Raw genomic sequence first — 72,089 nt, 5'->3', positions numbered from 1 at the left:
GACCCTCCTGACTCCCTCTTAAAGGACCATTGTGATTACATTGGGTGCTCCCCCCTTCCACCAAGTAATCCAGGATAATCTTTCCATCTCAATATCCTTGATGTAATGTATCTGCAAAGTCCCTTTTGTCTTATAGGGTAGCATATTTGTAGGTTCTGGGTGTCAGCATGTGGACATCTTGGCAGGGGGGGCATTATTCAGCCTACCACAAAGGATAGGTAAACTTGAAAAAAGTCACTTGATTCTTGGAATCTTCCTTTGCTCCCTTTCTATTTTTAATTTTTTTTAACGTTTATTTATTTTTGAGACAGAGAGAGAGAGAGCATGAACAGGGGAGGGTCAGAGAGTGGGAGACGCAGTATCTGAAACAGGCTCCAGGCTCTGAGTGGTCAGCACAGAGCCCGACGCGGGGCTCGAACTCACGGACCGCGAGATCATGACCTGAGCCGAAGTCAGACGCTTAACCGACTGAGCCACCCAGGCGCCCCATGCTCCCTTTCTAAAGTGGGGGTAACAACACCCTGCAAGGTTACAGGACATGAAGGAGGTCTGATGTGAAATACCTTGTATAGTATATCAGTAAATGCTCTATAAGAATCAGTACTTTTCATTCACTCATCTAATGGATGTATTGAGTACCTACTATGTGCCAGGCAGTGTTCAGAGTACTGAGATGTGTATTTCTAAAAAGAGGGGAGAACAGGAGAGAACATGGGCTTTGGCTGCTCTAAAGAAGTGGGTGTTGAAAGGGGTGGGTGTCTGAGTTAGGAAAATGGTTCAGAAAAGTGCAACAACCTCCTGAATGATTCTATCAAGTACTGATGCTAGTTCATCTAACTGGTGGACAGACCTCATTAAAATACTTGGCTCATATCTGCTCTTTTGTTCAAGGAATACTGGTCTAAGTGTATGTACTGATAGGATACAGAAATTAAAATGTACAATATTGGCATGCCCTAGACACTTATAGAGACTAATTCAGGGGCCTAATGGAACTCAGACAGACCAAGGACTACAGTCTGGAAGCAACTTAGCATTTAGAAGTATAGTACTAAGTTCAAGTTCTGGGCTCAGGTCTAAGGGATTTGTATGAAACCTTCCTTGGGTTCTCTAAATGGTGTTAAACTAATTAAACAAGGAGGTCATTAGACTGAGAGAGCTCTAACACAACGGTAGGCATATGCAGACAAAGTATAAGTCTGTAAAAGTCTCAAGGTTACAAAAACAAACCCTAAGGACAACCAATCATCAACAGCCAACTAGGCTTTCAGTTATAGATAATAATTTCCAGACTTTGTTTCCACCTTTTCTCTGTGAAATTCTCCCCTGAGTTCCTGTTGGTGGAGCATTCCTAACCACTTCTGGTTTGGGGCTGCCCAGTTGGAATTTATTTTTGCCCAACTAGACTCAAAATTTATTTTTATTTATTTATTGATTTGTTGATTTCTTTTTACTTGAGAGAGAGATAGAGAGCATGTCAACAGGGGAGAGGAGCAGAGGGAGAGAGGGAGAGAATCTTAAGCAGGCTCTACATTCAGCAAAGAGCTCAATGCAGGGCTTGATCTCACAACGCTGGGGTAATGACCTGAGCTGAAATCAAGAGTCCAATGCTCAAGTGACTGAGCCACCAGGCGCCCCCAACTCAAATGTTTTAATATGTCTCAGTTTATCTTTTAACAATGGGTACCTATTAGATGTTGCATTAGAAAGTTGAGGCTATGACTTTATAGATCTGGCTCCTTGGGCAGAACATGGAAACAATTTTTCATTAGATTAAGAAGCAATATGGGGAAGACAAGATATCCTAAGGGAAAGAGCAAACTGCCAAAGAATTGCTAAAAAGAACAGAAAAATTTTGCTGTTGGTAGTTATAACTCTTTCTCGCAAGAGGAGTCTCAAAAATCAATACTTGCTGGGGCACCTGGGTGGCTCAGTCGGTTAAATGTCCAACTTCGACTTAGGTCATGATCTCATGGTTTGTGGATTCAAGCCCCGCATCATGCTCTGTGCTGACAGCTCAGAGCCTGGAGCCTGCTTTAGATTCTGTGTCTGCCTCTCTCTGCCCATCCCCTGCTCACACTCTGTCTCTCTGTCTCTCTCTGTCTCTCTCTCTCTCAAAGAAATAAATAAATAAGCATTAAAAACATTTAAAAAATCAATACCTGCTATAATAAAAAAAGATATCTTACTTTGATAAGGGCCAAGCAGCCCTTTCCTGAGCTTTGTTTTTTTTCACTTGACAATATATATTGACTCTATTTAAAACAAAGAGCTAAGGAAGACTTTTTCTTAAGAGGAAGAAATTTGAATATGTTTGTGGGACAAGAAATCAGTGAAGAAAGCAAAAAACAAAATGTGTCCATTTAACCTATAATTGTGAAGTCTAGAACGACGTGGAAATGTATAGTGTTGTACAAACTGTCGAACCGTAATCCTGAAAAGTGAGCAGATAGATAAGGATGAAGGAAGGGAATATGAAAAAATTTTAACCACTGTGGTAAGGTGGTAGCATTAGGGCTGATACCTCCTCCTGGTGTTTGAGCTTTTTTTAAATATTTTGAAATATTAGCAGAGTCTTCAAATTAAAATAACTCAGTACACTATTTTTGATAAAACAGTATTGACAAAAGCATATGATTTACAACTGGGGACCCCAAAACTTGTGATCCCATTTCTTAAGCTTTTCTGTGAGGCATCATTCCCCTATTTCTATCTTAATTCTTAAAGTTTTCACTACTATTCCCGGTGCTTTTATCAGATCTCCCCCTGGTGTCACATTAAAATTTTTGTTTTTCTCGGGGCGCCTGGGTGGCGCAGTCGGTTGAGCGTCCGACTTCAGCCAGGTCACGATCTCGCGGTCTGTGAGTTCGAGCCCCGCGTCAGGCTCTGGGCTGATGGCTCGGAGCCTGGAGCCTGTTTCCGATTCTGTGTCTCCCTCTCTCTCTGCCCCTCCCCCGTTCATGCTCTGTCTCTCTCTGTCCCAAAAATAAAAAAATTTAAAAAAAAAAAAAAAAATTTTTTTGTTTTTCTCATTCGTGTTAACCCAGCTGTTTAAGAACTATTTTTATTTCAATTAGTAAATATCTTCTTTCCCTCTAACATTTTAACAATTTGTGATTACACCCCTTAGGCCCCTATTGCATTACAAACACCCCACTTTGATATACATCTAAGCCGTTAACACACTGCACAACTATGTCCTCAGAATTCTTTGAAATCTTTGTGGTTTAAAATATCCTGTAAAGATCCTGTTTATAAAATACTTAAAACAGGAGGGACCATGATGGGATTATTAAGATAATTAGCAAAAAAATCAATAGCACTCAATAGCAACAGAGATCTTGTTTTTTCTGGGCAAGCAGAAATATACTCAGTTAAGACACGTGGTTCAAGGTGCCTGTTATCAAAGCCTAGAAACTTTTTTCTTTTCTGTTAAAACACATGTCCATTATTAACCAGTGGAAATGTAAATATCTTATCAGAAGACTGGGTTCTGCTCAAAATGTATCAAATATTTCATTGATATCTTTCTTTACCTTTTAAAACTTGGCCTTAGAAGCCCCTACTATTTATCTGACACGAAAGAGAAAAACAAACAACCTGTGAAATGAATTGAAAACATCAGTGTTTTGCACAGGTCTCCATGCACAACCCTTCAAATCCACCTCTTCCCAAAGCTGGGAAAATCAATGATTATAACTATTTTACCATGGTTTCTGCCCTTGAACTTCTTGGGAAATACCTATAGTTATTTTATTTCATCCCATTTTCACAGCACATTAAGAGAATTGTTATTGTGCGATTTTACAGATAAGTAGACTGAGGCTCAGGAAGAAAAGCGGCTTTCCAGTGAAGAGACCAAGCCCCTGGAACCCTGGCTAGAACTCTTTCCACGATACCCCACTCGGCGTACATAGGTATTATTATGGCAATAATACAGAGGCTACAAACAGTAAGAGAATAAATGTGGGTGTAAATCTAAACTATTTCTTCAGGTTCTCCACTGGGACTTTCATGTAAGCTCTTGCCATCTTCTAAGGGCAGAACTATTTCAAAAGGGAACCATGATCTGGTCAGAGCTTTGGGTTCTCCGTGGACCTTTCGTTTTGGAATCAAGCCTTCCCACCTGAGCAAAGCCACCAATCTATAGTATATGTTTACTGAGCATATGTTTACTTACCAACACCAAGATGAGTGGAGCACTTGATGCAAAGAAGTATACAAACGGTCGCTACCCTCCAGTCTAGCGGGGCTGATAGGACTCAGAGGCAGGTGGCACTCTTCTCAGATTGTACATTGTCAAATTGTTACATTTACAGCAGCACCTGCTGGTACAAACTCCAGGACCCAGCCTGTTTCCTGGCCGAAGCTGCAGGATCCGCACCGGCAACGTCACCCTTGCTCCCAGCTCCCGGGCCCTAGCTTGACCCAATGCAAAAAGATTTAACCAGACCAGCCACATATGCGGAATTTAGCATCAAGCCTTCTTAGCATCTAGACTAGCCCCGGATGTGATAACTGGGTCGCTGCCAGTGACAGCCAGCCTCCTTTTGGAACACCCCAATTCTTGCTCAGGTCTCATTTCTTGTATATTTCCTACTCCACTCTGAGGCCTAGCAGTCTCCCCCACCCCCAGCCTCCTCTCCATGCCACCTGCTGGTTCCCCTAAGTATCCCCCTACCCAGATTCCCTACAGCTGGGTAACACAGCCTATGGTGCTCGTGTGGAAAAGCAAGGGCAACAAAATTATAGGATGCAGCAGCCATTGAGACCCAAGGGTCTCATATCACCTATGTGAGCATCATAAACCTGCTTAAGTGACAGCTGTAGCTGCTGCGTGTCATTGCCCTCAAAGTCATGATACCCCATTGAAAACAAAGCCTGATACGGGCTCCTGTAACTCAACCCTGGATTTTCACCCAGCCACCTGCTTCTCTAGAAACTGCCAACTCAGACCAAAGTTCAATCCGGTTATAATTCCGACAACCAGCTGCATTTCTGGTAAATAATTAGTTATCAAATTAACGGTGACCTTGGCACCTGCCTGGCAAGCCACTTCACCAGGTTTTTCGAACGCACATGTTTTCAAATTTTGTTTTGTTACTCATGTTATTTTCAAAATCACATGATTTTAAGCACTTGACTTTAGATATCGGAGAAGCTTTTCGTCCTGCCGGATTCTTGCATAAAGCATGTATACATGTGTGTTAGGTTTAAGGTAATTCCATAATTCCATGTTTGAACATGGTGAATTCAGAGTTGAAACTGAGTTCAAGGTTTTCTACCTTTCTGCACCCCTCAGCCCTCTTTCCAGTGGGGAAGTGTCTGCACCAAGAGCCATTGTCAGGGGTGGCTGGCTCTGCTGAGCAGTGGCTTAGTGGTCCTCACAGTTCCTCACTGTGGATGGTCACACCTCACCGTGACCTCTGGTAACTGGGCCCCCTTACTCTGCTTCCTCCTGACTCTGATGCCAGGCCTTTCTGGGTGGACCATCTGGTTCCCAACCACTGCTAAACTCCTCTTTAGGTGCCAGGGGGATTTCTGTGATGGTTTCTTGTGCCTCCCAGGGCACCTCACACACACTGAGCTTCCCCAAGTTCACAGACTGGCACGCCTTCCTCAGTCACTGATGTCCTTCCATGCAGGCCCCAATATAAGGATTCATCTATTTGCATTTAGTATAATTACCAATGGTGTCAGATCTCAAAAAAAGATAAACAGAACCAAAAACAGGTATCAATCACATGGGTATTTACTCAAAATTTACTCAAAATAATTAACGGGTATTTACTCAAAAACACGACTTCAAGGGGATACAGGCACCCCTGCGTGTAGTGCAGCATTATTTGCAACAGCCAAATTATGGAAGCAACCTAAGGGCTTATTGATAGATGAATGGGTAAAGATGTGGTATATGTATACAATGGAATATTATTCAGCCATAAAAAATGAAATTTTGCCATTTGCAACAACAAAGATACAACTAGAGAGTATTATGTTAAGTGAAATAAGTCAGCCAGAGAAAGACAAATACCATATGATCTCGCTCATATGTGGAATTTAAGAAATAAAACAAATGAGCAAACGAAAAAGAGAGAGAGAGAGGCAAACCAAGAAACAGACTCTTAACTGACTGATGGCTGCCAGCTGGGAGGTGGGTGGGTGGTTGGGTGAAACAGGGGAAGGGAATTAAGGAGTCCACTTAGCACGATGGAAAAAAATTTAAAAAGGAGGTACAGGTACATACAGATATAGATACATGTTTGCTTCCTTAACAATTTACTGGGAGTAATCTGACTATACATTTATTCATTGGGAAATATTTTTTGGCTGCCTTCTATGCGCCAAGCATAACTGCCCCTGAACAGCATGGGTTTGAACTGTACAGGTCCACTTATACGCAGACTTTTTTTTGGATAAATACGGTACAGTACCATAAACGTGTGTTCTCTTCCTTATGATTTTCTTAATAACATTTTCTTTTCTCTAGAAAATTGTAAGAATACAGTGCCTAATGCATACAACATACAAAATATGTTAATTGACTGTTTATGTCATGGGTAAGGCTTCTGGTCAACTGTCGGCTACTAGTTAAGTTTTTAGACAGCCGAAAACCATATGCAGATTTTCAACTGCGCAGAGGTCGATGCATCTAACCCACACATTACTAAGCAGTCGACTGTACTATTCTAGGTACTGGGGGTACGGGAATAAGCAAAACAAGAAATGAATCCTAATCTCATGAACACTGGATTCAAATGTGCGAAGTCAGACAATAAACAGGATCTCGTTTCACAATGAAAACTGAACTTATTTTGATTCTTACATCCAAAAACCCCATGAAATACTAAACTTCCCCCCAAACAGGATGTGCCTGAAAGCTCTGTAAATTCTGAGCGATTCTCATAATGTAAGAGGTACAATTCCCAGTATTGTGCTGTTTACCAGGGTATTAAAAAGTACAGAAATGAGCTCTTTGAAGACAACCTAAATAGTTATTCATTACTGAATGCTTCTTGTGCACCAGGCACTACGCCAGGGTCTCTGCATGAATCATCGCTAGTTCTCGGCACAGTTCAAAATTAGGTGGATTTGTTGTGTTATTAGTGGCCTCACTTTGTAAGTGAAAAAAACTGAGGCTGATTTAAAGGTAATTAACTTACCCGAGGTCACACAGATACTAAGTAGATAAGCCTTAATGGGACTCAGATGGTCTGACATCACTCTGCCTCTTTATAGATAGTAGGGAAATCCATAGCAAGAAAAGCGAAATTATAAGTAGGAATTCATAGAGCGTTCCCTTAAAAACTTCGTCTTTACATTCAAGGGTGTATACATGTAAGCTGGAGGGATTAAGGAGAAGATTGGCTTGGGGAGGAGAGGCTGAAAGAGAGAAAGCTTGTAAAATTAAAGTTTGTGAAACCACTGACAATTGAGGACCAAACAGAAATGATAAAACATCTCAGGAAGCATAATATAGGAAGGTGTAAAAATAGAATCCATTTTACAAACATTCAGTTCCCATATAAGCTTCTGGGAGCAGATCTTGAGGACGTGGGGAGGAGATAGGGAAGCAGACCCAGTGCAACCATTGTGTGGGCTTAGATCCTACACCAGGACCTTACCCTGCCCTCCTCCTCATTGTGCTGTCTTCCCTTGTTCCTCACACCCTGAAACTGAACATGTCCTCTCTAGCTGCCGGTAAGCCAGTCTGCCACCAGGATGGCAACCTCTTCCCTTGCATCTTTGGTTTTGGCCCTGGACCCAGCCTCCCAGGCACACATAGATGACCCCACTCCACTCTGTCAGTCCCGGCCTCCCTATTCCCGGAGCAGGCCTAGACCTCTGGTTAACCTCTATGAAAATCAAATTCTCTGCCTGCCTCATTTTCCCTCACAGCACCCTTGAGGTGTCCAGAAGGAAAGCATCCTTTCAACTGAGTTAAACTCCATTAGGGGAGTCCCGGGTGCAGTGTTCCCACTTGGGGAATCAAGAGACAGAAAACAGATGGTGAGAACAGCTCATCAGCTCTGCCCTTCAGGGGACCCTTGAAAGTCAATTCTAGTCAGCGCTTCATCTTTGCATCTGCCTCTCTTGGGTATCTTCTACTTTGTCTTGCCTTGTAAACACGTCTTCTCTCCCACAAGATTTCAAGTTCCTTGAAAGCACCACAGAGCAAGTGCCCCATAAACCTTCTCTAATGTTCCATAAACATTCTCTCCTCATTAGATGGGGAGGAATCCGGCAGTGACCTGTTATAAAACGAAAATGCAGTCCAGTCCAGGCCCCCCTGTGGTGGAGCTAAGAGCATCAGATAACTTCCGGTCCTCCCTCCCTCCACCCCCTCCTCTTTTTCTCACCTAATCCTTTCCTTTTCTGGATTTCTGTTCATTGGAACAGAAACCACTGTGACCATGACCACATGATGGTGAATGGAAACACAAAGAACAGAACTGATTAAGCTGTTTGGTGTTTCCTGTCACGTGATTTGCCTGGATCCAGAATCACATCAGATGTTCCATTCACAGCTCTTAAAGTGTTTCATCCTTTGCTTCTGCTTGTTGTTTTACCAACTATTTTATCTGTCCCCTTTCAAAGAATGTATGTACTTTTTATTTTTTTAAAGGGCCCTTAAGATACACTCTTCAGGAAAATTTTTGGAAGGTGGACATATAATTTGATTCCTAGTGTAGCTATGGCACGAATACCTCAGGGTAATCTGAATCAGGAGTTCTCTCGAAGCCTTATTTTGTGCAGGATTTGTGTTTTCAGGCTAGTGCCTCAGGGAAAACAATGTAAGACGGATGGAGTTTACTTTCATATCCTCTCTCCTTTACCATCCCAGGGTCCCTCAACTCCCCAGGCCATCCTCCCCACCTGTGGCCTGCACCCCGGCCCTCATGACTGGAATCTTCTACAGAGAGGACCTAGTGTGAAGAGCTTGACCTCTTGTGCTAGCCTGCCTGGGTTCAGATCTATGGGGGATGAAATATCTTCACACATTTAAAGCGCTTGGGTCAATGCCACGTGCTCACAATGAGTTGATTAATAATTATACTTGTAAAAGCTGCAGCACCCCCGGCCAGATCCAACCTCCAAAAGCAGTACCGATAATTGTCCATCTCAGCGGAGTCCTGAACTTCCCACCCGAATCACATTTCTTCTCCTTCCTCTTCTCATCCTCATTCCAATTACACTGCTGGGCAGTTGCTCGAAGACAGCTGCAGGGCTGACGCAGCCCTGCTCTTTCCACTCCCCTGTCCCCTTGCACCACCCGCTGCATTGCCAGTGTCCCTGGCTTGCTCGCCTCATGGTCTTCCTTTGCTCCCAAGCAGCTCTGGCCATGGGCTGCACCTACCAGCTGCACGTTGGCCTCCCCTGCCTGGCTCACCCGGAAGCCCATTTCGAAAGCTACTGTCACAGACAGCCTTCGCTCTGGGGTTTGGTGGGGGCGGGATTTGACAGGACCTCCATACAGGCTTCCTGCCTGGCAGCGGGGAGGAAGATCGGCTGCAAGCCTGATTCTTTGATGCCAAGGTCGGTTCTGCTCAGAGTCTGAGGCCTACCTTGGCACTGCCCTTCTTCTCCTAGAGGACTTCACTTCCAGAGCCACATAGGACAGAGTCCAAGCCTTCCAAGCTGAGATGACAGGAGAAACTAGCTCGTGCCAGTGCACAAGTCCCCATCCTTGATCCTTCTCCCCTTGCGGAGACTTACAGCCCAGCACGCTGCAAACGGGCAGGTGGTCTCTATCTCTAAATCCCACCCCTCCTTCGGCGAAAATCTGCCCCTCTACTGGCTTGGTGGTTTTCTCCAGCAACAGCCTGTCTCCTCCCCGCCTTGCTCCCTAACCCCCCTGCCCAGTGCCTGAGGTACAGATGCAAACAGCCTGGGGCACACACAGAGGTTCTCTCCGCATGTTCTGTTCTCCCCAAAACAGCCACATTCGCTTGTGTGAGTGACACCTGCAGTCCCCGGCACAGGTGATCACTTCAGGGCTAAGGATGTGACAGGTGTGCAGAATTAGCCCGTGTCTCCGAGGCAGGCCAGGGGCAGGCAGAGAAGACCCAGAGTTACCGAGTTAGGGGGTGGGAGTCAACATCCGGACAGGGTCCCTGCTCCAAAACATGAGTCCACCTCGGACAAAGTCGGCCAGAAGAAGTGAGCATCTAGACTTGCAGCAAAAAATGAGGCCCCACTCTGGTTCTGGGCTCTTTCATTTCAGTCTCGGTGTAATGGGAGCAACTCAACCAGGTGCTTGGTGTCTATAAACGCTCAGAACAGGCTAGCACTTTACACGTTAACTGACTTAATCCTCTTAATCCTGCAAGAGCTCTCCAAAGTAGATGATATTACATCTCTGTTTCAAAAGGAGGAAACCGAGGCACCGAGGAAAAAGTAAATCTCTGAGTCATGGCTCATAAGTGCTAGAAAAGAGACAATCAGATTTCAAAATCCCTGCTTTTGACAACGCCCCCACACAGTCTAGGTTAGAGGCCCATCTCTGCATTTGCCTGGCTGGAAAATGTAGAATCACATTTCTGGACATTAGTTTTCTCTTCATGGTCACCGCACAGGTATAGGAATGTTGTGGGAATGAGGTAAATATATGCATGCAAAGTCCTAGACGTGGCACCTTAATAGTAAACACACATTACACATTGGTTATCAGCATCACCTTCATTTCTATTATTGCTGCCCACAAATCCGTGTCACCAAGCTGGCCTGCCTCTGGCCCTTTCTCTTGCCTGTTTTCCTGCTGTAGGGCAGGTCCCTGACAGCTCCCAGGTACTCCCAGGCTGCCCAGCCTTAGTTCCGAGGCTACAGACAAACTGTCATCTCCTTTGATCTGTAAAATAATCCCATAATGGGGGCGCCTGGGTGGCTCAGTGGGTTCAGTATCCGACTTCAGCTCAGGTCATGATCTAGCAGTTTGTGAGTGAGCCCCTCGTTGGACTCTGTGCTGACAGCTCAGAGCCTGGAGCCTGCTTCGGATTCTGTGCCTCCTCCCCTCTCTGCCCCTCCCATGCTCATGCTCGGTCTCTCGATAATAAACGTTAAAAAAAAAATAAAATGAAATGATCTTGTAGGGAGAGCTGAGGCTTAGCCAGATTAATAAGTACTTTGCCCAAGGAACATTTTTCAGGTTCTGAGACAGAGCTCTATAAAATCAGATGGAGTGTTTTTAGCTCTGTACACTGTGAATTCAACTTTAAAAAAAATATTATAAATAGAGAAAAAAATGACCACAATCTCACCATCCCAACACAGTAGTGACACTCATGTTAGGAATTCCCCACCGGGCTTTGTCCATCTCTGCAGAGACTGAGTTTTCTCCTGATTCACTGCCTCCGTGGAGGAGCAGAGAGCGCTGCTCAGCCCAGTATTGGGATGGCCTTGAAATAGCCATGGAGGGATTCTGGAGTGAGCACCGACTAAACCCAGAATGACTCTAATTGGGCCCCACGAGAATAAAAATATAATCAAATGAGAATAGATAATGAGTCGAGCAAACGTCCCTTTAGACACAAATCAGAGACTTTTTGAGACATCCTTTAAAAAGACACCTCACTTCAGTTTTTCCAAGTAAAACTTGTACGTATTTAAGGTGTACAACACGATATTTGGGTGTTTGTATACCAGGTACCCATTGTGAAATGCTTACCAAGCTAATTAATATATATCCATCACCTCGCATAGTTACTGTGTTTTGTGTATGTGGTGAGAACACTTGAGATCTACGCTCAGCAAATTTCAAGTACATGTTATTATTAAAGACACTATGCTGCACATTGGGTTTCCCGAACTTACTCGTCTTGTAACTGAAAGTTGGTACCTTTTGACCAATATCTCTGAGCCATTAATTTAAAAAAAAATATTTTTAACATTTATTTATTTTTGAGACAGAGAGAGGCAGAGCATGAACGGGGGAGGGTCAGAGAGAGGGAGACACAGAATCTGAAGCAGGCTCCAGGCTCTGAGCTGTCAGCACAGAGCCCGACGCGGGGCTCGAACTCACGGACCGCGAGATCATGACCTGAGCCGAAGTCGGATGCTCAACCGACTGAGCCACCCAGGTGCTCCTGAACCATTAATTTTTTATCTAAACTACACCATATCCAAATTCTCTGTCAACTGTTAAAGTCATGGAGACATATAATCTAGGCATATATTTATTAATTTATTCAGTGAACCAAAACCAAAGTTAAAATATGAGTCTTAATCTTGTTCCTTTCTTTTTCCCTCCTGTATCATTAACTACATCAAGTATGTTTTTTTTTTAAAGAGATTTTCAGAAACAAGGACTTCCTGTAATACATATAATTACATAGAGTGGTAGTAATTTATGACTGCCTACTCTCAGGCTAGGAACTGACACCTGGAACGTCCTCTTATGGAACGTGGGTTATGGAAAGTTAGAGGGAATGGGTAAAGGGATGCCAGAGATGATAAAACTCTGATTTGGTTTGAATGTCTTGCCACTTCTCACCAACTACCTGAAGCTACATATGCCCTTTCTCTGTTTTTTTTTCCCCCTTCTTATTTGATCATGAAATGCTCAGTGCTGACACATCTCACCTGTATTCCTTGTAGGCTTACCTCCTGCACATGCAGCTTGGTTGGGGGGTATGGACAGGAGCATAAAAAGAAGTGTAAAAAACGGACCCTGATTCAGGGAGCTTGCAGTTGAATTGGGACATGGTGCTAATAATCAGAAGACGTGGAATTGATTCCTGGCTCCTTCACTCACTAACTGGGTTACCATGAAAAATGTATTAAAATGCTTTATCTATGAAACAGGACAGATAGTAATAATAATAATATTACCTATACATGACCTAAAGGATTGCTATTAGGATCACAAGGAGGAAATACTGTGAAAACACGTTACAAACTAGGAAGTGATGTCCAGGAAAGTGTTATTAATATTTTAAAAGGAGTTTAGGGGCAATCTGCCTCAGAATGCAAGTGATGTCACTGGACACTGACTCTTCTCCATGTTGGCTTTATCCTTGGGTTCCATCTATTGGCATGATGGCTCCCAAGAACTCCAGGCCTGTGGGACTGTCAGGTTCAAATTCGGCAGAAAATAGTTTGTCTCCTTCTCAATAATTTAAAAGCAACTCTTAGGTCTGAATCTCAGCGGACTAAATTAGATTACATTTATATCCTGAACTAATGACTATGACCAAAGGTATGAAATACTCTTATTGGTCAGGCCTGCATCAGACCCACCCCTGAAAATTGATATGGATTCAACTCTAGCTGAAACATACGGACTGAGTGAATGGGAGGAGTGGTTCCACATAAGAAATCAAGGTATTATTACCACACAGAACAATTACTACCAGGTGATCAAAACCAATAAATATCATTTCTGATTTGGATAAGGATTCAGTTAGAAAGGGAATGGTCAGAAACCAGTTATGTTTTCAGACAAGTTACAAGTACCAGAACTCATATATTTACCACGTTTACTGAACTCAAAAAGGGCCAGCATTTACACAAAATATTCTCAATGAAATCATCTGTTCAGATCTCAAATTCTTTGATTTCTCTAATAAGGACCAAATTACTTTCTTTCAGTTCATAAATAGTCTTATCTTCCTAATAAGATGCTTGGTCTCCTTAACAGCTGAAAATCTAGAATACTGGTCTTCAGAATGTATTACATGCACCCTTGGAATGAGATACCTTGGAATGTGGAAAAAGATATCAATACATTTGTTTATATTTTCATTTTAAATCAAGAAATTAAGTTTTCTCAAATTAATGATAAGCACTGTCACAGTGCCTTTTGTTGGTCCAGATGTCAGAGGTTCTTGGGAAAAAGGGGGGTCCTCAGCCCTTTGCTTTCAGCACAGTATGTCTATAGCACTTGCTGGTGCTTGGTTTACTGGATTTACCCACACATGATTAAAATTTGACAAAGAAAACCACCCCAAAATGGATAGATGACTTTGAAGTATTTATGCAAAGAAATGTCAGATTGGAAAAATACTGATAGTGTAAACACAACTGAAAATAAAAACATGGTCAACCTGATATTTTTCATATTCATGGTCTGAGTTCTTTGTGCACCACCTTATGGGGTTAAAAGCACCAACAAATTCAATGGACCGACAAGAGTTTGGCCAGTGAGTTCCTATGGAGGAAGAAACTCGTGCTACAGAGACCATTTTGAAAATAAGTGTTTGGAGATGCTTTTTATTCTTAACCAATTTTTGTTAATGAAAACTATGAAGGTATGTCACACATAAAAACATCAATAGTTGAACACTTAAACTTAGATATGTAATTTGCTGATTTGTTGAAAAATCGTCCAATAATGGGTTCTTAATAGGCATCTAAGCCCGTTTGTTGAAAATATAAGAATACAAACTTTGCAGGGCACCTGGGTGGCTCAGTTGGTTAAGCATCCAACTTTGGCTCAGGTCATAATCTCACAGCTCATGGGTTCAAGCCATGAACAGAGCCACATCAGGCTCTGTGCTGACAGCTCGGAGCCTAGAGCCTTCTTTGGATTCTGTCACAGTCTCTCTCTGCCCCTCCCCTTCTCTCTCTCTTTCTCAAAAATAAATAAATTTTAAAAATTAAAAAAAAGAAAGAATACAAGGTTTGTAAGAAGAACTGATAAATGCCAAGCATGCACAAGATGAAGCAAGGCAAAGACCAAGGCCCGACTATTTCTACCAGTGAGGACACAATGAACCACTTTTAGATTCAGACCATTTATTATCCATAAAAACAGCGAAACAAGTGGTAGCAAAAGCACCACTTTCTGTGGTTCTTGTCCAACATGCTGAAAGAAGACACCAAAACAAGAAGAAGCAGATGACTGGGATATGAATTGTGGGATATCGTTGAGGATCCGATTCTAGACTGCCACTAACAGGTTTTATATTCAGCAGGTCTGTTCTGAGGGGAATGGGACAGAGAGTTCCACACCTCATTGGTACCTGAGAGGCAATGGGAAACTCTTCATGACAGGTTCCCAGAGAAGATAAGCAGGTGAGTAGGAGATGGTCTCATACCAGCGCCTATGGACCTCGTCTCCGCTGGTGTCCCAGGAGGTTCATGAGGTGTTCCACTAGAACTCAGATTAGCTGTCCTTCAAGCCTTTGCCTGCGGTGTCTGTGCACAGTGGCTTGGGCACCAGAGCAGAGCTGCTCCCCTACAATACAATCAGAAAGGATGGAAATTTATTGGTAGAATTTGCAAATTGATAGATAGGTTTGAAAAATACATGTTGTGATTTTGTGGCTGTAGCCATTTGTCCATTTCTTCATTCGGATCTAAATATCATTGTGAGATAGCTTATTTATGTACGACTACCATTAGAATAAAAAAAACTCCAACAACTTGGAATCAGAATTTTTAAAGTGCCGTATCACAAAAGGTTAAATCACATTTTCAAAAACAAGAAAAGTTAAATAACATCTATTTCCCTCTTTCCTTCCTTACGTTCCTTCTCTCTTTCTTTCATTAAATTAATTGAACAAGGAGACTATGACTACAATGACTAATGTCATGGTGACCTACATAAGCAACCCCAAATCTAAGCCTGTAAATGCCTCAAGGTTATAAAATTAAAACATAAGGACAAGTGATGACAAATAGGCAACTAGACTTTACACTATAGCCAATCAAATAATCTTGTTTCTTTGTTTCTGCACCTTCTCTATATAATAATTCATCCCCTTAACTCTTGACCACTTCCAATTTGGTGCTACCTGGTTGGAAATGATTTTTGCTCAAATAAACTCAACATTTTTAACATGCCTCAGCTTATCTTCTAATATTTACTTTCTTCTGTCTGTTCCTGGCCTCTCCTTCCTGGATCCATTCAGAGGACGGCAGGAAATAAACACTTAGGGAGCTGCAGGGGAAGAGGAAGATTGTTAAAGGGAGTGCTTCCCTCACCACCTGAGGGAACTTGATGTGGACAAATGGGTGACTGGAGGCCCAGAGTAGGATGCTGGGTATCATTGGCATACTTTGCCAAGAACCAAGTGTGCTTTGTAGCCCTTTCAAATGCTCCAGGCATAGCAAAAAGATTGCAGCTCTAGCAAAGGTGTCACAGCTTTACAAATTCCAAGTTTTTCTAGTGTGTTTTCTTTAAGACGAGCTTTTTCCAATCAGGAGAAAACTTCTCATATGATTGCCTCTACTCCCCAGCTGTCTGCTCTTGTGTATAAGCTATTTACATCAAATACTTTCCTTATTGATTAATCATTTCTTGGGGCCATTCTACAAGTTCAATGTCTTGTTACTGATATTTTAGACAGTTTCATTTTATGCTCAACGATGAAGAATTCAAACAGTACAAATCTGTTCAGGGTACCATACAGAGACATATTCATGGTACAGCGAGTGGATACTCTCTTTGTGCAGAGAAATACCAGGGAAGGGACATTCTGGGGGTGAGGGCTAGAGGACTTGAGTTTGGGACAAACTACAGTACATCTTATATCTTAATGCAGGGATACCTGGGTGGCTCAGCCGGTGAAGCGTCTGACTTTTGGTTTCAGCTCAGGTCACCATCTCACGGTTCATGGGTTTGAGCTCTGCATTGGGCTCCACATTAACAACACAGGGCAGAGCCTGCTTGGGATTCTCTCTCTCCTCTCTCTCTGCCCCTCTCCCTATGCGTACGTGCTCTTTCTCTCTCTCCCTCTCTTTGAACGTATAAATAAACTTAAAAACAATCTTAAAACACTAAGAATTTTGGGTAAGGTATAGATATGGAAGGATTTTGTATATGGTGAAAGCAGAGTATTAGGAAATTAAATCCGATGATGGTTCAGTTTAAATTCATTTTTTATTTTTTTTAAAGTTTATTTTGAGAGAAACAGAGGCAGTGTGAGTGGAGGTGAAGCAGAGAGAGAGAGGGAGAGAGACAATCCCAAGGAGGCTCCGTGCTGCCAGTGCAGAGCCTGATGTGGGGCCCGAATCCATGAAATCACAAGACCATGACCTTAGCTGAAACCAAGAGTTGGATACTTAACCACCTGAGCCACCCAGGTGCCCCTAAATTCATTTTTTAAAACATAGATGTGCAAATATAGATGTAATAGAGAAAGTGTGTGTATGTATTCTAGAGTTTAGAAGCAATGCCATCCCAGTAGCCACGGGCAAACTTAGCACTCAGATTTTGGTTTCTAAGTACCATCAATCAATATAAGAAATCAAGATGCCTCGAGAAATTGTTGGTTCCAGAACTAGGGTATCAGAAGTACAAGATGAACCTGGAACAAATTTTAGATTCAGAAAATAAGTAAGTGTTCAATGAAGGACATAAGAGCCAGCTTGAAGGGGCTCCCAGAGATCAAACGTGGAACCAAAATAGATAATTGCAATGGGTTATAACCCACTGAATAAAAAAACCCATGGGTCCATACAGATATAAATAAGAAATGAATATGTAAATAAATTAGGGAAAAGGCAAAGTTAAAATGTCAACTAACAAATGTAAAAAAAAAAAAAGATGAAATTCTAAAATTGCCATTTGGCAATCTCTGTAGTAATAAATGTTTCAGGCAAGAATCATCCATGAATGCTAAAATCTATGAAGTACAAGGATGTTGAGAGATAGGATATTTACATAGTCTCAAAGTATCTCTCACAAGAGATTTGTTAAATGCAACGAGGAAAACAATAATCTCTACAGTAAAGAAATCTGGTAAACAGCATCACTCTAACCAAGTAATCAAAGTTAATATCACAAGCAATGAGACAAATTGATATGTGTCTCTAATATGGTACATTGAGAAGATGTATCACTTCTGTTTTATTTCTTCAAGAAATGCATAACCTGAATATAATCACAGGAAAGTTCCAGACAAATAAATTTATGACCTTACAGAAAATGTCAAGATCAGGAAAGCCTGAGATTAAGGAAGATTCAAGAGATACACCGATTGAATGCAAATTGTGATCCAGGATTTTCCCCAAATATTATCGGCCAATTAGAAAAACCTGAATAGGTTCTGCAGCTGACCTGAGAGCATTGAATCAATATCAACTCCTTGATTTTTGTAAGGGAACTGTGGAAGAGAATAACTTTATTTTTAGGAGGTACACAAATATTCAGGAATAAAAGAGCACATGTCTGCAACTTATTCCCAAATATTTCAGGAAAAAGAGATGACAGATAGATAGATAATAGGATAGTAATGAAATAAACAAATATTTAGAGAATCTGGTTGAAATATGGGAATTCTTTGTACTGCTTTCGCGACTGTTCTGTATCCCCCACATTATTTAAAAATTAAGAAAAAATGATAGTAGTGAAGAGAGCAGTATAGAGCAGATTGAGTAAAAGGAGGGAGATATGGTGGCTCTGGTCTACGTGACCAGGAGGAGAAAGAGATGAAGATTCGCAGGGCTGCGTGGACAGTTTAGACAAACGAGGCACCATCTCATGGTGACAGAGTCAGGAGACATCGGTTCTTTTTTAAATCAGGAGCCGTTACCAACCTGGAAAATAAATCCTATTCTTTTTTGCCAAATAAAATAAAATGCAGATTCTCCCCTTTAGGATAAATACAAGTGTCTGGTCATCTAAGAGTATCTGATCAAGGCCTTGCTATTCAAAAAGGATGAAAAACTCCTCATAGTAATGGTGAGATTTTAGCACACATCAGCTGAGCTGTTGTTCTTTTCTCTGGAACATGGCAGATGGAGTCTGAAATATACAACCAGTGGAATGGAAATGTGTAATTCTTTGTGTTTATGTCATTTAGTGCAGTCACCCAGGTATGTTCCCAATAGACTGCCCTTTGTACGGACTTAAGACTGGAAACACAGATGTGCACCAGCCCATTCAGCAAAATTATACTCATTTACAATGAACAGAAGAAGGGATGTTCAAATTGTATTTAAAAACAAAAGAGTGCAGGGTACCTGGGTGGCTCTGTCGACTGAGCGTCCTACTTCAGCTCAGGTCAGGTTTGTGAGTTCGAGCCCCACATCCGTCTCTGTGCTGACAGCTCAGAGCCTGGAGCCTGCTTCAGATTCTGTGTCTCCCTCTATCTGCCCCTCCCCCTCCCGGCTCTATCTATCGCTCTCTCAAAAATAAACAAACATTAAAAAACATTAAAAAAACAAAATGGTGCTTATCCCTGTTAATATGAACCTTGCTATAACTAAATGCAATTATCTCATTTAACCCTTGCCATCTTCACACCCAATAGTTTCAAAAGGACAAAACTGAGACATAAAGATGTTAAGCATTTGCCCCAACATCACACAATTACCCAGTAGCAGAGCCTAGATTTGAAGCTAGTTCTTTCTGGCCTCAGACGTTCTGCTCTTTTCTCCCACCGCACCCATTTCCCCTTTCTTACTTCCTAACAGGAAGAAGCACCCGCCTCAGCAGACGCTGACCTCACACTCAGCTACAGAGAGAAGCCCTATTTCCCTAAGTCTATCCAGTCTCCCCCTTGCAGGGAGTGGTTCAAAATTGGAATTGCAACCCAGTTGGGGCCAATCAAATATAGAGACAAGTTTTCTGGGGCCTTCTGGCCCCAGTTCTTCCTCAGTCCTACGGGAGTACCTGTAGAAACAATGCCTTTTCTCCAGTCTGGACTCTACTGAGAAATCGTGGGGTAGTCCCTGCTGTTCCTGGCCAACATCCTGAGACTACAAGTGTGACCTGCCTCAGGATGGAATGATGCTGTGGATGGCAGAATAGAGATATGGGACAAGATATGGATCAGGAATGTGAGTTCTCGATCACTGCTTCTACCCACATATGTCCTGGGTCCCCTCTCGCTTTTCTGAAGACTCTGTTCCTAAAGTTCTTCTTGATTTTCTTTCTCATCACTATCAACATCTCTCTCTCTCTATTTTGGATATCCCAAACGTGTGTTGGATTCTTTCATATGAAAACAAAATAGATCTTCAACTCTGTATTCTCTTCCAGTTCTAGCCCTTTTCTCTCTTCCCCCTTTTCTAAAACTTTCTGTGTGTACTTTCTCACCTTCCATTCACATTTTAACCCATTCTAGTCCAGCTCCTGTTTTGTTTGTTTGTTTGTTGTTTTTTGGTGGGAAGGGGAGTGGACAGGCAACAAGTGTAATAAGCAAAGAACTCACATCCTTACATCTGAGGTTTACCTTGGGTGCCACACGACAAGATCTCCACCCCACCCCCAAATCTTAAGGTTTCTACAGAGGCCTTAATGCGGCTCAGTCACATGCATGGTCCAGGTGGTCTCAGCACCATGTCACTCTCTCAGGGCTGTGACCTTGTGGCAGCTTCTGGGAGTGGGGAAGGCAAGCGGGATGCACATTGTAGTCTAGCTCCTGTTATGACTACTGTCATAGAACTGCTCTTGTCAAGTTCACTACTGACCTTCATCTCGCCAATGCCATGGGCATTTCTCAGTTCTCATTTTTCTTACAGGAAAATGTAAGTTCTTACAGGATTTCCTTACAGGTTTTCAGTGGGGTGAACATCTCCTCCTTCTTGGAATGCTTTCTTGGCTTCCATGACTCCACACTTCTCTGGTCTTCCCCTATCTCATTGGCTGCTGCTTCTCTCTCTCCTATACTGATGCTCCTCCTGTACTGAATTTCTCTATTCCACCTCTTTCTATATTTACTCAATCAATATTTATTGAGAGTCCACCATATGCCGGACTCTGCTGCATGCGCCGGAAATAAAGCAATGAATAAACACATTTTTTATATGAATAAAGCAATGAATAAACACATTTTTTAAATAAAATCATACTTTCTGGTGGAGGAAAAGTAAACAAACAACAACAAAATAAGGGCATAATAGAATGTCAGGTAGTGATAGGTGCTATGAAGAATAATAAAGCAGTAATTGCAACAGTGATGTTTTTTGAGGATGGCCAGCGAAGGATACTCAAAGGAGGAGATATTTACATCAAGAAAAATGGAATGTGTGAGAGAGAAGTTAAGGATGATTCTAGGTTCTCAGCTTGCATAAAAGAAGTAATAGTGGTACCATTTATTGAAATAAGGAAGACGAGGGGAGGAGGAGATTTGGGAGAAGAAAATCAAGAATTCTGGCTTGGATGTATTAAGGGGTCCTCTGGACACATGAAGTGGTTATTCGTATAGATTAGGTTTCTCTTGTGTAGGATTCCTTCCTCGAATCTTCGGGAGAACTTTCCTGACTACTCTATCTCTGAAAGCATCCCATCTGACACTTCTCTCTCACCCTCCCCTAGTTTACTGTCTTCATGATGGTCACCACAATCTGTAATGACCAAACTTGGCTATTGTTGGCTACCCCCACTAAAACTGTGAGTCCTGGGAGAACAGGAATCTTCTCTGCCTTCTTCATAGCTGCACCCCCTGGGCTTAGTATTGTGTCTGTCACAGAGAAAGGGCTCAACTTATCATTGCTGAATGAGAGGGCAAAGGGTACACCATCCTCTGGAGAAGTCAGGACACCTTGGTTCTCATCTGAGCTGAGCCAGTCACGAGCTATTTGACTTCAGGCAAGTCGACTTTGTGGTATTTTCTCAATTTCAGAAGTTATTTGATCAGATGATTTCGAAGGGCTAATCTGTCCACTTTGAAATTATGTTCAAAATCCAGGATTTGGAGGGCACATGGGTGGCTCAGTAGGTTGTGTCCCACTCTTGATTTTGGCTCAGGCCATTGTCCCAGGGTCAAGGGATGGAGCCCCGTATAGGCATCCCCACTGACCGTGGAGCCTACTTAAGACCCTCTCTCTCTCTGTCTCTCTGTCTCTCTCTCTCTCTCTGTCTCTGTCTCTCTCTCAATCATTCTCTCCCTCTGCCCCTCTCCCCTACTTGTGCTCTTTCTCTGAAATAGAAAAAAAAAAGTAAAAATAAAATAATATAAAATCCAGGATTTTATGTATATTATGATTTGTACCCAGAACCTCATTGCAATAACAGTGCTGAAGGGTTTTTTGATGCAGAATGAGTCCAAACTATTGCTTATTACCAGAGGAATCCTGAAGGGTTGTATATTCCCACTCCTGGCTCCCCTAAATCCTCAGTCTCAGGCAGCCAGCCAGCCATTCTGCTAGGCTCCACTCCACGACCGGGAAGGAACAATTGGAAAGAAAGCAGAAGTGAAAGAGTCCATTTCCTGGAATGTTATTGGGCACCTGTTCACCATACAGTTCCAGCCTTTTTAGGTATGCTGCCACATTTCACGTGTATTTAAGGATTATTTCGATATTAAAGCATATTTTTACAAAACCCTGTCAAGCAGGTGTTAGTATCCCCATTTCACTGATGTAGGAAATGAGGTCCAGGAACATGAACTGATCTGCCCTAGTTCAGGCTAGTGGCAGAAAAAAGACTGGAATCTGTATCCCCCACCCCCATCCCCTCATTGTGCTTTCTATCACACCATAGATGCCTATAGTCAAGGGCAAATCCTCCTGATAGAAATCAGTTTCCAGTGGACTCAGGTCTATTTGTTGAAAAAAAAAAAAAGAAAAGAAATTTAAAAACCTCTTAAAATCCAGTGTTCAAAAAGTTGACAGTTTGTTCCAATTCATCTAGGAAATCCTATTGTAGATGCATTAATTACTATCACTTACATGCAGAGCTAGGTGGAAACAATACCACACATATATCAATACGTTTACAGAGGCAGAAAAGATTTTTCCGAACCGGCAAGATTTCCCAGGGCTCCTACTGGAGAAGGAAGAGGGAGATGCCAGGAATACCTTCCTTTGAAAGACCTTCACTTCCTTTGCTTTTCGTTTCCTTAGCATTTTTTTTAAAGACTTCACTTTCAAAAGAAACCTGTTTTCCTAATAAGAAAGAAATTCTTTACCCACCAAGATATCCTTACTACAGAATGTCTGACTCTGATGTGTGTGTGCACGAATAGAACCTATGCCACATCAAATATGTCAAACTCTATGTGAACCTTAGCACTGGGCATGATTCTGAAGGAATAACTGAAAAAGCAGTAAGAGACCCTTAGTATTGACATAAAAAACAAGGAGGATAATCAAGGCAGATTGGGTATAGTTCCTTTTTCTCCCTTCCAGCCACAAGCTCACCTTTTTGCCTTTGAATGCAAAAATGGTCTAGGAAAAAAGGACGGTAAGCTATGAATAGAGAAAAGCATCCTTAATTTTTCCTTCACTACCAATAAACAGTGACAAAAACAGATACCTAGGAACTAAAATGTCAATAAAGCAAGAACATAAATTGAAAAATGAATAAATAACGTTTATTTTGTCCGAAGCGGCTTTCGGTGTCCGAGTTGCCAGCGGTCCGAGGGCGCCCCGAGGTGGCGGTCTGAGCCCCGGGCGCCCTCAGGGCAGCAGCAGGGAGCCCAGCAGCAGCTCGCCCTGGCCCAGCGGGCGGCCCCGCTCCAGGCCGCGACCCCGCTGCTCGGCCTTGACGCGCACGGCCAGGCGGCGCACCTGCTCCTCCGAGAGCCCGTCCAAGCACAAGTCCTGGTGGAAGGCGGCCTTGCGGCTCCGCCGGACCACGGCGCTGCGCTGCGAGCGCGGCGGGCCCGGAGGCCGCAGGACGAAGCTGACGCGGCAGCCGACGGCGGGGAGCTCGGCGGCTCCCGCGGCCAGGCCCTCGGTGCCCAGCAGCCGGACGCGGAGCCGCCCGCTGGCCCGACTGTACTCGGCGGCCAGGCGCAGGGCGCCCCCGGCGCGGCCCAGGGCCACGGTGCCCTCGGCCTCCAGGCGCTCGGGACGCGGGCCGGGGCAGGGCGGCGGCGGCGGGGACGCGGAGGGGGCCTGGGAAGGGGGGCCCGAGACGGCGCCGCGCTCCTCGTCCTCGTCGCCGTCCCCGCTGGACACGGAGGGGGCGCGGACCAGGCCTCGGCTCGTCCGGGCCCGCAGCGCGCGGCTCAGCAGCCGTTCGGGGGCGCGCAGGAGGCGGCGGGCGCGGGCCGGCGGGGCGGGCGCGTCCGGGGTGGTGCGCGGGCCCGCGGGGAGCGCGGGGAGCGCGGGGGCGGAGGCAGGAGCCGAGTCCTGGGGCACGAGCCGGGCGGCTGCAGGGCCCCCGAGGAAGAGCGACTCCTTGCGGCGGGTGTGCGGGCTCTCGAGCAGCGCGCAGAAGCCGTAGGCGGTGAGCGCGCGGGGCAGGTGCGGCAGCGATAGGGCTGCCTGCGAGCGCGGGTCCCAGTCCGTGTGCCCCGCGCTGTCGTCGGCTCCTCTGGGCCACAGGTCCGGCTCGGCTGCGCAGCGCCGGGGCAGAGCGGCGACCGGAGGCGGAGACTCGGGCGCATAGGACGCGGGCAGCCGCGGCGGGATGCAGAACTTGGGGATGCGGTCCGGAGTGAGCACGTTGGAGAAAGCGGGCTCCGGAGTGGAGGCGCGGAGTCTCCCGAGGAGCCGCATCCTCCGAGGCTGAGGCTGAGAGTGGTGGCAGGAGGCCCTCCTGCGCGAGAGAGAAGCTGCTGAGTGTAGACCGCTACGGGGGCCCCGCGAGGGGTACCAGCGGGCCTGCGATTGGCCCCTGGCCAATCCAAGCCGAGCTCTCCACCCACAAACCTGCCCGCCTTCCATTCATTGGTACTAAATAAACGAAGTAATCGAAATCAGACCTTTCCTTCTTCTTCAGTCACTGTGGGTTGAGAGTTGCAAGTTCAGGGCCGGCTGCCTCGCGGTCCTGGCTGGGGCGCCAGCTTCAGCACTCTGGCCAGGACAGTGGCGCTCCTGTCTTATACTGGCAGCCTGAGTCCCGCCCAGCCGGCCTAGAGCCCAACCCCTGGAGCCAGGGGACAGCCCGCCTTCCAAGTCACCCCTGCCCGCCGCCGCTGGGGCCCCTGCAGTGGGTGCTTGGGTGTGACCCTCCGGTCAGTCTTGGGACCTGCATCCACTCTGCGTGCCTGGAGCCCCTTACACAGGCCTGGAAAAGGTTGCAGGTGAAGAGAGGACGCCTGGTCGCCCTGCCCAGGGAGAATTGGTGGTGGTGGAAAATGCTAGCGGCCTGTTGGAGAAGGTGAAACAGGATGAGGAAGCAGGAAGTTCCTTTTTGGTAGGAGCTAAATCCTGTCACCCTGCACAGGGACATGCCCTAGGTTCTTCTATTTTACTGCTTCCACGCACCCGCCATGAGCCGACCAATATGGTTTCCATGGTATTCGTGTACTTTTTACACGTCTCCCTCTGCTGGATGGTGGCCTCCGTACTAGCATACAGCCTGGCTCAGTCAATGCCATAAATACTGGTGAAGTGGGTGAATTACGCAAAACTTTCTGGACGACTGCAGACGATCATCTTTTGTCACAAAAGATGGGGCCTCTAGCTCATACCCTAAAAATAGCACGTGATGTTTCCAACGCTACCCTTTTCTCTCTGCTTCAGTGGGGAGGTACCGGTTAGAAAGCCCCTTACAGAAAATATATGTTGCCTCTTCCCCCCCCCCCAAACTTCATTTTCTAATATGAGAAAACTGGAAGCTGGAGGGACTTGGGGAAATTCCATAAAGGTAAATAAAGTCAGTTAATGGCAGAACCTGGAACTAGCAACTTCCTATTTATTTGGCTTTGCATGTAATGCTTCCTGTTATCTAAAATGTCCTTTCTTTTTCTCTCTGTAGGAACTCCTGTTTGTTTTCCATAATTCAGTGAGACAGCATCCGCTTCAGGACCCTTTACCGGACTCCCCCTCTACAGTTCCTCAGCCCTTCCTTATTCCCTCCGTACATATTTTATATACCACCATTGCTGTGTTTAGCATGCTGCTATGGAATTTTTGGTTTACAGGTTTGTGTCCCTTAAGAGACTATGAGTTTCTTGAGGGCAAAGACTGGCATGACTCAGGGACTTTGGGGGGACCTCTTTTGAATGTAGGTAAAATAAAAGTGCTCTGATTCAGAATCTGGGTCTGCTTCCATCCCAGTTGCCCTATACAAGGGACAAACCTAGCTGTCTTATTAATTTTTATCCAATTCCAGCACCTGGAATACAATGCCAGGCAAATAATAAGTGCTCAGTAAATATTTGAGTGAATTATATTGTGTGGAATTGAACCTGATCTACAATCCAGGTCTTATGACTGTCAGGTGCTTTTAACCACATCTCTCTCTACCTGCATTATTCGGTTTCTCACAACAAACCAGTGAGGTGGACATTGCTTCTGTTTACCAGATGAGAAACTGAGGCTCAGGTTAAGATACTTGCCTAGGGTCATTGAAACGATGAATCGTACCTTGTTTCCTAAGGCCCAGCTCTTGGCTAATTTCTTCCTTCCTTCTCTCTTTCCTTTCTTCATCTCCATTCGCTCAGTTCATTATAATTCACCAAGTCTGTTGTGTGTCAGGCATTGTGTGCATGTGTGGATTGCATTGCACTTTACATGCAGAATGTTAATTCTTAAAGCAAGTCAGTCTACTATTAAGTATTTTCCATTATCCTTGCTTTTCAATAATAAGTACCATTATTTCCAAATCCTTAGAGATAAGACGAGTGAATGTTTCCTTTTGTTAGTAATTAATATTTTCCCTTTTTGTTTTGTTTTTGTTTTTAATGTTTATTTTTGAGAGAGAGAGAGAGAGTGTGAGCAGGCAAGGGGCAGGGAGAGAGGGAGACGCAGAATCTGAAGCAGGCTCTAGGCCCCCAGCTGTCAGCACAGAGCCCCACGTGGGGCTCAAACTTATGAACTGCGAGATCGTGACCCGAGCTGAAGTTGGACGCTTAACTGACTGAGCCACCCAGGTGCCCCCCCCCCGTTTTTTAAGTTCATTTATTTTGACAGAGAGAGAGAGAGGGAGGGAGAGAGATCATGAACACTAGTTGGGGAGGGGCAGAGAGAAAGAGAGAATCCCAAGCAGGTTATGCAATGTCATTGCAGATCCCCACACGGGGCTCGAACTTATGAACCATGAGATCATGACCTGTGTAAAAATCAAGAGTGGGATGGGGCGCCTGAGTGGCTCAGTTGGTTGAGCGTTCGACTTCGGCTCAGGCCACGATCTCATGGTTCATGGGTTTGAGTCCCACGTCGGGCTCTGTGCTGACAGCTCAGAGCCTGGAGTCTGCTTTGGATTCTGTGTCTCCCTCTCTCTCTGCCCCTCCCGTGCCTGTTCTTTCTCTCTCTCTCTCTCTCTCTCTCTCAAATAAATAAATAAATGTTAAAAAAAAAAAAAGTCAGACACTTAACTGAGCCATTCAGGCGCCCCATAATATTTTCTTTCTTAATTGATCACTGTTCTCCTTTAGAATGTCCTTTTTTGATGGGACAAGCATGAATCATGCAACCAGGAAGTAGAAACCATTCCTGCCAAAGCCCAACTTGCAAGCAGAGAGGTGTCTGGAATCTCTGCCTGGATCATTCCCTCTGATTCTTCAGGCCAATCTGCAAATTAGTGGGCATGTGGTCTTCTCTAAAGCGAAGCACACCTGCATTATGTCCTGCCAATGTGCCAGCTCACTGCAAGTTAGATCCCAATGAAAATGGCTCTTCCAAGGGCTTTTGTGACACGAACACACAAATATTCCATCGGTGGGTAAATGCCACCAAACAGGATGTGGGATTTGAGGAATTATGCTGCTAGCACTTTCATATTCATAGGGCAACATAAGCACGGCTGCAAACCCAGCCTCTATCTAGAGGATTTTCCAAAACCATTAGTTTTCCATGAATCAGTATTCTACAGAAGAGGAAGTGAGATACAGGGAAATTAAATTATTTACCCAAGACTACACTCCAGTCATTCATTCATTCATTTAAGCCCATAGTTGCAGGCTGTATCCACAGTTAGAGGCCTGATTTTCTTCCTGATTCTGAAAATCACACTGGGAAAAAGTGAAAAACAACCCTTCAGTGGAAACTCTGATCACTCCAGTTGTGTCGTTATTTTGTGTGTGTTATTATCTTGTATTAAAAGTTTTGAAATTGTAATTCCAGAGAAACCATCCCAAGGATAATATTAATGTTTACTCCACCTTCACTATATACTGGGTCTTATTTAATCCCTAAACAATCCTCTAAGGAAGTTAAGGATGTAGAAACTATGGTTCATAGAGAATAAACAACTTGCCCAGGGGCTCACAGCCATTAAAAGCAGGGTTGGGAGAAGAATCCAGATCCAACTGGCTCATTATCCTGTGTGCTTAAAACCGCTTCCCTACAGTGCCTCCCTCAAAGCTATTTCTTCTGAATCCATCACCTTTTCTAAAGTAAAAGAGAAAGAGACCTTTGTTCCCAGGCCTTGGGTTAAACTATACACCTTATTGTTTATACCAGCACCTAACAGATTAACACATGCAATTGTTATAAGCAGGAAATCACTCGTTTTGCACAGTAGTGTTGGATCATTTGGAAGCAGAATCCTTATCCTCCCAGGAAGTCTATTCACTCTCTTTATTTATACCATACTTTGTTCCAAAATGGGTTTTGAGGTGATTTACCTAACAAAGACCTAGGGATTTAGGGACTAGAGCCTGACTTGGTAAAAGTGGAAAAGGCATGCAATTATCTGAGTAAAGAACCCTGAATGAGGTCCCAGTTGACACATATCCAATACCCATCCCCCTAGAATGGGATGGACGAGATGTGAAGGCAGTGAAAGAAAGCTCTAGTGGGAAGGCTTGGGGTAGTGAGAAATCCTACAGGACCCTCATGGTCCACTAGCCTTGGAAAACCAGTGAAGAACCAGTCTGAATGTCCAATGGTGTGGGAATGGCCTTGTCTCCTTTACAGAAAAAAATACAGTCATGGAAAACCATCATCAAAAAGACTGGAGCAACACAAAAGCATGTTCCTGTTGGAGCATTCAAAGAAATTAACAATATGCAAAATTATATATCCCTTAACATCACAGTTGGATAAAGATGCGGTTTCAAAGCCCAGAACTGGATGGGAATATAAAACATCAACACAATTTCTTTTTTTGTGGGTATTGAAGTTTTTTTTCAGTTTATGCCCTGGTTCATTGAAAGTTAGTTTGAGCAAGCCTACATGATCAGATAAAATGAAAGAAGTAAGCGGAGTACTGACAAAATCTGGTAACATTTCAGATAAAATCAGAAATGAAGTTATAATGGAAAATACGTAGTGAAGGTTTTTTCTTTATAGCTGTGACAGCACTAGAGCAGAAGTCCAGGATCTGGCATCACAAGAGCTGACTTTGACCTCTAGTCCTGCAATTTACTTTTTCTGGGTCCTTGAGCAAGTCACTGCACCTCCGATATGACTTGTTTTTATCTATTAAGTGGGAAAAATGAACATTCTTTCCTGAAGATAGAATGGGAACTTGCATGTGAAAGTACTTTGTAAATCATAAAGCTATTCTCTGCAAGCTTCCTGTTTCCCGTTCCTTTCATATTCTGCACCCTGCCCCCACCTGCTTTCAAGATTCCTGGGACTCTGTTCAAACATCACATCCTCGCAAAAGCCCTCTATGACTGCCCAGGTTCGGTCAAAGGCCCCTTTTCTGTGATCTTCCTTCACAGAGTGAAGGGAAGGCATGGCAGCGAATTTTGGGAGTCTCTCAAACTTTTGTTCACAATCCTACTCTGCCACTTTCTACTGGCGTGACCTTGGCCACGTGAGTAAAATCCTCTGAGCCCACTCTAATCTAATCTATTAATCTTATTTTACCTCTATTTTGTGAGGATTAGGGAGAGAACATAGAAAGCACAAAGGACATAATACGGCTCAGTAAATTTTGGTTATTATTACTGAAATAATTTCCTTGGATTAAGTTTCCCATGTTAAATGCTCAAAATTGCTGAGTTTGCTAAAACATATTAAGTCTATATTTACATTTGAAACCTTTGGAAGATGGCTAATGAAAAACACATGGAACAACTTAAAAATGAATTCCTTATCCACATTGAGATAATTGCAGAATATTAATATTATCACAGTTAAATGTTTATCAAGCTAACAAATGAAAATCAAGGTTAGTTTTATCAATTTCCTTATCAGTTTCCTTTTTTTTTTCCCTGAAGAGGAGTGCCTAGATTCTTCCTATTATTTGCTTCTCCCTCCAGATAACTGTCTAATCTGTGGTTACCTTTAAAAAATTTTTTTTTAAATTTATTATTTTTGAGAGAGAGAGAGAGAAAGCGTGTAAGTAGGGAAGGGGCAGAGGGAGAGAAGGGGATAGAGGACTTGAAGCGGGGTCTGTGCTGACAGCAGAGAGCCTGGTGCGAGGCTTGATTCTCACGGACCGTGAGATCATGACCTGGGCTGAAGCCGGACTCTTAACCGACTGAGCCATCCAGGTGCCCCTGTGGTTACCTTTTAAGAGTCTCCAGCTTATTGGGCTTTCTCCTCTCATGTCAGAGATGCATCCCGTTTATGTACACGTTATGTATTCCATGTGCGGAGTACTTCTAGTCATATTTACAAATAGCATACTTATTTAATCCTAAAAATCACATCAATCGAATGCTCATTTTACAGCTAATGACATTGAGACTCAGCGCTTTGAGATGCTAGCACTTGGCTGAGTGATTACTCAAACCCTGTTCTTGACCCCATAGCTTATGATCTTTTCCCAAAACAATGTTTTCAGTTGCCTGTGGCCCAAGGTGTTTATAAAATATACTGGAAAGCTTGTTTCTTAGCTGAAGCAGCTTGGACGTGAATTATCATGAGGAAGTAAGTTACTCAAGAGATTTAAGCAAATTTGCGTGTATCTCCTTCTGGCTACTCTCTTCTGCTTTTGCCCACCTTTGAAAGCCTGCTGTTCCCAGAGTTTTTCTGAAGTTCCCCTTCTGACTCACCTCCAGGGATTCAATTTGATCTCTTTGTGCCTGCTTCTCCGGGCTGCCCTGGTCAGTGCCCCACACCTCCAGTCAGCCTGCCCTACCCACTTCTCCCAGGAGCTAAGAAACACACCTGATCACATCACTCCCCGACTTCAAGCCTAATGTGGTGCCTCATTGCCTTTAGATAAAGCCCAACTCCTTTGCCTGGAGTACAAGAGTCCTCACGGTCTGGCCTCTCCCTACCTCTATCTTCAGCCTTATTTCCAGCTATTACCCCCATGCCTGTGACTTCAGTCCCTGTACTCTCTGCTCCCTGAAAGCACATATTCACTCACCTCATGTCTTCGTTGATGCTGTTCTCTCTACCCGATGAGCCCAGCTGCCATCTGCCTTCATAAGTTCTCTTCATTATTTAAGACTCAGTTCAGGGGCGCCTGGGTGGCTCAGTCAGCTGAACATCTGACTCTTGATTTTGACTCTGGTCATGATCACTCTCACAGTTCATGAGATGGAGCCCTGCATCAGGCTCTGCACTGACAGCGTGGAGCCTGCTTGGGATTCTCTCTCTCCCTCTCTCCCTGCCCCTCCCCAACTTGTGCTTGTACGCACTCTCTCTCTCTTCCTTAAAATAAATGAATAAACACTTTAAAAGAAGAAGAAGAAGACTCAGTTCAAGCAGATGCTCCACCCGAAAGCCTTCCCTGACCTCTCCAGGTTGGGCCGTGCCCTCTGCTATGATAGCGCTTCTCATATGGTATTCAAAACGTTTGCTTGCCTGTCTGCCTCTCCCACAGATCTGTTTGAAGGAGACTCTGCGTCTCACCTCCATACCCCAGAAACCATGCATAGGACTGGCATATTGGTAGTCGAATGTTTGCTGAAATTAGTCACAGTCGAACTGCTATTTAACTGGGTGTTTTTTCTATGTGCTCACGTATCTTGTCTTTTTTAACAGATTTTTAAGTTCATTTGAGGTTAAGAATAATGTTTTTAGATCTATCCCTTTTCTCCTTTTGAGAATTTACCTTAATTGTTCCTATTTTTGCCTAAAAAGGAACCAGGTGAGAAGCTAGTATTAACTTTTTAATTCCACTCTAAGGGAGTTATTGTATTCTTTCCTTTGGTGCTTGTCTTAATACAACTGTTATTGCTTAATTCGAGTTATGTTCATTGTCATTAACGTCATTTCAATTTCCTTAGATCAAATAGTCTTTCAAACTTTCAACCATGTAGGTGCATTTACATTATGATACCAATTTATTATGGTAACTCAAATCAAGTAGTTGAGATGACTTATTAACTTGATGAACACAGCGGTTAACATGGAGCAGCTTGTACCTTTCTCACAGGCTGTCTAAGAAACAAACTGTTCCAGTCTTTTTTAGACTTTTAAAAAAAGTATTCTCCCCATGGGGTGCCTGTGTGGCTTAGTTGGTTAAGTGTCTGACTTCAGCTCAGGTCATGATTTCGCGGTCCGTGAGTTCGAGCCCCACGTCGGGCTCTGTGCTGACAGCTCAGAGCCTGGAGCCTGTTTCAGATTCTGTGTCTCCCTCTCTCTCTGACTGTCCCCTGTTCATGCTCTGTCTCTCCCTGTCTCAAAAATAAATGTTAAAAAAAAATTTAAAGTATTCTCCCCATCATACAACCCCAAGATCAAGAGTGGCATGGTCCACCAACTGACCAGCCAGGTGCCCCCAAACTGTTCTGGCCTTTTTTTTTTTTTAATGTTTATTTTTGAGAGAGAGAGAGACAGACAGAGAGACAGAGTGTGAGCGGGGGAGGGGCAGAGAGAGAATGAGACACAGAATCCGAAGCAGGCTCCAGGCTCTGAGCTGTCAGCACAGAGCCCGACATGGGGCTCGAACTCACAGATCATGAGATCATGACCTGAGCCAAAGTCAGATGCTCAACCGACTGAGCCACCCAAGCACCCCTCTGGTCTTGATCCCCAACCAACTGCTTCATTCTAGTTGGTCACTGACTTACTTGCCTTTTCTCTATGAGCAGTAAGCAAAGTTTCAAGTATTCCATTCTCCTTTCCATCACTAACTACTAGAAGGTTGACCAAAAACAAAGTTCCCATTAAAGACTTATTTTTGTTTCACTGTCCACAGTATCTAGACCCCATTCACATTTGCTTCAATTTTTGTAGGTTTTCTAGGTTTTTTTTTTTAATTGTGTGACATTTACTTCATGTAAAAAAAAAAAAAACCCAACCATAATATAGTGAACACTTGTTTATCCACCAGCGAGCTTAATAAATAAGATATTTTCAAAATAGTTGAAGCCCCCTATAATCCTTCTCGACCACCTTCTTGTCTCTTTCCTGCCTCAGAGCTAAGTATTATCCCGAATTTGGGGCTCATTGTTCTCTCTTTCTAAATATTATTTTTATGCCATATGTATATATCCCTAAAAATCATTCTGTTTATTTTCTGTTTTTGAACTTTATAAAAATGAGAAGATTAGAAATATTCTTCTGCAGTTTGCCTATCTTTATTCTAAATTGTCTATCGTCTTCTGTTTGCAAGACTCATTTACATATACATGTATAGCTCTCGCTCATTCATTTCACCACCAGAGAGAATCCCATTGTGTAAACATACTTTATTCTCTGGCCGATGATGAACGTTTGGATTGTTTCCAGGGTTTCTTGTGCTGGTATAATTGTATGCGTGTCTTCTCAGTCACCCAGGTCCAGGTTTTTGAGAGTACATCTCTAGGAATAGAATAGCTGGTAAGAGGGTATTTGCGTCTTCGGTTTTAATGCAAAATCTCATTTCTCTTCAGCAGTAGACAATATTTTCTGTTGTTCCACACCCTTCACTACCTTTGTATTATCAGCTTTTAAAATATTGCTAATATGATGAGTGTTGTGGGCTAAGCTGTGTCTCCCCAAAATTCATATGTGAAGTCCAAAATCTCAGTGCCTCAGAATGTGACTGATCTGGAGGTAGGGTCTTTAAAGAGGTATTTGTGGTTGGGGTGCCTGGGTGGCTCAGTTGGTTGAGCGTCCGACTTCGGCTCAGGTCGTGATCTCACAGTTTGTGAGTTCGAGTCCCATGTCAAGCTCTGTCTTGACAGCTCGGAGCCTGGAGCCTGCTTCGGATTCTGCGTCTCCCTCTCTCTCTGCCCCTCCCCCACTCGCATTCTGTCTCTGTCTCTCTCAAAAATAAATAAACATTAAAAAAAAGAAAAAAAAAAAAGAAAAATTTGTGGTTAAATTAGGTCATTAAGATGGGCCCTAATCCGATAGGACTGGTGTCTTTCTAAGTAGAGATTAGGACACAAGCATGCACAGAGGAGGACCATGTGAAGACACAGGGAGAAGACGGCCATCTGCGAGCCCAGGAGAAAGACCCTCGGAAAAAATCGATGCTGCCACCACCTGGGGTTGGATTTCTAGCCTCCAGAACTGTGCAGAGATAAAGCTCTGTCATCATATTGTACACATAAACTAATATTGCACTGTATGTTAACTAACCGGAATTCAGTAGTTTAAAAAAAGAGAAAAAAGGGCACCTGGGTGGCTCAGTTGGTTAAGCATCTGACTTCGGCTCAGATCACGATCTCAGGGTTTGTGGGTTCAAGCCCTGCCCCCCTCCCCCATCAGGCTCTGTGCTGACAGCTCAGAGCCTGGAACTGCTTCAGATTCCGTGTTTCCCTCTCTCTCCCACTCCCTTGCTCATACTCTGTATCTCTCTCTCTCTCTCAAAAATGAGTAAACATTTTTAAAAAAAGAGAGAAAGAAATCTCTGTTGTTTAAGCCACCTAGCCTATGGTACTTCGTTATGGCAACCCTAACAAACTAATACAACAAGTTAAAAATCAAAGTTTTAATTTGTATTTCTCTTGTTTACAATTGAGATTGAGCAAATTTCCATATGTTAATTAGCCATTCAGTTTTCTTCCCTAAACTTCTTTTTTTTTTTTTAATTTTTTTTAACGTTTATTTATTTTTTGGGACAGAGAGAGACAAAGCATGAACTGGGGAGGGGCAGAGAGAGAGGGAGACACAGAATCAGAAGCAGGCTCCAGGCTCTGAGCCATCAGCCCAGAGCCTGACGCGGGGGTCGAACTCACGAACCGCGAGATCGTGACCTGAGCTGAAGTCGGACGCTTAACCGACTGAGCCACCCAGGCGCCCCTAAACTTCTTTTAAAAGTCTTTCATTTTTTATATTTTTATTTTGTTGTTTCCTTCTTTTATACATATATATACATGTTGGACACTTTTATGATCTTTTTGGGAAATAGTAGTTTTAAAATTTTAATTGTTATTTATTTATTTTTTGAGACAGAGAGAGAGAGAGAGAGAACAGGTAGGGACAGAGAGAGGGAGAAAGAAACCCCAAGCAAGCTCCACGCTGTCAGTGCAGAGCTGGACATGGGGCTCGAACTTATGAACTGTGAGACCATGACCTGAGCCAAAATTAGGAGTCAGAGGCTTAATGAACTGAGCCACCCAGGTGCCCCGGGAGTTTTAAAAATTGAATGTAATTGGATATATCAACTTTTTCCTTTGTGATTTTGCTCAAGAAATAATTCCCTGCCCCTAGGTCATAAAGATATTTTTCTTAATTTTCTTCTGATGTTTTAAAAGTTTTGCTTATTCATATTTAGGCTTTTAATCCACCAATGGGCAGAATCTTTAGTTAGCATTCCCTAAAGGTAAGGAGGGCTTCCTTAAGGGCTCCTTATCGTTGAGTGTGTTCAAATAGCCGGGACAATCCTGAGGTAGAGATCTTACAAGTTGGATTCCATGATCATGTAGATGTATAAACCATATTGTCTGTCTGGTCATGGATCTGAGTACAACAGCCACTACTCCTTGAAAACATTAACATTTTACATATTATCTCAAATTACTGGGTTATCTTATCTGGGCTACACTTCACCTACTGGCTCTCATTTGAAAGCCACAAGTCGTTTAAAGCTGCCGAGGACTCAGCAAATGCAATAAATGCACAGACTTTGGTAACTGTAAAGAATCAGATGTAAACAGCCTCTGGTCCTCCTGCCTTGCAACATGACTCTCCTCTAGTTTCCTGATGGATACAGGAGACTAAATGATGCTCATTTTGATTTTTCCTATTAGCCACGGCCTGTCTGGGCCCACCTCCATCACTATCTGGCTCTGTGAGCCTGGGAAGGTTTCTTAATTTATGTAAGCCTCAGTTTTGTCATCTATAGAGTGGGGTTAACAATTGTAACTATATCCTGGGGTTATGCTGATTAATAATCCATGTAAAGCCATTATGAGACATTGTCTGGCATCTACTCAGTAACTCTTATCTATTTTATGGTAGTAGTCGTAGCAGTAAAGGTAGCAACTGTATTTTGTTGCTATACTCATTTTTATTATATCAGGTTAAAATTTTCAGACCCAGACGAGAACTTGAAAGGAACAAAATGAGGAAGAAAGACATCTCCTTTTGGTGGGCACCTATTCTGGCCCACGCCTTTGCAAAAAGTCCCTTATCTGACCCTTCATCAATCCTGCAGGCTTACAATTACCTAGCTTTTAGAGGTAAATTCTGGCTGAGAGAGTTTCAGTAATGCCTCCTAACATTACTTTGTCTGTAACCACAGAGGTAGGATCTAAACGCTATTATCTGATACATGAGCCTCAAGTCTGTGATGTTACCATTGCCTTCAGAAGTTACTTGAGGCTCCAACAAATTGGTGGACCTGTCCCCAAAGCCCAGTCTGCGGCCCTTACTAGTTCTGAGAAGTCAGTGTGGAGCTTTCTCAGAGTTTCTTTATGACTTTGCACCATGTTTTGACAGGCCTACAAGGGAGTCCAGAGCTGGGGCACAAACACCGACCCGCATCTGAGGATGCTTAGGACTCCAGGCCTGTCTCTACTATTTACCAGCCGGCCCTTGGGTAAAGAGCTTAAGGCAGATTTTGTTTTCTCCACATGACACAGGACAGTCAATGATACCAGGTAACCTTCAAATTCCTTTCTTGGGCTTCCTTCTCAGAATCCATGAACTCTACAGAGCAGCCACATAGGGTCCCACAAGGAAGCCCCTCCTGGCCCCCAGCCAAATCCAGACAGTGACTTCCCAGGTCCCCAGCTACTCTGTTAGCTTTCCTTCAGCCTCACTAAACTCGAAATGGACCTCTCAGCTCCTAAATCATGTCCATACGTTGACTATGTACTAGAGCTACAGTAACACTTTTCACCAGAAGATCTGAATAGATGATCTCTCTAAGCAGTTACAGGGCAGATTATGACTGCAAGACCGAATACCAGAGCAATCTAGTTAAAGGTTTTGTGATAATAGCTACATTTGCTTCCTAGGGCTGTTTCCTACTATTTACTACTGTAGTTTCCTAGGGTAGCAAAGTACCACAAGTCAGGGGGCTTACAACAGAACTTTATAGTCTTATGACCTTGAAGGCTAGAAGTCTAACATGAAGGTGTCAGCAGAGCCATGCTCCCTCTGAAACCTGCAACGGAGACTCCCTCCTTGCCACTTCCTAACTTCTGGTCCTTGGAGGTCCTTGTCCTGCAGCTACAGAGTACCAATGTCTGCCTCGTCATCACATGGCGTTCTCTCCTGTGTCTGCGTCTCTGTGTCTCTCCTCCTCTTATAAGGACACCAATTCTATTGGATAAAGGGCCCACCCTATTCTGGTGTGACCCCATCTTAACTCCTTACATCTACAAACATCTTATTTCCAAATATACTCACATTCTGAGATACCCGAGGTTAGATCTTCAACATATCATCTGAACCTGTAACAGTGGCTAAATTGTACTTTGTCCGATCCATGTGTCAGCAATGGCTTCCCAACCCAATGGAAAAGAGGGAAGGGGGTGAGGGGGGACAATTTCAGAACCTAAAGCAGGAAAAAAAGTAAAAACCCTCATAAGAATTGAGCCACCTATCCCCAGCACAGCATGCAGAGATCACTTCTACACTTCTGGTCCTTGAATAGAGAAACGTACAATTGTTTCCTCTCCTGGGAAATATGAAAGTGAGCCAGCTCAAATAGGGCTCAGTCACTTTCCTGAGGCTGCTCCAGACTGGCCAACAGCCATCAAGTCGCTCCTTAAGGATTGAAATCCCCTTGTCGTGAACAAGGAAACTTCTGAAAAACACCTTGAATTTCCAGAGAGGAAATAGGTTGTAAAAGTATTTTTTCCTCCTTCATAATGACAAGGGCACACAGGGGGCCACCCAGGGGGCTGGGGACCCATGTTTGTACTGAGAGGGGCACCAAGGGTCTGTGGCCAGCACGAGGTGAGGGGTGCCAGGGGAAGAAAGGCCTGCCTGGGAGAAGCCTGAGCCAGCAGGGACCCACCCACCTCCCCACCAACCGGTCTCCCCGTCAGGCCTGGGACACCCACATGGTGGGGAAACAGTCATGGGAAATGACAAACACAGAACACTTCTTGTTGACTTCCTCAAGTGAGAACTCCAACCCAGACTGGATTTAAATGGGAAAGGAGGGGCGCCTGGGTGGCGCAGTCGGTTAAGCGTCCGACTTCAGCCAGGTCACGATCTCGCGGTCCGTGAGTTCGAGCCCCGCGTCAGGCTCTGGGCTGATGGCTCGGAGCCTGGAGCCTGTTTCCGATTCTGTGTCTCCCTCTCTCTCTGCCCCTCCCCCGTTCATGCTCTGTCTCTCTCTGTCCCAAAAAAAATAAATAAAAAAACGTTTAAAAAAAATAATAAAAAAATAAATGGGAAAGGAAATAACTATCTAGTCACATAATTATCGTGGAGACATCTGTAACTATTACAATTACAACTCATATTATTGAACTTGTGTTGTCCCTGTAAGATATACTATACACGTAAACTCTTTGTCAGGCCAAAAATGTACATTTTATTTTAGTGCCTGCCACACACAGATTGGGGGTGCCTGAGTGGCTCAATCGGTTAAGTTTCTGACTTCGGCTCAGGTCATGATCTCACGGTTAGTGAGTTCGAGCCCTGTGTTGGGCTCTGTGCTGACAGCTCGGAGCCTGGAGCCTGCTTCAGATTCTGTGTGTCATTCTCTCTCTGCCCCTCCCCAACTTGTGCTCTGTCTCTCTCTGTCTCTCAAAAATAAATAAATGAAAAAAAAAAAAGGATTATACATACACTTGCAAAGCATGTACTGGAGGTTCTAACTAGTCAAATAAGGCAGGAAAAAGAAAAGCATCCATATTGGAAAAGGAATAAAACTGTCCATTCACAGAGGATAAGGTTGCCTCTATAGAAAATCTGATGCCATCTTCAAAAAACTATTAGAATGAGTTTAGCAAATTTGCAAAATACAAGATCAATATGCAAAGCTCAGTTGTATTTGTAAATATGAGCAACAAACAATTAGAAATCGAAATTTTAAAAAGTACTATTACTACCAACACTAAAAAATATAAACTACTTAGGATAAATCTGACAAATGATGTGTAAAACCTGTAACTGAAACCACACAATGTTGCTGAAAGAAATTAAAGAAAATCTAAATAGAGAGCTATTCCATGTTTTATAATTCAGAAGACTCAGTAGTAAAATGGCAATTCTCCTAAAGTTAAGGTGTAGATTCAACATAATCCTAATAAAAATCCCAGCAAGCATTTTTGACAAGTATATTCTAAAATTCACGTGGAAAAGCAAAGGACCTAGAATAATAGCCAAAACAACTTTAAAAAAGAAATCAGAAAACTAATAAATACTATGTGATTTCAAGACTTACTATAAAGCAACAGTAATCAAAATAGTGTGACATTGACATAAAAGGCAACAATTAGAGGTGCCTGGATGGCTCAGTTGGTTAAGCGTACAACTTTGGCTCAGGTCATGATCTCAGGGTTTGTGGATTCGAGCCCCGCGTGGGGCTCTGTGCTGACAGCTCAGAGCCTGGAGCCTGCTTGGATTCTATGTCTCCCTCTCTTTCTGCCCCTCCCTCACTCATGCTGTCTCTCAAAAATAAATAAGCATTAATCTTTTTTAATCAACAATTAATCAGTGGAAGACAATAGAAAGTTCAGAAATAAACTACACATATGTGGGAAAATGATCTTTGACAAAGTTGAAAAGCAGTGTAGAAACAATAGTCTCAATAAATGGTGTTGGAACAATTGGATATAATATGCAAAACAAACAAAATCTTTGAGCCATACTTGGAAGTACCATATACAAATTATAACCTAACTCAAAGTGGATCATAGGACTGTATATAAAATCTAAAACTATAAAACTTCTAGATGAAAACAGAAGAAAGCCTCTGTGACCCTGAGTTAGACAACAATTTTTTGGACACTACACCAAAACACAATCCATAAAAGAACAAACTGATAGACTGTACTTTATCAAAATTATAAATTTTGCCAATTTTTAAAGTTTATTTTTAAGAGAGAGAGAGAGAAAGGGGGGGAGGGGTAGAGAGAGAAAGAAAGAGAAAGAAATCTGCACTGTTAGCTCAGAGCTGGATGTGAGGCTTGAACTCATGAACCATGAGATCGTGACCTGAGCTGAAATCAAGAATCAGATGCTTAACTGACTGAGCCACCCAGGCTCCCCCATTTTTACTAAAGTTTATTTATTTTCAAGAAAGAAAGTAAATTTTGCTCTTCTAAAAGACACTATTAAATGAAAGGACAAGTCACATACTGGGAGAACATATTTGCATATGATGTATTTAATAAAGGACTTATATCTAACATACAAAAAGAACTCTTAAAAGTAATAGAAGATGGAGGTGCCTGGGTGGCCCAGTAGATTAAGCACCCAACTCGATTTCAGCTCAGGTTATGATCTCACAGTTCATAAGATTGAGCCCCACGCAGTCAGTGGGGAGCCTGCTTGGGATTCTCTCTCTCCCTCTCTTTCTGCCCCTCCCCCATTTTCATGAGCATATGAGAATACTCTCTCAAAGTAAATAAATAAACCTTAAACTAAATAAATAAACTTAAAAAAATAACAAAAATAAAAGATGGAGAGGAGAACAGACTTGTAGACACTTCACCAAAGAAAATATGTGAATGGTAAATAAACACAGGAAAAGATGCTCAACATCACTAGTCATTAGGGAATTGCAAATTTAATGCACAATGAGATATCTCTAAACCTATGATAGATAAAATTTAAAAGACTATCTCAAGTGTAGGTGAGGATAACGCTCATACACTGGTAGTAGGAATGTAAAATGGTACCACCACTTTGGAGAACAATCTGGTAGTTTCTCTGACACTTCAGTATAAACCTACCATATGATGAGCTAGTCAATCTACACACAGGATAGCCTCAACCTACTTTTTAAAACATGCCAACATGCTACACACACACACACACACACACACACAACACCCACAAATTGTGAACCTAATATAAGGTATGGACTCGCTTATAGTTAACAATAATGTATCATAGTGATTTAGAAAAATAAAGATCTTTCCCCTAAAATTCCTCTTGTGGGGGTGAGGATTCCAGTACACCCTACAGTACAGATATGCGGTTCTCTTAATCCTCCAACAGCCTTTCTACCCCTAGGACTTACTTGTGTCTTGAGGCATTTGGAGGGCAGCATTTTCCTGAAGCAGCCAAACCACCTGATGTGGGAAGAGGGAAGACTCCAGGCCTTTGCTCCTGAGAGAACTGCAAGTTCTGTGAGTGCAGAGGATTTGCTCACTGAGGATCACCTGTGTTCTGGCAAGTCAGACCCAGGGTGAAATGTGGAGGTTGAGTCTCTGGTCCACCAGAGTCTTGGATCTTCAGGAGTAGCCCGCCAGCTCTCTTTCTGCCCCCCTTACTCTGGCTCTTCCCTTCAGCAGGCTTGCTTCCCAGCTTTATCAAGAATGGGGCTCCTTGCATGCTCTGCCCCTCCTCGTCTCCCTGACACTCCTCCTTTCTCCTCTTACACAAAGCCCCATTCATTTCTGCCGCAAAGGGCTCCATCCAAGTCCAGCTTTGATCTCACTTCCCTAGAGAATTCAGACTAGGAACTTTGGAAATCTTTAAGTCAAATCCTTCACTTTACAAATGAGGTAACAGACTCCACGAGGTAAGGTGACTTTCTCAGGGCCACATAGCTAATAGTTCGTTTTACCTCCACCTTCACACGGCAGGCAATTGGATAGCCTAATGGCTACCATGACCATATGGCCAAGATTTTCTGTCCCAATTTCAAATGTTTTGTACTAGGCCACATTAGCAATTTCGCTATCCAAAAAGCATTGCAACTTCTATTGCAGATGTGTTAACTGGAGGGGGGGGGGGTTATGGAAGCAATACATTTATTTCCATTACTGAATCTCACTTTTTCAATTCTAAAGCACTTTTACCTTTTTGGGATAATGGACCCCCTTTAGAAAACCAGTGAAAACTATGGGCCCTCTCCACACAAAAACATTTATACAGAAACATAAAATTTTGTTCCAGCAATTTAAATATGCAGTATATGACCATGAAGACCCTTGATCAGATAGCACAAATATTAGCATGTCTGCTATGTGGTCATGGAATACGTTCAAATGGCTCTTAAATCATAACAAAATTTCGCAAATATTTGTATAGCACAACAGCTTACAGAGCACATTTAATCCTCATAACAACCCTGTAAGGTAGGTATTAATATCCCAATTTTACCTATGAGGAAACCGCAACCCAAAGAAATCTGGAGATTTGCCAGAGTTCACATGGATAATAATGGCAGTGCCAGCACTAGAATACAGGCTTTTTGTTCCTTGTTCAAAACATCTTCACATCTAATATTTTCAGTTTTGAAATTGGGGTCCTTCCTGGCTACCCAAGGGGAATTCAATGGCAAGCCCTTTCAACAAGGTTTTTATTTTTTAATTTTTGTAAATGTTTTATTTATTTTTGAGAGAGAGAGTGTGTGTGTGAGCAGGGGAGGGGCAGAGAGAGAGGGAGACACAGAATCTGAAGCAGGCTCCAGGCTCCAAGCTGTCGGCACAGAGCCCGATGTGGGGCTTGTATCCATGAACAGTGAGATCATGACCTGAAGTCGGATGCTTAACCGACTCAGCCACCCAGGCACCCCTCAACAAGGGTTTTTAAAAAGTAAACAAGCATGAGGGGACCATGAGAGACTACAGATTGTATCCCATCACACATTATTCCCAGGCAAGGATACCATAAAGTATGCCATTAGAAGTACAGGCCTTTGGGTACAGAAACTAACCACCATTTAAAGGAAAACAAAACAAACCCAGATGCCAGAAGTGGTAAAACACACAGGTTTTGGGGGTTTTGTTTAGTTTTGTTTGTTTTTTCAATGTAGTCAATTGGCCTTTTTCCCAAAGAACAGCTGAAAGTCAGTTGGAAGAAGAGCCAAAATCATCTGAGAAAACGCAATACACACACCAAAAGGGAAATATGAGAGCCAGAAAACAAACTTCCAAACTTTATAAAAGATTAAGACGCTGGGAAATTTGCTCAATAGCCATAGAGAAATACCTCCTATGGGGGAAGCAGGGTGAGAACCCCTAAGCAATCCGTAAGCTAGAAATTTCAGAACCTCCGCAAAGGTTCAGGCCATATTCCTGATGATGCAGAACTCCTTTCTTGGCCATCTGCTCAAACAAGCAAAGATGGGGAAGCTATTGACTTGCCCTTGTTGCTAAGGCTGTAGAGCTGAGCTAGATCAGTGGCAATCAAATGCTGTCCAAGGACTGTGGCAATCTTGTGAAAGCTTTCAATGGCCCATGTCAACTGAGAAAAATATGGCACTGTGGTTTACTAAAGATATCTACCCAACTTAAAGCACTGGCCGTCATTACTGGACCTTAGTACCCCAAACACTGTTCAAAACATCTGGCCAAATGACAGCACTAAGAGTCAATGCTCTTCACCTGGCTTTGTGTCTATGGGTTGGAGTATCTATCCAGATACTGCCTTAATTCCAGGTTCTTTCAGGCTGTGGCCAGGCAACCTTAAGTCCCTCCTCCAATTAGCTTTAACAGCAGTGAATACTTTCAAAATAAACCATGTAGGAAAGGTCTCCCAGGTCCAGTTAGGACCTACCAATCTGGTGACATCCCCAAACTCTGGAAACTTACAGCTACTCTTCAATGCCTGATTTGCAAAGCAAACCTAGATTTACAACAAACACGACTCCCTCAGGAGACCTACATTCTGAGAACCCTCTGTACCTTGCACCTGTTAAGAATATGGAAGTTTTTAAATCCCTGCACAAAAGCACTTCCCCCCACAGAGGTTCTCTCATCAAAGGGTGAAAACCTTGGAGCTTTTTGTTCTGTTTCTCCCCCAGCCTCAGCAGAGGCCCTTAACCTGCCCTTAAATGTCAGTCGAAGATTCTCCAATCAGAGCATTATTTGCTCTCTGGTCCTTGGGCTTCCTGGACATCCGGGACCTAAAAACAGGACACCAAAATGTTTTTCTTCAGTTTTGCCGCTGTTATTTTGGGATAAGGGTGTTTCTTCGTTCTTCCTCGTTTTGTATTTTTCAGATCTCTCAACTTCCTTGCTCTCCCTTGTGCACATAGCGTGATGACCAAGGAAGGACTCAAGGTGAATTGCAGCCGGACAACTCACAGCAGCACACAGCTACTTCAGCGAGGGGAGAGCTGATAACATTACCCCTGCCACTGTGCCTCTGAGTGTGGCACGGGGGACACAGGAAGCATGGCATCCCTGATTCACTTCAGACTCCCATTCAGTCCCTCTTACCACCACCCCAGCTACCATCCAAAGAGAAGCCACAAGGACAGTATGAATCCTCTGTATATGTGTGTTGCCTGGTCCTCCACCCTCAGCCCTGTAGCAATTACAAAGGTAACTTCAGAACCCACTCTAGGGGTCTCTTGTTTTCTTAGCCCCCTCCTTACATACACAGAAAAGGCAGTCCTCAGAAGGCCACTTCTCACCCCCACGCCCTACAGTCAGCCATGACATTATCTCCCCACTACGTATGAGCTCTTCTGGAGCCAGGAATGAGTCTTTCTCATCTTCTATCCTCAGTACCTAGCTAGAACTTGGCATGCAGTAGACACTCCCGTGTTTTTAGGAAGGAAAGGAGGGAAGAAAGAAGGAAACACACAGAGGGGAGGAGGTTTTGCTTCTGGTTTTCTTGCTTCTGCCACAGCCTTCTCTTTCTTCTAAGTTTGTGCCCTTTCCTCAATGTTAACTTATCTTTCACAGAGTTTCTGCCTAAGTAGAAAGCTAAGAAGAAGAGGATCCTGTGCCTATCCAAAAAGGCAAGGCCGACAGGTCCAGTAAATAGAAGTAATTAATTCCCTTTCCCTCTTGCCTTATCCCGAGGGACGAGAAATTTCTCTTCGTGTGTTTTCTAACCTATTCTCTGGCTCCTTCAAAGTCACCCCAGAAGTTCTTCCAGTTACCATCAACAGAGGAACTGACACTTTTCAACAGTGTGCATCCTCGTGCGACATGGGAACAACCGGCCTTTTGTCTTTCAGCACTCTGCTCCAAAGAGGCAGCACCGGGTCCTCTTTTCAAGAGAGAGCAAAGGCCCCAACCAGCACCCAGAAGCTGGGGAAGAAACCTTGTTCCACCTCACCACCAGTTCGTCAAGTCCCTGCCCCATTTTCCCGTCTCCGGCAGGGCTGATACCTCAGCAAGCTCCCTCTTGCCAGCTCTAATTTGGGTTTCAGAGGCTTTTGGCCTCATCAGATGATCTCACAGTTGGAGGAAGGGACAGAACTTAGGATACTTAGGAATTCAACTGCAGGTTCCCACCAGAATCCAGCACTCTTTACCACCTAGCCCAGCACCACAGAAGGCAGGTTTTCAGTGTGGAACAAACAGCTCATGCTAACTTTAGGCACTTCGGTGATGATAACACGGAGGGAAGAGCTAAGAGACAAAAGAAGCAAATCACCAAACAAGACTTTTCCATTTTAGAACATGGACGTACAACTGATCATACATCCAGTATCCTTCCGATTAGGAAGAACATCTAAGCAGACCATGGAGATGCCATTTACAGTGACTACCTGCTTAACAATGAATATCACATAACACCCTCCACCCAGGACTCCAGCAACTCTGATACCCCTCTCCAGACCTTGCATACCGAAGGGTATTCAGTCTCAAGATTGGATCCCAAATTCTTAATAGCCCTTAAAATTATATCTGGACTGCTTTTTAGTTACCTTCAATATCATCTCTACTTTCCAGGCCCCTTACAGAGACAGGGTGCTAATTGAGGAGAAAGGAAGAAGTGATTTTCTTCTGAGTCCACATGTGTCCCTGAGATCAGAAGTGACTATCCAATGATGTCACGCCCTCTTTTCCTCTGGGTCGCTGAGGACTGCGGTAAGTCTTCTCTAGTTACCACTACTATGAATGTGAACATTCACATACAGGTTTAGCCTATTTTAAAGTAGGGTTTAAGAGTTCCCCCACCTTTCTTACCACCCCAGTTGGTATCTATTTCATTACAGAGGTTCTGGCTTCAAGAAACAACCCCCCCCCCCCCAATCCCACAATGCCCAGCAACTCTGGGGAGCCCACATCCAGATTCCACCTAATATCTCAGGGTTCCAAATCAGGACCACCAAAAATATTTGCCGCATTAACAGACAAATATTGGAGCCCTATGCAGCTCACACACCCTACTTAACCTTACCAGTCAGAATGTCTGCATTAGGGAGGGAACTCACTTAGGGTAATAATCCTTTGTTTAATTCCTTGAACCTAACAGCACACCTAACTGTTAAGTGACTTCTCCAATGACCTCAAAATGATTTAAAAGTAATTTTGTTAATTAGTTTTCCCCCTATCTAGTGAGAAGCGGTGGGCAGTGAGGGGTACGTGGTTTTACCATAAGAGATGAATGAGAGGGTTTTGATAGGGAAAAGAAAGGAACAGAAGGAAAACAGTTATGTCCTGGATGGTAGTAACCCCTAGGCTTCTCTGGTGGTGACAGGAATCTGTGAGCTGGGTGGAGAGGCTGAGTCGGTGACTTGGCTGCAGGCTTTACTAAAACGACTACTAGTGTCTCACAGATACCACTCAGAAGAGCAGGAAACATGTCTGCTTCCCTCTTGCAGAGAAGCTGGCTAAAAATCCTCAGCCTGACCTAAAGAGAAGTTATCTGCCTAGTTGGCAGCTCGAACTCAGTATTTATGGGTGTAACTACAAATGTCACCCAATTTAACATCCATTCTGTAATCCACCCCCTTCCCATGACAGGGTTTGAAAGTTACCCGTGGTCCCTCCAAAGGCCACCACATAGGTCAGTTGCATTATTTAAGAAGGCTTGCGCCGCTCTGACCTAGTCACCCCGGAGAGAGAATATTTTCCCCTAAGGCCACTGTCACCACAAGAATATATGGTTCAAGGTCTTGGCAACAGTTCAGGTTTGGGGCTCTGCAACTCCGCTGAGCCTCCCCATGGGCCTGCAGGAGCAACACGTGATCCTCGAGCAACGAACCCAACTCAACGGCAGGAAGCGAGGAGGAGAGTGGCCAACGCCTTCCAACGGCAGCCAGGGGGCCTCAGGGCGCTGGGGTCTCCAAGGTGACTGGGGCAGGGACTAGCCAGTGAGGACAGGGTTTCTGGGGCTTCCTCGCAGGAGCCTGGCCAATGGCAGAGCTGGTGTGCCGCTGGTGCGAGCGGCCACGCCCCTCGGCAGCCCCGCCCCCGTGTGCTAGTGTGTCCCGCCTTCAGCGCACAGACCTCACTTCCCTGCGCGTTGGCTGGGCTGCGGACGTTGGGGGTGCACCGTAGAAGCTCGCTGGTGCCAGTCCTGGGCTCTGTCCCACCTGCTGTGTCGGTCAGCGGCGGCTTCCTCCCCGTTTCCCCCCGAGGCCACACGGGCCGGCCCCACGTGGGCCCGCTGGATGCTCGGAGGTTCGCTCCGAACTGGACCCAGGGACGCGCCGCCTGCTATGGCCCTCTCCCCCCCTTCTCTGGCCCTTCTAGCCCCGTTTCCTTCGTCCGAATTGGTTGGACACTCAAATACTTTTCTGGATCATGAGGGCGGAGCAGGCACCCGTTTCCCACCTCTCATTACACCCTGGAAATGGAGTGATCCTGCCCTTTGCCTCTCCTTTCGGCTCAGAGGCTTTCCTACCATGCCTCCGGTTTCCAGCCACACCTCTGACCTCCCCTGAGGATAAAGAGGCCATCCTCCCAGCAACCTTGCTGTGTCCTTCTTGTCTGGAAGCATTGGAGGCATCTGATCTCCTCTCACTCCCGTATTTCTGGCCCCTCGGGTCTTTCTGGCACTTTCTATGCTGTCCTTTTATCGCCTTCTCCCAGGTCTCACCGTATATCTGTTACCTCATTCTTCCTTAAGGTTCAAAGGGCTTGTGCTCACAGATGGCAATACTCACCGCTTATATTGTTGTTTTCTGATTTATTAAACTCGTGTGTTTCATACATACCATTTTTTAAAAGCGCTATTTCTTGAGCGTTTACTCATTGATGACAGCTTTAATTGTATTTGAAATACAGTAACAAAGGATAGTTGAGACTTTTGAGCAATTCAATGGACTTTTGAGCAATTCAAACTGTAATAACTTTTTTTTAAGTTTTATTTATTTTTGACAGAGAATACAAGCAATGGAGGGGCAGAGAGAGAAAGAGAGAGAGGGAGGGAGGGAGACACAGAATCTGAAACAGGCTCCAGGCTCTATGCTGTCAGCACACAGCCTGATGTAGGGCTCCAACTCAAACTGTGAGATCATGACATGAGCCAAAGTCAGATGCTTAACCGACTGAGCCATCTAAGTGCCCAAAAACTGTAATAACTTCATAACCACCCCTGCTCCCTGAACAATTAAGCTGTTTCTTACACTTATTTTTTTCCTGGGGTAAAGAGAGAGAGATGTCAAAGTGGAGCCAGTGGTTATTTGTGAGCAATGAGATGTTTTCCATTGTCCTTTTTATTAACTGTATTTTCTACCATGCATATATATTTTAAAAGATCTTTTCAGTTTAAAGAGGATCAGAGACATGAAGAGACTGTGGGATCCAGGAACAACAAACTAAGCCCTTTGACAATCTGATCAAAGGACTGTCTACTATCTGGGGGAACCTTTCCTAATACTTGAAGGCCTTTCCCACTGTGGGGTTCTAACAGAAAGGAGAAGAGGCTTAGGGCAGGGTGCAGGAAGCTGGTATATCAAAGGTTAGTGGGCATTCTGACCATGGTTTTTTTTTGTTTTTTTTTTGTTTTTTTAAATGTTTGTTTCTTTTTGAGAGAGAGAGAGACAGAGCTCGAGCAGGGGAGGAGCAGAGAGAGAGGGAGACACAGAATCCAAAACAGGCTCCGATCTGTCAGCACAGAGCCCGACGCGGGGCTCGAATTCACAAACTGTGAGGTCATGACCTGGGCCAAAGTCAGACGCTTAATCGACTGAGCCACCCAGGTGCCCCAATTCTGACCATGTTTGGAGGGCCGAGGAACCTGGATGATTCATTGTAACTTCCCAAGGGAGGGACCAGCCAACCCACCTAACACACGTGTGTGTGTGTGTGTGTGTGTGTGTGTGTGTGTGTGTGCACGCACGCAAGAAAAGCAAGTATAGAAGTGAACTGGGCACAGATTGCCCTGTCATATTTTATTTGTTCAATCTTTGGTTTGCTTCCCCATTCATTGGTGAGTGTAAGGCCAGATTCCAAATGAAGGCTACCAAAGTATTCAGAACAACTTGGGAGAGTCTAAGAGGTTGTTAAGACTTGAGCTTTGATATCAGACGAGATGAGTTTTCATCTAAGCTCACCCACTTTCTAGGTATGAAACCTTGGGCAAGCTATCAAAACACAGAGGTCCTCTGATTTTTCACCTCTAAATGAGTGATGACGATACTTGTAAGGATTTTACTATATATCATGGTGCCTGTCAAGCAGTCAGTGCTCTGTGAATAACGGTTGGTAGCCCTCTTTCTGCTTTCCCATCATTATCTAACCCAGGAGCCCAAGGCCTTTAGCATGTGCCTTATTGTCATCTGTATTCCCATCTCTTCGCAGGCACTCTCTGTATGAGAGAGTGGAGCTAAGATGTTTTCCTGTTCAAAGCTGTCTTTGCAGACCCCGAGAAAGGGTGCCTCCTGACCCTCACAGTCCCTTCAGGTGTGCCAGAGTCCAGGGCCCCGGGTTTCTGGAGGAATCTGACCACAGTTGGGGGGGTCCACCTTCCCCCAGGGCATTCAGGCTCTGACCCAACCTCCCAATGCAGCTGAGGGCCAAGGGTGAAAGGACCCGCCTTATTCCAACCTAAGGCTGACCTAACTGTCCTGAGCCCCTTCTGCGTTCCAAGAGGAGACACTTCAGTTGCTGGACCTGGGATACTGTCCTCTCCTGCCCATTCAAAACTGTACCTCCTCCGTAGCAGGAAGGCCCCTGCTGTGGGCCCCATCTGTCCTGGACATCTGCCTAAAGTCCTGTCTCTGCAGCAGGGCCCCTCCATCCACCCTCCCAGACCACTCCATCCTCCACTATCTCCCTTTTCCCAAGGGGTGACCCAAGGGGTGCTCTTCCCCCTCCTGCTTTCACCCTTCTCCCTGTAAGTGCCTGGGACCAGAGTGCTCATCCTTCCCAATGCCCCTAACCAGCTTTCGTGTTGGGGAACTTCTGTACCTGCAGAGAGAGAATGGCCAGGCAGAATGGCCTCATGGTGCCGTGACACCCCCTGAACTTCCCTTCAGCACACTTCCCTCTTCCTTCATCCTCCTCCCCAGTGGCCCCGGCAGCCTTCATCTCCTCTTCCCAAATCAGTCCCATCTGGCCTTATTTATTCTAAGGGACTCGTCCCTTAAGGCCGAAAGAGGCACTTTCAGCTTTAAAAGTAGGGTTTTGGGGGGGAGTCTGGGTGGCTCAGTAGGTTGAGCGTCCCACCTTCGGCTCAGGTCATGACCTCGCTGTTCGTGAATTTGAGCCCCGCATCCGGCTCTGTGCTGACAACTCAGGGCCCGGAGTCTGCTTAGGATTCTATGTCTCCCTCTCTCTGCCCCCTCCCCCACTCACACTCTGTCTCTCTCAAAAATAAATAAAACATTAAAAATAATAAAAAACAATTAAAAGCAGGGTTTGGGGTATCAGTCACTGGGAACAGTCAGATCTAGTCTGTCTGTGGAGACAGGGACTTGATGGGGCCCCTAGAGTCCCACTCTGCTTGCTGGCCCCCCAGCCAGGTGTGCCTGAATAGCCGGGCCTGGTGATCTCTTCATGACAACATGTGTGGAATATGAGGGGCGACTGGAAGAAAATTTACATTTTGTTGTTGTTGTTCACCAGTACATTTGATCATGAGTGTTGGGTAACTGGCAGGTAATGACAGCAGAACGGAAAAACACAGAATTTCTAAATTAATAAGGGGAAAAGGAAGAATACATGGAAAAGAAACACACAAAAATATACAATTAAATAAATGGTAAACATACAGTAGTATGAAAGGAATAAAAGGAAGTATAATAGTATAATTATCAGAAGATGTTAATGGGCTGAATTTTCCTGTATTAAAAGACACTATGTGATGGGGTTTAAAAGAAAAACCTGGGGGCGCCTGGGTGGCGCAGTCGGTTGAGCGTCCGACTTCAGCCAGGTCACGATCTCGCGGTCCGGGAGTTCGAGCCCCGCGTCGGGCTCTGGGCTGATGGCTCGGAGCCTGGAGCCTGTTTCCAATTCTGTGTCTCCCTCTCTCTCTGACCCTCCCCCGTTCATGCTCTGTCTCTCTCTGTCCCAAAAAATAAAATAAAAAAAAAACGTTGAAAAAAAAAATTTAAAAGAAAAACCTGTTATATGCTGTTAAATGGGAAACATACTTGAGGGGCACCTGGGCGGCTCAGTCGGGATTAAGTATCTGACTTTAGCTCAGGTCATGATCTCACGGTTTGTGAGTTCGAGCCCCGAGTCGGGCTCTATGCTGACAGCTCAGAGCCTGGAACCTGCTTCAGATTCTGTGTCTCCCTCTTTCTCTGCCCCCCTGCCGCCTCAAAAATAAATAAACGTTAAGAAAAAAGTAAAAAAAAAAAAAAAAAGAAAGAAACATACTTGAAACAAAATGCTTCCAAAACCTAGAAAATAAAGAAATGGACAAATGCAAATATATATACAAGAGAGCAGAAATAGCAATATCACGATGCGCTAGGTTGAGTTAATTGTCAAAAATATGTTTACACCTAACAATCCAGCAGCTAAGTGTATCAAGCAAAAACTATTAGACATGCAGGGAGAACTTGATTTTTAAGACAAAATTATGGTGGGGGAGGTAAAAATACCTCCTCATGGGGTATTATGTTAAGTGAAATAAGTTAGTCAGAGAAAGACAGATACCATATGTTTTCACTCATATGTGGATCTTGAGTAACTTAACAGAAGACCATGGGGGAAGGGAAGGGGAAAAAAATAGTTACAAACAGAGAGGGAGGGAGGCAAACCATAAGAGACTCTTAAATACGGAGAACAAACTGGGGGGTGGGGGAGAGGGGAAAGTGGGTGATGGGCATTGAGGAGAGCACCTGTTGGAATGAACACTGGGTGTTTGACAATTTGACAATAAATTATGATAAATAAATAAGTAAATAAATAAATAAAAACCTCCTCATGAATCCTTTTGTTTCTTGCTCCAAAATTGGATATGATGATCCTGGAATTCAGGGGATAGAGTAAATGTCTAAAATAGCTCAGAAAAGTGCTCATTCCCGCAGCAGATGTAGTAAAATCGGGATGACACCTGGGCGTTAGAGATTGGCATGGCCCCTGGGTGTGGGTGGCATGCAAATTCATGAAGCATTCCATATTTTAAAAAAAGAAGAAAGAAAACTAAATAAAATAAAATAGCTAAGACAAATCAGGTACAGGAGGACTATTGAGGGACTGACGTCATGCGACGTGGCCTAAGTTCCTCAAGAAAGCTGAGAGCAAAGTCTTGGAGCACAGAAGTGTCCACGGGCACCTCAGCCGGGCGCTGCCATGCCGGAGCAGAGGGGGCACTTGCGAGCCCTCAGCTGCTGGAGCAGGGTCTGGGGTCAGCGTCAGGAGGCTGCCTCTGCTGAGAGGCGTCCAGAGCAGAATGGGTCCAGCCAGAGGCACTGGTTGGTGGGGAAGCCAGCATTAGAAACTTTGGTATACCACGGCTCACATCCCCTCTCTAGGGACAGGGAGCATCTGGAGATGAAAAGAAGTGAATTGACTGGACAATGTTCAAATCCTCACTTCATAAACAGAGACTACAGGCAGGGTACTGGGATGTCACTTCTGCCAGGCAGTGAGGTAGTTTTTCTTCAGCAACAGCGGCTAGGGAAGATATTTTCCTTTAGGAGACTATACAAGCATTCACGGTTTAGATTTAAAGGTGTTTGAAACTGATTGGGCCCTCCCTGAACCCAACTCATGGCCCAAACACAATTTCTCAGATGCATCCAGAAAAACCAGAGTGGTGTCTGTCATCTAGGACCCATATCCCATCCCTAACCTGTACTCCTACTAATTTGTGTGTGTGTGTGTGTGTGTGTGTGCGCACGCGCGTGTATAGATATATACGAATGAAACCTGTCTATGTAAAAGAACTATCTATACATGCATGTAGATAGTGTGTATGTATGTACATACATCCATATACACACACAACATGTACACATACACATATGAACGAAGTGTTTCAACAAATGTTTCTCAGGGCACTGGGCAAGGGATGAAAAGAATGCAACGTGGTGCTTGCCTTGGAGGAAGACACACTGTCGTTAGGGACAGTGGACGCGGTCACTCATCTGTGATTGGTTTCATCCAGGTGTCCTTCCTATGTGTTGGAGCCACCAACACAGTTATTGGAAGGACTCCATAAGGGGCACCTGGGTGGCTCAGTCAGTTAAGCGTCCGACTTTGACTCAGGTCATGATCTCACAGTTTAGGCGTTAAAGCCCCATGTCCAGCTCTGTGCTGACAGCTCAGAGCCTGGAGCCTGCTTCAGATTCTGTGTCCCCTTCTCCCTCTGCCCCTCCCCTGCTCATGCTCTGTCTCTCTGTCTCTCTGTCTCTGTCTCTGTCTCTCTCATAAATAAATGTGAAAAAAATTTTAATTAAAAAATTTTTTTAAAAAAGGATGGACTCCACAAAATCTCTACCTAACGTCACTTTCTTTCATGATTAATTATAAAAATAAAGGTTGACATGAGAAGCCCCAGAAGAACCCCCCACCTCCCCCCCTGCCCAGGGGATCAAAGTCTCCTGAGCCTGTGTGGAGGAAACAGATAGTACTTGTAGAATCCCCAAATTAGGCAAAAATGAGCCAGCGTCTCAGACGATGGTATGGGGAGAGAATAGCTGGGAAGGAACAATACCAGAAGCCGTTTGCTGTACTGTGTTGAAAGGAAGTAAGTCTGGGAGTAAATCTTTGCTTTCCAAGATCTAAGTCTATGGGGAAAGGTGTAAGCAAACATGCAAAATGAAGTCGATGTGATCGTTGCTCCAGCTGTAGAAATACAGGACGGAAACAGTCATTAAGAGAGATGCCTCAGCCAGGAAGGCATTCTGGAGGAAGCAGTGTCTGAGGCCTAAAGGAACGGGAGTTAGGGGAGTACTGGGTTCGGGGTGATAAAGTCTCTCCAGCAGCAGGAATGACCTGCAGAGGACAGAGCATATTCAGGGAAACAATTAAGCTCCTTATGGCTGCAGCACCATGTTGGAGGGCACAAGTGGCCAGAGTTGGCGCTGGAGACAGACGCAAAGGCCTTGAAATCATGTTAAAAGACAACAGATTTTATCCTGGGGTAGGGAGCCTCTGCTCCCCTCTTGTGGCCAGCCTGAAAGAAAAAACAAAAGGCAATAAAAAGACACAGATAGGGACACCTGGGGGGCTCAGTCAGTTGAGCGTCCTACTTCAGCTCAGGTCATGATCTCGCAGTTCGTGAGCTTGAGCCCCGTGTCAGGCTCGCTGCTGTCAGTCTGTCAGCCCAGAGTCTGCTTCAGATCCTTTGTCCCCTTCTGTCTCTGCCCCTTCTCATTCACACAGACACACACACACCCACCCACACACACACACACACACACACACACACTGCTCTCTCTCTCTCTCTCTAAAGATAAATAAAACATTACAAAAAAACAACAGACACAGATACACCTTCAGCTAGATACAGAAAGAGTAAACTGAGAACAAAATATTCCAGAGACAGATCTGTAGCAGAAGGCAAACAAGGCAGAGAGAAACAAATAGATACAGCAGTAAAAAGGTGCAAAGGACGATGGATGGCGTGGGAGGACCGACAGGCCAGGAGCTTGGTAGCAGAGAAGGAGCAATGAAAAAGCAAGGCGAACAAGGTCAGGGACAGTGGAGAGGCAGAAGAAGCCAGAGACAGGGGCACACTCAGGCCCTGCTGGCCACACAGGGGCTCTGACCTGGGCTGCTGGCTCTCTTGCCACAACAGACTCTGCTTCAGTTCCCAGCTCCAAACAAGGGGAGAAAGATACCTGTGTGCAAGGCTTCAAGTTTCAGGAGGGAGTAGCGGAACAAAGGCCAAGTTAGAAGGGATTGACAAACCTGGGCCAGGGATGGAAAAGTGAAAGAAACTTTTGTTCCAGGATGATGAGGGGACCCAGAGCGGTCTCCAGCAGCTAAACTCCTACAATGTGCGAAAAACTGAAAGGAAGATAAAGTGATGGGAAGTAAGTCTCGTGAGAGAAATTCCCAGTCACCAGGGAGAGGGCCAGGGGTTAGAGCAGTCAGAAGGGGGACTTGCAGCAATCAAGTCTTGCTATTATACCAGCGGTGTGACATTGGGATGAGCTACTTAAAATCCGTTTCTCAGTTTCCTTAACTGTAAAATAGGAATGAAATCATAAATAGTACTGACCTCATGGGGATCCTTGGTAGGTGAAGTGAGTTCAAAATACATAGAATGCTTCATCGCGTTAGGGGTTATACTGCTGTGGCTGTTAGCTCTTATTATTCCTCTACTGGAGCCTCATCTCTCCCTCTCATAGTGCCAGAACCCTTATGTGACACTTTCAAAGACACCATCAGGGCTTTTCTGGTCTATTGGATGGAAGAGGTGTGGAAATACGCAGAGAGGGGTGTCAGTCTGGGTTTAGGGGGTGCTAGTACTGGGCATTTAGAAGACAGAGATGACCTACTCCCTGTTTGGAAGCCCACCGTGCTCATTGGACCCTGGCTTTGCTTCTCTTAGACAGGGTGTCCCCTGCTTAAATGGATCACTTCTAGCACTCACTTGGATCTTGTTCTCAGGGTTGACCCAATGGCCAGCTATTCAATAGAGAAATCCATTTGGGGTCCTTACCCCTTGAGGCTGCCTCTCCCTCTCAGGTGCCCAGTGCATCTTGTTTTTTTCTCTTCCTTTCAAATGGCAGCACCCTCCCTCACTTATCTTTTCTGAAAGGATCTGCTGACTCGGAGTAGGAGTATGAAATAGTCTAACGAAGCTGGACATCTTCTGGGGATTTTCATTGTAGTAGGACTCAGTCCCTTGAATAGAGTCGTAAAGCTGGCTGAAATCTTGGCTGTATGGAAGAAGGTTCTGGCAGAGCAAAACTCTTGAAGGTGAGAAGGCCTTAACACTACTCCACGTGTGTCGCCTTAAAGAACATATTCCTCTTTTGGTGTGGCTTGTGAAAATATTCCAGGAATAAATTTGAAAATGCGTGAAAAGTATTGCCAGCAGGCCAACAAAGTGTGGCTGGTAGGGCTAGTGCTTGGCTAAATGGTCTTTTCAGATTCTTGCTCTTTGAAGAGCCCTACCATTGCCTCAGAGTGTAGCCAAGAAGTCACAGAGGGCCTAAGAATTATAGTTGGTGGGCTGATGTAGATTCGCTCTCCAACTGCCACTCCATGTAGGAGGTGTTAGGAAACTTTTTGAAGGAGTTTGGAATGAAACTGCTGCTGGAGACTCTCATCATGAGTAGCTCCTCTCCAACCATAGAACGGAAAGATTAACCCTGAGCTGTTCAGCTTGGAAGGGAACTGCAGCTATGTATAAACTAGGGGGCTTGTGGGAGCTGAAGGCAGGAAGGGATGGTGGCAGCCCCCACCCGCAGGAGAGCCTTAGGAGCAGCTCTGTCTGTGAGCTCCTTGGCATTGATGCTATGTGTCATAAGTTTGACCCAGTTCAGTGCTAGGATGCGGTAGATACTCTCTAAATGTTTGCTGAATGAATGAATGAAAGGAGGTGGCTGAGGAAAGCATATGCTGATAGGACCCTCTAGAAGCTTCCCTGACTATAAAAATAATCAGCTTCTCCCTGAATCCTTAGCACTGAAGACAATGCTATGAGCTGCTGTCTGCAACTTCTGAATAGCTCATAGAAGAAGTCTATGGCCCTTTCCAGGGAGCCCTGTAACCTCTGTGCAGAAGCTTTAGAAACTTGGACACATCTGATAGTTCCTACAAAGAATTCCTTGAAATCCTAATATAAAATCCCAAAACTTCTACAAGGAAGTCTGGAAGCCCCCATCTGAAATTTTTGGAAACCCTACCAGAAAGCTTTGGACCCCTGTCTGGAAGCCGAGGAAACACCGCCAGGAGTTGACAGCCTTCTGGGGTTGAGACCCCAGCATGTGTGTTATCATATTGTCTCTGCCTTTGCAACAATGATTCCTATTGGAGTAGGGGATGGGAAAGAAGGTTATTATTGTTTAGTTTTAAAACAAAACAGTAGCTGTGTCTCAGTCACCTGGACCCAGAGGAGCCAGCCAAAAAAGGAAAGGGTATGGTGTTTCCAAATCTTTGGTCAAGATGGTGGAGACTTTGGGAGGGTTGGCCCTTGTCGCTGGTCAAGTCCTGGGACTTGAAACCAATTCTTCTTCTTGATGGATAGACCGACCCTGTAATTATTATATAATGCCCTTCTTATCTCGTTACAGCCTTTAATTTAAAGTCTAGTTTGTCTGATATTAGTATGGCTACTCCAGCTTTCTTTTGACTTCCAGTAGCATGATAAATAGTTCTCCATCCCTCATTTTCAATCTGAAAGTGTCCTCAGGTCGAAAATGAGTCTCTTGTAGACAGCAAATAGATGGGTCTTGTTTTTTTATCCATTCTGATATCCTATTTCTTTTGGTTGGCGCATTTAGTCCATTTACATTCAATGTTATTATAGAAAGATATGGGTTCAGAGTCATTGTGATGTCTGTAGGTTTCATGCATGTAGCGATGTCTCTGGTACTTTGTCTCACAGGATCCCCCTTAGGATCTCTTGTAGGGCTGGTTTAGTGGTGATGAATTCCTTCAATTTTTGTTTGTTTGGGAAGACCTTTATCTCTCCTTCTATTCTAAATGACAGATTTGCTGGATAGAGGATTCTCGGCTGCATATTTTTTCTGTTCATCACTTTGAAGATTTCCTGCCATTCTTTTCTGGCCTGCCAAGTTTCAGTAGAGAAATCCGTCACTAGTCTTATCGGTCTCCCTTTATATGTTAGAGCATGTTTATCCCTTGCTGCTTTCAGAATTTTCTCTTTATCCTTGTATTTTGCCAGTTTCATTATGATATGTCATGCAGAAGATCGATTCAAGTTACGTCTGAAGGGAGTTCTCTGTGCCTCTTGGATTTCAATGCCTTCTTCCTTCCCCAGATCAGGGAAGTTCTCAGCTATTATTTCTTCAAGTACACCTTCAGCACCTTTCCCTCTCTCTTCCTCCTCTGGAATACCAATTATGTGTAGATTATTTCTCTTTAGTGCATCACTTAGTTCTCTAATTTTCCACTCATACTCTTGGATTTTTTTTTTATCTTTTTCTCACCTTCTTCTTTTTCCATAATTTTATCTTCTAGTTCACCTATTCTCTCCTCTGCCTCTTCAATCAGAGCTGTGGTCATTTCCATTTTATTTTTCAGCTCATTGATAGCATTTTTCAGCTCCTCTTGGCTGTTCCTTAGCCCCTTGATCTCTGTAGCAATAGAGTCTCTGCTGTCCTGTATACTGTTTTCAAGCCCAGCGATTAATTTCATGACTATTATTCTAAATTCACTTTCTGTTATATTGTTTAAATCCTTTTTGATCAGTTCGTTAGCTGTCGATATTTCCTGGAGGTTTTTTTGAGGGGAATTCTTCCATTTTGTCATTTTGGATAGTCCCTGGAGTGGTGCGGACCTGCAGGGCACTTCCCCTGTGCTGTGGTGTGTAACTGGAATTGGTGGGCGGAGCCGCAGTCAGACCTGATGTCTGCCCCCAGCCCACCGCTGGGGCCACAGTTAGACTGGTGTGCACCTTCTCTTCCCCTCTCCTAGGGGAGGGATTCACTGTGGGGTGGCGTGGCCGTCTAGGCTACTTGCACACTGCCAGGCTTGTGGTGCTGGGGATCTGGCGTATTAGCTGGGGTGGATCGGCAAGGTGCACGGGGGCAGGAGGGGTAGGCTCAGCTCACTTATCCTTCGGTGATCCGCTTCAGGAGGGGCCCTCCGGCACTGGGAGGGAGTCAGACCCGCCGCCGGATGGATGGATCCGCAGAAGCACAACGTTGGGTGTTTGTGAGGTGCAAGCAAGTTCCCTGGCAGGAACTGGTTCCCTTTGGGATTTTGGCTGGGGGATGGGCAAGGGAGATGGCGCTGGTGAGCACCTTTGTTCCCTGCCAAGCTGCGCTCTGTTGTCCAGGGCTCAACAACTCTCCCTCCTGTTGTCCTCCAGCCCTCCCGCTCTCCAAGCAGATGTGAAGTCCCGCTTGCTGTCCAAACACACTCCGCCTGGCCCCTCTGCTTTTGCAAGTGAGACTCGGGGCCTCTGCTTGGCTGGAGGGCTGCCCCTCCACCCCGGCTCCCTCCCGCCAGTCCGTGTAGCGTGCACCGCCTCTCTGCCCTTCTACCTTTTTCCGTGGGCCTCTTGTCTGTGCTTGGCTCCAGAGAATCCGTTCTGCTAGTCTTCTGGCGATTTTCTGGGTTATTTAGGCAGGTGTGGGTGGAATCTAAGTGATCCACAGGACGCGGTGAGCCCAGCATCGTCCTACACCGCCATCTTCCCAGAAGCCCCTCTTGAAACCAATTCTTGAGGTTTTAGGTTGAAGGATGGAGATCTTGGCCTGTGGGTACTCCTGTATTGGGTCAAGATACAGTTCCCCTATGAATAGTCACTTTACTGCTGAGAGTGGGTGAGCTTGCAGGCAACCAGTTTGAAGCACAGATTTTAACAGGAGCAGGTAGTATCTACATAATTATTTCTCACACAGTGGGGCCCAGTAGAGAAAAATATTCTTTATTCACAGAGAGATGATTTAAGTAGCTCTACTCATGTACTCAGATGGTTTCTTTCTCTAGGCTTCCCTGGAAAAGAATTCTTTGAAATGTATTCAGCTGTGAGAGAGGAAGACATACAAACATTGAAGTTTTGAGACTGTGTCAGAGACATATTTCGGGATAGCTCTAGAACAAACAAAAAAAAATGTAGAGGGATACTATTGCAGAGGGAAGGGGAAAAACAAGTTTAAAAGGGGAAGATTAAATTAAAAGGAGGCAGTAGAGACTGAGAAATGAAGGCTCACAGTATCAGGAACCAACATACAGGAAGTATGCTGCTATCAATTGGAAGATAGTCCATAGGAACGAACAATACCTCAGGCATCTCTGTCATGGTTGGCAAGCTTCTTTCAAAGAATTTCTTTCTGTAAGTCTGAGGGAAAGAGATGAGGCAAGATAAGTGGTTTAAGGGGTGTGTCTGAATGGAGCAGAAATGGAAAGGGACAAGGAGGAATATATTGGGATTGAAGGACAGAAATATTCCTTACCCCTTCCTCTCCCATCTTACCCCCCCTCAAAGTGTTTCTTAGGTATAAGAACTAAGAGGATAAAGGAAAAGAAGAACTGGGTGGTGTATTAAAGGTCCCCAACATCAACTCCGGGTTTGATGAATCTCTAGGACTTCCAGGACTCAGCATATAGTTGTGCTCATGGGTATGATTTATTATGGTGAAAGGATACAAAGCAAACTCAGCAAAAGGAGAAGGTGTGTGGAGCACAAAGTCTGGAGTTTTCCCCCAGTGAAATCACACAGGACATGCCTAATTCCGCCAGCAATGAGTTATGACAACACATGTGAAATATTGTGTGCCAGAGAAGCTCATTAGAGACTCAGTGTCCAGCGTTTTTATTGAGAGCTAGTTAGACACCCTCTGCCTACCATGTATCAAAATCTCAGACTCAACAGAAGGAATGCAGGTGTTCAACACAAATTGCATTGTTTGTACAAACAGTTTAGGCAGAGTGGGTCACTCTTACCAGTTAGGGTGGTGAGAACCCTAAATCCTAGTTCCCCAAAACCCACATTCTTAGATGCCTGCCAAGGGACAACCTTGCACACAGGCCTTTCAAGGAGAGCAGTCTCAGGCCTGCTATGTTAACTCTTTTTGTACAAGTTGCTTTGAGTAAGTGCTCCCCACATGCCTCTTCTCTACTCAAGCTAAAAAGTTGAAATCTAGCCCTCACTTCGGGCACCATTTGAATGACCTGAAACAATGCGTGTACTGCTAAGTGTCTCTGATGTGGAGAAAATGAGGCTTAGTGATTGTCAAGAATGTTCCCAATTAGGCTTAAAATGAGAAAAGTCCTGGTGTCACTTCTGAACCCTGACATCCTTCCCTACCTTATCTCAAACATGATCTGTTTGAAACAAGCCTTAGACTTGGCTGCCTTAGGGATGCTTCCTTTGGTTGTTAGGAGTACCTGCTCCGCATGACAGGAGGCCTCCTCTTGGTGTCATGAGCAGATGGGTTGGAGAAATGAGGGACTTATTCTGTCAGGGCCCTCCTGCTGGTTTCTTCAGCGCCCTCTCCCCATTTCTTAGGTACCTATGGCCATCCCTTTCCTCTAGATCACCACTCACAATCATCTGAAGGGATCTAAACATCACACGGAGGTAGACAAGCTTGAAGCCGACGTGAATAGTTTTTTTAAACACTGAATTAAATTCATACATAAAAGCTACTTTAGGAGAGATTCTCAAATAATGAGACCTTGAGATGACTCATATTCTAAACACTGGGGTTCAGCCACTCCAGTTTCCTAGATCAAACACGGACATGAGATTATTTTGGTTTCTCCATCTTTCCCTGTGGAAATGAACGTCCATTCCCCTGGTTGACAGGGGCTTGGCAAAGATGGTGACATCATGACATTTACCACGGAAGTCATCCTTGGGACCAGATCCAATTGTCAGCAGAAAAATGGCTTAGTAACCTAAAATCAGGGAAGAAATGACTGCAAATTAGAAGCTAAAGGCAATTTCAAACAGGAAAACTTGACTGGAATATGATCTTTCTGATATTTTTTACAGCTGATATATTTGGTTTAGAGGTTAGTATTTCCCTAGACATGACAATTTTATAAGAATCTGAGAATTTTGGATGAGACCAGGATCAAGTTTTAGGAAAAAAAATATGTGACAGGAATTTCCTATAGTAGTCAAATCTGTGGGGGGTGTAAAGTGGGACCTAGGATTGGAGCCAGAAACTGACTCCTTGATGGGTTTATGTTGAAAGTTTGAGAGCTGGTAACACTATTACCACTATGGTAGGTGAGAATTTAGACTCTAAAATACTTTATGCTGCTCCCTCCCTTGTTAATGGAAACTGGCAAAGCTTTAGTGTAACTTAGTTGGAAACTGGTAACTGAATTGTTACTCATTCAGAAGAGATGTTTTCACAGCGTCCACTCTCAAACCTGTGTCTCATGACTTGTCCTGGGCAAATCTGGGCACTTGCCTTCTTTACGGAGAACTCACATTCTGATTATAGAAGGTAACTTTTTTTTTTTCTTCAATATATGAAGTTTATTGTCAAATTGGTTTCCATACAACACCCAGTGCTCATCCCAAAAGGTGCCCTCCTCAATACCCATCACCCACCCTCCCCTCCCTCCCACCCCCCATCAACCCTCAGTTTGTTCTCAGTTTTTAAGGGTCTCTTATGCTTTGGCTCTCTCCCACTCTAACCTTTTTTTTCCCCCTTCCCTTCCCCCATGGGTTTCTGTTAAGTTTCTCAGGATCCACATAAGAGTGAATACATATGGTATCTGTCTTTCTCTGTATGGCTTATTTCACTTACCATAACACTCTCCAGTTCCATCCATGTTGCTACAAAGGGCCATATTTCATTCCTTCTCATTGCCACGTAGTACTCCATTGTGTATATAAACCACAATTTCTTTATCCATTCATCAGTTGATGGACATTTTGGCTCTTTCCATAATTTGGCTATTGTTGAGAGTGCTGCTATAAACATTGGGGTACAAGTGCCCCTATGCATCAGTACTCCTGTATCCCTTGGGTAAATTCCTAGCAGTGCTATTGCTGGGTCATAGGGTAGGTCTATTTTTAATTTTTTGAGGAACCTCCACACTGTTTTCCAGAGCGGCTGCACCAATTTGCATTCCCACCAACAGTGCAAGAGGGTTCCCGTTTCTCCACATCCTCTCCAGCATATAGAAGGTAACTTCTGTCTTTTGGATCCTTTTCTCAGAATTCACCCTGGGCCCATTTGTACAATGGGGAAGTATGTTTACATATTTCCCAACCTGCTCTTTTGTGCACTCTCTTCCCGTTTCCTAAAACCTCTTCTCACGTACACCTGACCTTCTTGCTCTCTTCCTTTCTTTGGACTTGTTCATGTGTATTTATAAAATATCTGATTTACCAGATATCTGATATCTGATATACCAGAGTGTTAAATTTCTAAGAGAGGTCAGTCTCTTCACCTAAGAAAATGAAACTCTAATGGTATACTTGAATGCATTATTAGCAGGTATTAGTCTGGTTCTTTCAGAGAGTGAGGCTTTCCTGATGCTTCTAAACTTCCCCAAATGCTGTTATGTACACATGTTCTCATCGGTTAGGGAGACTATCAGTAGTCCATGACAATACCCTAAAGATAGTAGCCCTTCTCCCCATTCTTTTAGGGCAAAATCTTAAAAGATTCCAGTTGGATCAACATTCTTGACCCATAAGGATTGGGCATGGGGGAAAGATGGACATTGTGACCTCATCTTGTCTTAGATGAGTGGGCTCTGCCCCGTAATTGGTCAACCAGTGTCCTCTTCCTTGAGTCCTTCTGCCCTCCATCGTTAATTTGGTTCTTATCTGTCTGTGACAGTGGGACGAATAGAAAGCGATTATTTGAGATAACGATCGCAAGACACACAAGTAATAAAAGAGAAACAGAATAATGACTGAGTGACAAATGTTAAGAAAGATGAACCAGAAATAATATACATACAGCCAGAAATAAGTAAAATAGGAGAACTAGAAAAGGGAGATAAACAGCTTAGAGTGTTAAAAACCCATAGAGACTTATCCCAGTAATGTGGACATTTGTCCACACAACTCAGTCAGTGTAATACACCACATTAATAGAATAAAGAAGGAAAACACATGAGCATTGCAATTAATGCAGAAAAAGCATTTGACAAAATCCCACACGCTTCAGTGATTAAAGAAAAATTCAGAAAACTAGGAATGATAGTAGGAAATTTCCTCAACATAATAAACGACATTTATGGAAAAATGCATAGTTAATGTCATATTCAATGATAAAAGACTGAAATCTTTTCCATAAAGATCAGGAATAAAACAAGGATGCTCATTTTTACTACTGCTGGTCAACATGTACTGGAAGTTCTAGCCAGAGCAATTATTCAAGGAAAAAATCGTAAAATGTATCCAAACTGAAAAAGAACGAAAAGTCTGTTCACAGGTTACATGATCCTATATACAGAAGTTCCTAAAGAGTTTACCAAACTCCCCTCTCCTCCTCCTCCCAAAAAGCCATCATTAGAAGAGCTCATAAATGAATTCAGCAACGTTTCAGGGTACGAACCAAAAATCAGTTCTATTTCTATATGCTAGAAATGAATAATCCAAACAGGAATTAAGACCACAATTCCATTTACATAATACCAAGAAGAATTAAATACTTGGGAATAAATTTAACCAAGGTAGTACAAGATTTGTGCCCAGAAAACTACAAAACATTGCTAATAGAAGTTAAAGAAGACATCAATAAATGGAAAGACATCTCATGTTCATGGATTAGAAGACTTAGTATTGTTAAAAAAAATGGCAATAATACCCAAAGCAATTCACAGATTGAATATAATTTTTATATAAAAAATATTTTTTGCAAAAATGGAAAAATTCATTCCAAAATTCATATGGAATTTCAAGGGGCTGTAAATAGTCAAAAAATCTGGAACTAGAAAAACAAATTTGGATGACTAACACTTACTTCCTGATTTCAAAACGATGAAGCTTACCTCAAAACAATGCAGTACTGAAATAAGATTGATATATAGATCAATAAACTAGAATTTAGATTCCAGAAATATAGCCATAAATCAAAGGTCAATTGATTTTGACAAGTATGCCAAGGTCATTCAATGGGGAAGCTGGGACTGCTGGATAACCACATGCAAAAAGAATGATGTTGGACCTTTACCTCACACTATATACAGAAATTAACTCAAAATGGATAAATGCTCTAAATATGAGCTAAAACCATAAGTCTGTTAGAAGAAAAATAGGGGTAAATCTTTTTTTTTAATGTTTATTTTTGAAAGAGACAGAGCACGAGTGGGGGAAGGGCAGAAAGAGAGGGAGACACAGAATCTAAAGCAAGCTACAGGCTCTGAGCTCTCAGCACAAAGCCCCATGAGGGCCCGAACTCATGAGCCCATGAGATCACGACCTGAGCTGAAGTCAGAAGCTTAACCACCTGAGCCACCCGGACGCTGCAGGGTAAATCTTAATGACCTTAGATTTGAAAATAGTTTCACAGATATGACACCAAAAGCCTAAGCAACAAAAGAAAAAAATGGATAAACTGGATTTCATTAAAAAAATCAAAAGCTTTGTGCATCAAAGGACACTATCAAGAAAATGAAAAGACAAACGTACAAAATAAGAGAAAATATTTTAAAGTTATGTACCTGACAAGAATCTATTAGCCAAAGTATATAAAAGTCTTATAAGTCAACAACAAAAAGACAAAAACCAAAACAATTAAAAAATGGGCAAAAACTTAGCAGGATATTTCTCCAAAGGATATATACAAATGGCCAGAAAGCACATGCAACAATGCTCAAGATCATCCGGCATTAGGGAAATGCAAGTGAAAACCACAATGGGGTACAACTTCACACCCATTAGGAGGGCTATAATGTAAAAATGGACAAGGACAAGTGCTGGTGAAGATGTGGAGAAATTTGAACGCTCTTATATTGCTGGTTGGATTACAAAATGATACAGCTTGTGTGAAAAAGTCTGGAAATCTCTCAATAAGTTAGAATTACCATATAACTTAGTGATCCCACTCCTAGACTTTTACCTGGAAGAAATGAAAACAGGTGTTCAAACAAAAACTTGTAAACTCATAACAGCATTATTCATAACAGTCAAAAGTCAGAAACAACTCTAAGGTCCATCAGTTGATGAACGGATAAACAAATGTGATATATCCATACAATAGAATGTTATTCAGCCATGAAAAGGAAGGAAATGCTGACAAATGTTGTAACATGGATGAACCTTGAAAACATAATGCTAAGTGAAAGAAGTCAGACTCAAAAAGTCGTGTTGCATGATTCAATTTTTAAGAAATATCAAAACAAGTGAATTCAAAGAGACAGAAAGTGGATTAGTGGCTGCTTAGGGCGGCGTGGAGGAGATGGTGAGGAGGGGAGGGAGGCAAAAGGGACGGGGTGGGGGGAGGAAGAGGGAGAAGTAGGGGAGGATGGGGAGAGACTGTTTAAGGAGTACGGAGGTTCCTTTTGGGGTGGTGAAAATGGTCTGGAACTAAATGGTAGTGACAGTTGCACACCATTGGGAATGGGCTATGTGTCACTGATGGTAACTTTTATATTATGTGTATTTTACCATAATTAAAAAAAAAAAGATCTAGGAAAACAGGGCAGGAAGAAGTGAGGCAAGATAGGAAATTGGGGTTGTTTGAAGAGACAATAAACACTGTAGACATTGTGAACTGAAGAAGGAACAGCTTCTAGAAACCACCTCAGGCAGGAGGAAGCCCTGGGTGCTATTGCTAGGGATGACCCTCAGCTCCTCCTTTTTGTCCTCTTGTATACCCACTCCCAAGTTCACTGAGAGGCATGCTGTAGATATCCATCCACAACAATCTTTATGAATGAAAGAGTGAACTGTTAGAGGGGATGGGCCTGTACTTTCTGAATGAACCACCATGCCCAGAACTCCAGTCAAGAAGCCCTGTTTTCCTAACAGGAAAACTTGGCAATGTCGCCAGGATACATGATGGCCCCTGCCAGGAGACCTGTCGAGAGATAATGTAAGCTCTGAACTCTGACCTTATCACACCTTAGAGAGTGGGGTCCTCTAGAAATGTGTCTGTTACTTTAGTTACTCTTGGTTCAAAGGGCCTGGTAAAGATAACTGACTTTTTTAAGGGACCCCTACCATAAACGGGATCCCCCTGGAAATTTCAAGGTGGAAACCAAAAGGTTTGGTAGCTAAGAGCTTGAAATGTAACTGAGCCCACACTTTGCTGTGTAGGAAGTGGTCTTCAGGAGATCCTGACCTTGGGATGAGAGTAGGTATAAACTGCTCAACTCTGTGAAGCCTCTTAGTAGGGTCAGTGTGTAGTGGCCTCAAATTTAACCTCTCCAAACTCAAACTTTATTATAGAAAAAATGTATGATAGAATGTAATAGATTTATCATATTATTATATTATTTTATATTCTATGATAGAATTGAATGAATATAGACCAAAGGAAGGGCAGAGAATTTGTTTAGCTACATACAGAGGTAATTTTTTCCTCCAATACAAGGGGAGCTGTCTCTTGTCTCTCCAGTAGCTGTCTTGAATACAAGAGAGTAATGGGAAGAAAACCTACTTTTTGTGTTTTAGTGATCTCCAGGTCACCGATTTCTTTATTCCCAGATGCAGTTGGGGTCACCAAAAATGAACATCCGTGCCCCATGCATATTCTGCTGCAACCATGAGTATCTTCTGTCTGGGATTCACCTGTTGCCCTTCTCCCCTCACTAACGAAATCCCACTCATTCCATACCTTGGATCATGTAGCAGAAGCATATGCTTTCCCTCTTTTATCAAACCTAGATAAAACACTATAGAAAATAAATTTTGATTGTTTTTCTTATGTATTTGGAGAAATTATTTCAATCAATTAGAGAGTTTGCTGGCCTCATTGCAAGGCATGAGGAATGAAACCATGGTTTTTGGCCTCAAAGAATTCCCTGTCCAGTGGAACAACTAATGTGACTTTCTAATAGGGTAAGGGATTTGGCATTAAAGTTCACCTGGTATGGGGGAGTTCCGGAAGATGGCGGCATAGGAGGACGCTGGGCTCACCGCGCGTCCTGCTGATCACTTAGATTCCACCTACACCTGCCTAAAGAACCCAGAAAACCGCCAGAGGATTAGCAGAACGGAGTCTCCGGAGCCAAGCGCAGACGAGGGCCCACGGAAGAGGGGAGGAAGGGCGGCGAGGCGGTGCGCGCTCCACGGACTGGCGGGAGGGAGCCGGGGCGGAGGGGCGGCTCGCCGGCCAAGCAGAACCTCAGAGTCTGGCTGGCAAAAGCGGAGGGGCCGGACGGACTGTGTTCCGACAGCAAGCGCGACTTAGCGTCTGGGAGGTCATAAGTTAACAGCTCTGCACAGAAAGCGGGAAGGCTGGAGGACAAAGGGAGGGAGAGCTGCTGAGCCCCCGGACGGCAGAGCTCAGCTTGGCGGGGAACAAAGGCCCTCGCCAGCGCCATCTCCCCCGCCCATCCCCCAGCCAAAATCCCAAAGAGAACCAGTTCCTGCCAGGGAACTTGCTCGCTCCGCGCAAACACCCAACTCTGTGCTTCTGCGGAGCCAAACCTCCGGCAGCGGATCTGACTCCCTCCCACTGCCACAGGGCCCCTCCTGAAGTGGATCACCTAAGGAGAAGCGAGTTAAGCCTGCCCCTCCTGCCCCCGTGCACCTTGCCTACCCACCCCAGCTAATACGCCAGATCCCCAGCACCACAAGCCTGGCAGTGTGCAGGTAGCCCAGACGGGCCACGCCACCCCACAGTGAATCCCGCCCCTAGGAGAGGGGAAGAGAAGGCACACACCAGTCTGACTGTGGCCCCAGCGGTGGGCTGGGGGCAGACATCAGGTCGGACTGCGGCCCCGCCCACCAACTCCAGTTATACACCACAGCACGGGGGAAGTGCCCTGCGGGTCCTCACCGCTCCAGGGACTATCCAAAATGACCAAACGGAAGAATTCCCCTCAGAAGAATCTCCAGGAAATAACAACAGCTAATGAACTGATCAAAAAGGATTTAAATAATATAACAGAAAGTGAATTTAGAATAATAGTCATAAAATTAATCGCTGGGCTTGAAAACAGTATACAGGACAGCAGAGAATCTCTTGCTACAGAGATCAAGGGACTAAGGAACAGTCACGAGGAGCTGAAAAACGCTTTAAACGAAATGCAAAACAAAATGGAAACCACGACGGCTCGGATTGAAGAGGCAGAGGAGAGAATAGGTGAACTAGAAGATAAAGTTATGGAGAAAGAGGAAGCTGAGAGAAAGAGAGATAAAAAAAATCCAGGAGTATGAGGGGAAAATTAGAGAACTAAGTGATACACTAAAAAGAAATAATATACGCATAATTGGTATCCCAGAGGAGGAAGAGAGAGGGAAAGGTGCTGAAGGGGTACTTGAAGAAATTATAGCTGAGAACTTCCCTGAACTGGGGAAGGAAAAAGACATTGAAATCCAAGAGGCACAGAGAACTCCCTTCAGACGTAACTTGAATCGATCTTCTGCACGACATATCATAGTGAAACTGGCAAAATACAAGGATAAAGAGAAAATTCTGAAAGCAGCAAGGGATAAACGTGCCCTCACATATAAAGGGAGACCTATAAGACTCGTGACTGATCTCTCCTTTGAAACTTGGCAGGCCAGAAAGGCTTGGCACGATATCTTCAGTGTGCTAAACAGAAAAAATATGCAGCCGAGAATCCTTTATCCAGCAAGTCTGTCATTTAGAATAGAAGGAGAGATAAAGGTCTTCCCAAACAAACAAAAACTGAAGGAATTTGTCACCACGAAACCAGCCCTACAAGAGATCCTAAGGGGGATCCTGTGAGACAAAGTACCAGAGACATCACTACAAGCATAAAACATACAGACATCACAATGACTCTAAACCCGTATCTTTCTATAATAACACTGAATGTAAATGGATTAAATGCGCCAACCAAAAGACATAGGGTATCAGAATGGATAAAGTTCACCTGGTATGAGAATGGCATAAAACTCTGAGGATTGTCTACTTTTACGGCCAACATCTGACATGGCCTTCAGGTTGATCCTTGAAATATTTCATACCATGTAATCCTTTTGCTTCAGGGCAGGGTGTGAGAATCAGCAGAGATGCTAGTCTGCTGAACTGGTGTTTGGGGTTGGGTAGGAGCAAGAATTGGGAGACATGACACCTGATCTAAGAAAAAGGACAAAAGTATGTGTGAAGAAACCAGACTTTAAGTAGCTAGATCTTATGTTAGCCTCTGGAATGGAATTGAACATTCTTTTTGAAGGTTAAAGATTGACTGAGGTCACCGTTTCCAAAGTGGTGGATCTTCCATGATGATGGAATTTGGAAGGGCCATAAAACAACCTGGTGTAAGACCAAAGGAAACAAGGATGGAGCATGGGCTACAGAATCAACCTGGCTTCATGAGGCAGTTCATAAATTAGAAATCATTTCCTTCCTTTTGCTGTCTTTTGTTCTTGTCTAGGTGCAGGTCATGGCACAATTTGAGAGACCATGAGAAAGCCTGAGAATGAAAGAGGGAAACAGAGAAGGAGGGAGTGTCAATAACAAAGAGAGGCATCTGAGAGGACAGGGAAAGGGATGACACCAGAGAAGATGGCCAGAGAGACAGATAAGGTGTGAGGTATGATGAGAATAAAGACAGAGGGACTGGAATAAGTATGGAAGTAGCTGACTAGGCTCTCTGGCCTTATGGGGCTGTTCCCAGGAGACACCTCTGCCTGCATTGGGATGGCTTTCACAGGCAAGGGGAGCAAGGGGAGCAAGCAAGCAAGGGGAGCATGGAGTGTCAAGTATGCTCTCATCCTCTGGGCACCCCTCCTTTGTGTACCTACTGTTCTTCACTCCTTTCTTTCCCTCTTAGCCTCAAAACATGCTCTTAACTACCATTTTGCACTTTTGTTCACTTTGATCCAAAGGGCAATAGCTTGATTTTGGGAAATTAGGATAATAATGAAATTTCAGTTAGTCACAGGCCATTGCATTTGGGAACCTTACTTTGGGAAGGATGGAAACTTTGTCCTTCTAAGAGCTGATCACCAAAGCACATTCACACCCTGTCCAGTGCCCAAACTGAACTGACCCTGAAGGATCTAAGGGAAGGTTGGGAACAGTTTTAGACTCAGCCAACTAGGAAGGAGCTACTTACTTATTAGAAAACGCCTCCCATGTGGACAGACATGGTGTCTCTGCATGTTGGGGTTCAAGACCAGAGAGCAAAATGACTGAATACTGTAGGAGTCTCTTAAAAATGGAAGCAAACATGAGGAGGATGGAAATGCAGATATACCAGGAACTTCAATAACAAATAACAAGAGCTAAATCACCAGGGTCTGAGAGTCAAAACCTATAAGATAGTTATACAATTCCTCCCTACGTAAATTTAAGAGGTACTGTGGAACACACTTGCAAATCAGTAGAGTCCATGTGTGATAATCTAAACAACAATGCAAGAATTAAACCCACACACATTATTTCAAGAAATTCCAGAAGCAAAGCTATTCAGAGATCTTAAGAGCTGGGAGAATGTCAGATTGTTAATTCTTTTCAAGGGGTTGGTGTCTGAGCAGCAGGGGTCATCGGCTGAGGGTCATAATATCAGACAGGTGGTGACTCTGTCAGGTTTCGCACCTGCTAAGATCCTTTTGCCAGCTGCAGACCCAAAGTTCTGAAAGGAGGAAGACCCTTTTGTGCACCTTCATGTCATTGGATCCCAGACGCAGGAGTTTCATGGACGGTCACTGACTGCAGTCTGAAAACCTGCCATCTGAGCCTCCAGATAAAGCCATGCCTTTACCACCACCAGGGTCTAGTAGCCACAGTCTCTGCCTTCTCTTCACCCCATTTTGTATTATAATGCTCTAGAAAATGAACTTGTATACAAGTTAATGTCTTTAGGGAAATCATATTATTCTTCAGCGAGAACTTAGTGTGGCGAGGTACTCCCCAAGGCTGGGATTCAATGATGAACAAGACATAGCACTGCCCTGTCAGGGCTCTTCGGGGTCAGTGGAGCTACCTCAGGGTGAAGCTGCACTTGGAAGCTGGAACTAGGGAGTCGCCCCTTTGTGAGAGGTAGCCTCTGCACGTGTCTGACAAGGTCGCCTAGAAGCTTCTGAACCAAGACCAGATGTGGGCGTGTGAAGTTCTCAGAGGTCAGCTTATGGGGAAGCAAATGAGAAAAAAAACCAGGGAGCTCTCTTGACTTTTGTGGAATATGGGTCTTTGTGCTGCT

The 72,089-nt window shown here is 44.1% G+C and overlaps 1 protein-coding gene and 1 long non-coding RNA gene across 4 annotated transcripts; both read right to left on the bottom strand.

The window, feature by feature from the left end:
• Positions 1 to 20,967: 20,967 nt before the first annotated feature.
• Positions 20,968 to 27,019, bottom strand: C2CD4B (C2 calcium dependent domain containing 4B). Its single transcript, XM_058737528.1, has 2 exons — positions 24,543 to 27,019; positions 20,968 to 24,376 (listed from the first exon to the last, which is right to left on the bottom strand). The coding sequence occupies exon 2, from the start codon at positions 24,334 to 24,336 to the stop codon at positions 23,290 to 23,292; it is 1,047 nt and encodes a 348-aa protein (XP_058593511.1). The 5' UTR covers positions 24,337 to 24,376; positions 24,543 to 27,019; the 3' UTR covers positions 20,968 to 23,289.
• Positions 27,020 to 27,106: 87 nt separating this feature from the next.
• LOC131516468 (uncharacterized) lies at positions 27,107 to 47,182 on the bottom strand. 3 transcript variants are annotated; one of them, XR_009264096.1, is made up of 5 exons: positions 46,814 to 47,181; positions 41,162 to 45,944; positions 37,366 to 37,513; positions 33,269 to 33,381; positions 27,107 to 29,148 (listed from the first exon to the last, which is right to left on the bottom strand). It is a non-coding gene; the product is annotated as an uncharacterized LOC131516468 (long non-coding RNA). The 3 variants fall into 3 exon arrangements; XR_009264095.1 differs by lacking the exon at positions 27,107 to 29,148 and having other exon boundaries at positions 33,135 to 33,381; positions 46,814 to 47,182; XR_009264097.1 differs by lacking the exon at positions 27,107 to 29,148 and having other exon boundaries at positions 33,135 to 33,381; positions 41,162 to 45,803; positions 46,814 to 47,182.
• Positions 47,183 to 72,089: the final 24,907 nt, after the last annotated feature.

Source organism: Neofelis nebulosa, chromosome 7 (genome assembly GCF_028018385.1).
Source record: "Neofelis nebulosa isolate mNeoNeb1 chromosome 7, mNeoNeb1.pri, whole genome shotgun sequence".
Classification (NCBI taxonomy): Eukaryota; Metazoa; Chordata; class Mammalia; order Carnivora; family Felidae; genus Neofelis; species Neofelis nebulosa.
This window is presented reverse-complemented; position numbering and strand designations above follow the sequence as displayed.

Bases quoted from the DNA above. Each gene is read 5' to 3' on its own strand.
- C2CD4B (XM_058737528.1), bottom strand. From the start codon at position 24,336: ATGCGGCTCCTCGGGAGACTCCGCGCCTCCACTCCGGAGCCCGCTTTC.